The following is a 72,089-nucleotide window of genomic DNA, read 5'->3' as shown; positions in this document are numbered from 1 at the left end:
CTCTACTTTGAATAGATATCGTACGGTAATAACTCGTAAATTATTTTTTGGCTGCCTTTTTCTTGTGAGCTGTTTTTCTTGTTTGTGGAGTCTTTTCCCTGATCCAGCATGTGACCGACGGTTGGAGTATTTCCCCTGTCTGGACTTACGTGAAAAATCAAGCAGATTTATCGACGTAACGTTACATATTGGTAGCAGAGCGTGGTTCGATTTCCTGTCCTTTCGTCGAGGTCTCCGAGTACTGGACAATGGTGACAATTCTCCACTATTTCTCCACTTTTTGCAGTTTCTGGTTGTTTCTCCTCTTAAAAGTGAGTTATTTTATGTTCCATTAAGTGCTTTTTGGTTCGTGTGGGATTACGTGACTAGTGTTGCCGACTTTTCCTCGTGGTCATATGCCATTGACATTAATGTTCGTAATGCTCGTAATGTTCTTGATAATTTGGATAGCAGCTCGTTATTCTCGCACTATTTTTGGTGATTGGACTCTTCCAGCAGAGATAGATAGTTTTAAATCTCGCTCTTTCTCTCTCTTTTTCTCGTTGTCGTCACTTCACTTCTCAAAATGCCTGGAGGTAATACTGACAACCCGTACGAAAAAACTTATTTAACCACGGGCGAGGATCGTAAGGCCAGGGGTACGGCTAATGTGTCCGTAGGAAGTGAAGTTTCTAATAATGAACGGGAATCTTCTTTAGAAGTGGTTCCACCTCGCCCAACGCACGAGGAAAGTAGTGATGTTCTCGTCTCTCACGAAATGTCTGCTTCTCAGACATTGCCAGTTTCTGAAGGGTTAGTAATTGTCAAACAATTACTCAGTGATTTTCCGCCATTTGAAGTGTCAAACAGTGAGAATTGGTTTAATTTCATGTTAAAAGTTAATGAAATCGTTTCTTTGTCTTTGGTTCCCCTGTCAACGTTATTGTACCTTGTAGTATCTAAACTTCCTGCCAGCTCTCGTCATTTTTGGTTGTCTATGTTAAACTTGAATCTCGCATGGTCTGAAATCACTGAAAAAGTTTGGGCTAGAATTGTTAGTGACAGAGAGTTTGATCGCTTGATCACTACGAAAGTTAAGAGATTTCAGTTCCCTCGCGAAACGCCCCACGATTTCGTGTGTTCTGTGCGTAATGCCACTCAGGTGCTGGGTTTGCAGTATTCCGAGTCTTCTATTGTGCGACTCATTATTCAAGGGTTAAATCCTTTAACAAAATCTGCAATTATGTTCTCAAATCAGCCTAACACATTTGTAGAATTGGACTCTGTTATCACGCAGGCTTCTAAACATTTAATGGACTGTGCTGAATATTCCAACACTTTCCATCGTATCTCTAGGAATCCGTCTTCTGTTGCCTCTTCCAGTGCGCCTAGGGAAGTTTCTTTTCCTATTAATTGTTCTTACTGTCATAAACCTGGCCACAAAGTGAACGAGTGTCGCAAAAGACGACGATTTACTCAGCCTGCCGTGAGTTTGATGAGCGTCCGTGACAAGTGTTCGACTCGATTGCCAATATTATCTATTAATCTTCATTCTATGCCATGCCAGGCTTTAATTGACACTGGGTGTTCAGTTTCACTGTGTGATGAAGATTTCTTTGCTTCTCTGAAATGTTGCCGGAGAAAGGTTATTCGTAAGAATGTTGACGTCGATTTAATCACTGTGTCGGGGCAGCCTTTTCATATTAATTCCTCTGTCTCACTCAAGGTTCAAATAGGCAAGTTTTCTTGGAACCACGTGTTTTATCTAGCTAATATCCCGTTTCCCGTGTTACTGGGTGTGGATTTCATTTGTAATTCAAAGATGATTATTCGTCCGGCGAACGTCAGTTTTGAAATTGCCCCGAATTCTCTTTTTTCTTTTACGGACAATTGCGAAGCGTTTAAATCGGCGCCAGTTAGTAACTCGTCCGAATCTCATGTTCTGTCGTCCACTGAAATCACGTTGTGTGATAAGTTGAAGGGCTTATTGTCAAAATTTCCTGATGTGATTTCTCAAGAATTGGGGGTCACATCTGTTATGACATACGAAATTGAACTGCTAGATTCAACTCCGATTCGATCCCATCCTTATTCGTTGTCACCTCCAAAGGCTAATTTAATGAAGAAGCACATCCAATCTTTACTTGATAAGAAAGTGATTGAGGTTTCCAATTCAAACTGGTGTTCGCCAGCTTTTCTAGTGCCTAAAAAGGATGGATCTGAAAGATTAGTGGTTGATTACCGTAAGTTGAACAAAGTTGTTAAATCAGACGGTTATCCAACACCTTCTGTTGAACATGCATTCCAATATCTTGCTGATGCAAAATATTTCACTGTTCTTGATCTCAATTCTGCCTTTCATCAAATACCATTATCTGAGAATTCTAAGAAATTAACTGCTTTTGTGACGCCGTTCGGAGTGTACCAATATAATAGATTGCCATTTGGTTTTGTAAATTCTCCTCAAATATTCACTCGTCTCATTAATGAAGTATTGGGCGATTTGAAATATTCATGTGTCTACCCATATATTGATGACTTGTGTATCTATTCCAAGTCTGCTGAAGACCATGTATCTCATGTTAATGCTGTCCTCAACAAACTACGCAGTGCCGGTTTGACGGTGTGCGAGGACAAGGTTAAGCTTGGTGTGGAATCACTCACTTTTCTGGGCCATCTCATCACAAATGGAACCTTGCAAGTTGATCCTGAGAGAGTGAGACCAATTGAACAATTCCCAGTTCCCAGAAATGTGAAGGAAGTGGCCAGATTCATTGGACTTTGTGGGTTTTACTGCAAATTTATTCCAAGGTATTCTGAAATTTCTATGCCACTGAATCGCTTAAAACGTAAAAATGTTCCTTTTCAATGGACAGCTGTTGAAAATGAGGCTTTCTGTCAGTTGAAGAAAGCTCTCACCAATCCACCAGTATTATCTTTCCCTCGATTTGACGAGGAATTTCATTTATTTGTCGATGCCAGTAATTTGGCGGTTGGTGCCGTTCTGAATCACAAAGTAAATGGTGATTTTGTCCCTGTGGCTTTCGCTAGTAAGGCACTCTTGGAACATGAACGTAAATTTTCTTCTTATGAATTGGAGTGTCACGCAATTCATTTTGGAATTCAAAAATTCAGTGTTTACTTACAAGTAAAACCATTTCACTTGTACACTGATAATGGTGCCTTGACATGGCTTTTCTCTCATCCTAAGCAGTTGGGCAAATTAGGCCGGATGGTTCTTAAATTATCCTCTTATAAATTCACTGTGCATCATGTTCGAGGATCAGCTAATTCTGTCGCAGATTGTCTTTCTCGCATTGAGCCATCCTCATCTACAAATAGTCATTTAGATGTGGAATCAATCACTCATAAGGAGTCAGCTGTTCCTTATTCTTGTGTGTTACATAAATTGCCTTTGTCATTTGTCGACATTCGAAAACACCAAGAAACTGATCTCGTTCTAAAGGATATTTTCAATCAGATTAATAATAATTCCTTGAACGACAAAAACTATTTTCTGAAGGGACAGCTATTATGTTATGGGAATTCTAAAATTAAGCGAGGAAGAGCTGTTCTGCCTACGGTCTTGAGGCCTATGATTTTTCAATATTTTCACTGCTCTAGTATGTCTGCTCACTTGGGCATGGCTAAAACTTATGATAAGATTAGCAGACACTTTTGGTGGAAGGATATGAAAAGAGAGGTTTATGACATGGTCAGAAAATGCCATCTGTGTCAAACTTGTAAACCCAGAAATGCTCCACCTCCTGGCATGCTATCATCGAAAAATCCTTCTGAGGTTTGGGAAAGACTTTATATTGACTTTGTGGGTCCTTTACCTTTGACTAAAGGTGGACACCAATATATACTTTCTCTTATTGATGGTTTTTCTAAATTCTGTTTTCTTGAGCCAGTTCGTAAGGCTACTGCTGGTTCAGTTGTTTCAATACTCACTCAAAGAGTATTCCCGAAATTCGGTTTTCCTAAATATTTGGTGTCTGATAATGCACAAGTTTTCAAATCTCATGCCGTTAAGGAGATGTGTTTGCAACTGGGGGTTAAGCAAATTTTTGTTTCTCCATACTATCCCTGTTCTAATCAGGTAGAGAGATTGCATAGAAATCTAAAATCTGCACTTGCTATTTTGTGCAATAATGCTCACCATATGTGGGACACTATGCTGGCTGACTTAAATTTTGCCCTGAACACTGCCTCTCATGAGAGCAGTGGATATTCTCCTGCCAAAATAATTTTCGGCAGAGAACTTAAGCATCCTTTAATTAATCAGTGGGACATTCCAAAATCTTTATTCGAGAATGATCTCAGCGATAATGACAGACAAGCCTGCCTGAATCATGTTATTGTTAATTTAAAAAAGGCCAGAAACAGGTATAAAGAATCCTATAATAAATCTCACTCCCAAATCACTTTCTGTGTGGGAGATCTTGTTCTCTGCAAAAACCATCCTGTCAGTTCTAAAGGTGAACAGAAAATGGCAAAACTGGAACCTCTGTGGAAAGGACCTTTCGTCCTTAAAAAGTATCTCTCTCCTGTAACAGTTATTCTGGAAGTTTCTCCTGGGAAAGAGAAAATTTGTCATGTTTCTCATTTAAAGGCATATCATGGTGGCATTGCTAATTCCAGTAATTAAAAGGAGAGAAATATCATTGATTTTTTTTTTATTCTTTTTTTAATGAATGCTAATGTTTGCTCTCTCAAATACTATTTGATGCTTGATTTCGGTGTTGTATTTCTATTGATTCCTATTAATATTGTTTTGATTAATGAATAATAAGTCTATTTCTATGCTTGTAATTGAAATTGTTCTGAAATATTGTATTGTACTTGCTTATTCTCATCTGCTTAATTCACTCATGTAATTTAGTGTTGGTCTACTGTGATTGTGAGATGGGGTAAGGTGGAGGAATTATGGGTGCTTGGAGGGAGAGGACGGGAGATTAACTTGGGGGGAAATCCCCGAGATGGCTCGTTTCCAGATAAGCTGTGGAGGTGGCCCCAGTTATTAAGATTCAATTGTGTTTTGTGTCACCTTTCCTCCACCAAGACTTTATGGACATTCTCACAATTCTGGACAGTGATAAGTGTCGTGATTTTGCAGTGTTCAATATTCTATCGATGGCTGAGTGATTGAATTGATCAGCTGATCTTAAGACTGCCTACTGTGTTTTAGTGTGGCTTTTGGCGTTGAGTTGCGACCTTCATCGCCCGACAAGTATGAACTTTCATCTTGTCGCAACCAGCATGTAGCTCTCATTTCTATTGTTAATTGAAGAGTGAAATTTAGAGTGATTTCTTTTGTTGATGCAATATGCAGTTCTCATTTTGTTAGCATCGCCTATGATTCTTTTTTGACTTGTTTAATTAATACTGAGAGATATATATACACATCTTGATTAAATTTAGTCAGTACTTGTTCAATAGCTGACATGAATACCATATGCCTTGTAAATATTAATAATTATTGGAAAATCGAGGAATTTAGTGCAATCTATTGTCATTTATGTAAATCTTGTTGAATTTTGGAGGATTCTTTATTGATAATTAATTATGGACTGATAATATTTACAAACATGGAGGGTTTAAACGGAGAAATACTAATGCCAATGTATATTAATTAAGTGAGACACATATTATGCTGAATATTTTTGCTGGTATTTTGATAACTAATAATTATTTAGTGAATAACCGTATTTTTGAATAAACTTGTACTTAATGATTATATAATATGGGGTATATATTTTGTTGGTCGACCCTAACTTTCTCTTGGGTTGCAATATGAATTTTGGGTAGAAGTTAAAACCCATTTTTGTGAATCGTTGTTTTTTGATAAGGTGGTTGAACCCAACTAATGGGACAACCCAGGGTTCCCATGAACCCAACTGCTTCACCAACCCAATCTTGCCCATTTACTAAGTGGTTGGTTATTGTATTGCTTTACTTGGTTTTTAAAAAAAAAAAAACCCACAAAATATCTCTGATGAGAGAAGGAACATTTGAGTTTGGTAAAGATATCCTGGTGTTATACCAATAAAAATCTTCCCAGTTCCTTCTAGTTGCTGATGGTAATTATTTGTAATTTTGATTCACTGTTCACCGAAACAAGCATCACTTTATGACATATTGATTATTAATTTTATTTTCTTGCTATGTAATACTAAATAATTTACTCTATATCTATCAGCAATATTTCTTGTCTCACTCCTGTAATTATGTCATGTTACTCACTTAAGAATTCTGTTGAATTCCAAACATCACTCCTGAGGTTATTATTTACAGAGTGATAAAAATGTATGTTCTTGTCAAAACTATTTTTGAGTGATATTTCTTGAATACTATTGTCTCAATCAATAAACTTTTTATATTCAGTTCAATTCTAACCACTGAATAATGGTTTTTGTGAAATTCATGGGGGTTAAACAGTGGGGGTTCATCCAGTGAAAACCAGTGGACCTGTGATGCCTCGATAAGTTTTCTAGGCATTAATCAGTTCTTGGTGGACGTGTCTTGGTCCCCAAGTTCAAGCAATTTTTGTGGTCATTTTCCTACAGAGGATGTGGCATTTTTTAGTGTCCCCCCCCCCCCAAAATTTCTGGTACCCCCCCCCCAGAAATTCCTCGAACTTCCTCGAACTTCCTCCGAACTTATCCGCAGAACTTCTCCCGCCAAGAACTTTTCGCGCTAAGGTTTTTTCGCGCAAAGGATTTTTTGCGCAAAGGGTCCCTGTAGCAAAGTGCCCTGTCTCGCAAAATCCTGTCTCTGGAAAATCCTGTCTCTGGAAACAGTCTCTGAAACAGCCTCCGAAGCAGCCTCCGAACCAGCCTCCGAACCAGCCTACCTGCAATGCAAGACTTATATAGGACTACTGCGGAGAAATACTTCTCCTTGGCAAGCAAGGGGAAATCGGTGCTAAGGCCTTAGTATTGCACTTGGAGTGAGAAGTTTTACCATTGTCCTATCACAAACTTTCTCTCCCTCCAACACCTCACCCCAGTATCTCCTTCCCCTCCATGTGTTCCAATGAACGATTCCTCTGAGGTCTCCAACCCAGATGTTGAGGGGAAAATTCTGGGTGCTGGCTTTGTCTCAAAACCAGGGAATGGTGTTTTGCGGAGCGGCCGTTTCTGCAGGGGCAGTGACGCATCAGTGGGCGGTTGTTGAATTCGCCTGGCTACCCCTCCACTCCCTGGAAGAAGCCCTCCCCTCAAATGCTGTCTCGCCTTGCTTAGGCGAGCCCCTTTTCTTCCTGACCTGCATGGGAGTCACATGTCTTGTGAGCCATGGCATATTTAGAGCAATTTTCTGCTGGTAATGTTTCCTTGGGATCATGAATTTACTATCATTGTTTTCTGTAATACTTCTGATTTTTTTTTGAATACTCTACTTTGAATAGATATCGTACGGTAATAACTCGTAAATTATTTTTTGGCTGCCTTTTTCTTGTGAGCTGTTTTTCTTGTTTGTGGAGTCTTTTCCCTGATCCAGCATGTGACCGACGGTTGGAGTATTTCCCCTGTCTGGACTTACGTGAAAAATCAAGCAGATTTATCGACGTAACGTTACAACCTATGTGTTTAACTGCACAAAATTCTCATAATAAAATGGTTTTATCAAGTGCAACAACATCACCATAGCGTGGGATCATCTATGTAAACAAATTAGCCGAAATATTGCGAAAGTATGAAAACAAAATAGATTATAAAATTGCACTCTGAAATCATTACACGCAAGCTTTTTTTACACAAAAATGAAATCAGAAACCCCAAACAATCTAAAAAAGTAAAATAACATAATATATTTCATGCCTTAACTGTAATAGTTGCTACATATGAAAGACACCTTAGTATTTAAAGAACAGGTTTTTCCAGTGCGAATTATAAACAATCGATTTACATTATGTGCCCTTGCAAAGCATAGTATAGAAAGTAACCAATGCTTTGACCTCGATATTTCTGAAGTTTTCTATTATGATTAATTAATAAAAAGACTATTAAAAGAAATGATTCATATTTCTAAAAAATATATAAATGCAATAAAAGATCAGATATTAATATTTATTCTTATTGAACAAATCAAAATTAACGGTAAGTGTGAAATTTAACTAGCTTAGTTACAACCAGTAAACAAATTTATGCTGACAACGTGCGTAAAAATTCTACTCTCTTCTTTTTCATTTATGTGCAATTGAATCATTTTAATATTTTATTTTATAGTTGTAAAAAATCACTGTAACAATCCATCGTGCCTAAATGTATCAATTTATTGTAACCATTATTATTCATAGGCCTGAAGAAGATATAAGAAATATATTGAAACGTTGGTAGACTGTTTTGCATATCATTTACAGACCTATACTCCGATACGTTGATTTTCACCAATTCATCGTCGAAAATAAAAAAAAGAGTAAACATAAAAGATTTGTTAGCTGTGTTGCATAAGCAGCCCACTACCGTATGTTCATGCTGTCACCGAAAAATTGTCCCTGTAAAGCGTACAGCCTGATATATTTTGCCCTCCCACTTGCCCGCGCAGCAATTTTAATCGAATAACACAAACACCCATAAAGTTATCACAATAATTATTAATAAATGCTGTCCTTTTAAATGACAGTGAAATATGAAACGTAGGCTTTTTAAGCGAGATTCATGGGTATCGGAGGCTATTGGGCGCAGCTGCGTAGCACGCTTTGTCAAACGAGTTTTCGCGACCCTTGCAGGGTGCATCAACGGACGATGAAAAAATTATGATTACTGTGTGCCCTACAAGAGCCGCGGAAGATCGCATGACAAAGCGTAAAATTGCAGCTGCTCCCAAAAGCCTCCTATAGAGATAATAGCAAAAAATTCTTACAAACCAACAAAATGCACTTTTCATAGTAAAGAGATTTTCGAGAGCTGAAGTATATTACGCTTTCACTAACTTTTAGTTCTGTAGTTGCAAGGTTTATGCAATGCAGTGACGTAACTATTGGGGGGGAAGAGGGGATAGACCCCCCCCCAAAGCCTCAGAAAATTTTACAGTATACTAATATTTTCCCTACTGTGAAGATTTCCCGCAGAATTAAGATTGAAACCCATATTTTAAGTGCCAAAATGATATAAAATGTTTTTGCAGGCATGTCAGTTTTCAAACAATTTCTCGTTGCCTGGGTGGAGAGTGGGGTCGCTCCTCAGACCCCTTCTTCCCCCCAAAAAGTATATTCCTAGTTCCGCCACCCATGCGATATATTTTAAGCAGCCATATATGAAATTATTCTATGAAATTATTATTATTATAATCCTCTTATGAACTGAGAATATCTTTATTCTATATTAAATAAGTCTACATTTCCCGTTAGGCTTTTATATTACGTGTTATATCCATCACAAATTAATCGAGGACGATTCACTTACCACTCAGCTGACCACTTTTGGTTATGTATCAACGTTTGGAACAAAACTGAGGCACTGGCATAAAAATTACTTTTAATTACTTGAGGGCACTCAATGTTTTTAATCTCAGTTGATGCTTAATACTATTCATTCATGTTCTGCCACAACAAGCTGTTTCAATTCTTCAAAAAACGACGAATGTGCGTACCACTCAAGATTGAGATAGCCTAAATGAAAAAAAAAATGTTTGACCAAAGTTTACCAGTTATAGCATCCTAATGAGATGTTTAGACCATCCCCCTTTACCTCTCAACTTCCAGCCGTCACAGATTCACTCAACTGCTCGCAGTTTCGCCTCGAGCTACCTATCTCTCTCCTTCTATCTTGTTTTGGCCTCCCTTCCTCTTCCAGCTGCCGCCGCTTCTTTAAATTTTCTTCTCCAAAAATTTTCGGTGGAAAAGCTTTTCGAAATTTTAACCAACGTAATGTTAAATCCCTCTCCGTAGAGCAAAAAAATTAATTTTCCCATTAATTACCGACCTACCGGCGGGGAAAAATCTCCCAGACTTTTCCTTCACAGGGGGTTGGGGTGCACGAAGAGGGGGTAAAAATGTAAAATAACATTTAGCGGGTGGCTCGAGCACACTTGGTCCGCCTGGTTGAGGAGAGGGCGCTTTGCCATGCTGTGAAAAAGGAAAGGAGGAGAAGGTGAATCGCCCTTCCCCTACTCCACCCCTTCCCCTCCCACACTCTCAGTCCCCGCAATCGTACATCCATGAGCGCGCAGTCTCCTCCCCACCAAACCGCGGGGGAAGGTGGAATACACAAAGTTTTCCTCACTTCTCACACATACACCCACACTTAGCCTAGCGGGAATGGATGGCGGTGGCGGCAGGAGGGAGCAAACTCGTCCTGATTATGAAGGTCATGGTAATTAGCTCTTTCACTGGATCTCTGGCAGCATCCATCCCTCCAACCCAACCTCTGCACCCCTTCCGGGAGGGTAGGGGAACATTCTCAGTCCAAGTGGGAGGTGGAGGAGAGATAGTCACGTGACTGGGGGGGGGAGGCAAGAGTGGGCACATTGAATTAAGCGGCCACTGGTCCGCAGTTTTTTGAGAGCTCCCGAAATCGTTAAATGGGGAAATTTCTTCTCTTTTCTTCGCTCCCTGACTCTTTCCCAACTCGGCACCATCTAACGCCGCTACCGTCTCCCTCCTCCAGCCTGCAGATGAGTGGAGTAAAGCGCGCCCGCGAAGTGGGTTTATTTTTCAGTCCTGAAAATGAGATGCCAGGGAGGGTGTTACGGGGGTCTCATCCGTAAGTGGAGTGGGGCAAACGTTCTGTGCCTTTCGTTCCAGTGATTATCGCCAAGTGTTCCCCAGCCTGACTTTTTCCGGCAGCAAAACCCCGCCGCAAGGGGGATTCAGTCAAGTTTCCTGTGCAAAGAATTAGAAGGAAATTCTTGCTCGAATTTAGAGTGAATTATCGTCTTCATCCTCTCGAGAGAAGGAATATTTCCTGCTCTTCTGGCTTCAATTTCTGATCTATCGCTTGTACAAAATTTAACATCATCTTCCATTATTTTAGTAAACTAATTTCAGGGAAGCGGAGAACAATAATTTTTCAAGATTCAAATATATTCTTAGTACGCCAATTTTGTAACGATATTTTATGTAGCGCCAATGATTGATATTCGTAGTTTTATTAAATATTGACAATATTTTAGCATACATGTCAAGTTTCCTTTGCGGAGGAATTATAAGTGCGACGAACAATAATTTCTCAAGGTTCAAATGTATCCATATCATGCCAATTTTGTTCTAATATATAATTTTAGGCAAATGATTGATATTCGTTATATTGATGAATGTTAACAAGAGTTTAATAAATATGCTCTATAAGTGTAACCAAGTGTGTGAGTCTGCATAACAAATTTTGGTTTGTTCAAACTATTAAAAGGTCATTGATTCGATTAAAAATACTGACAGTCGAGCAAGAGTGATGCATATGGATGAATGGACGAGATGTCTTGTAGATTGGTTACGAGATTATTTTCGCACTCTCGCATTTAGGGAGATATGACTGGGAGTCTGACATTTCTCGCAGGGAACTAGTGTTCTTGGGGTATTGTCCATTTTTTCTGTTCACCTCCTGGGAAAGGCCATTTAATTAGAATTCCCGTATGAGCCTATGATACGACTGGGGCTACGCTAAAACAATCCCGTCGCGTCGTTGTCATCCCGAAACGACGACCAGCGTAGACTTAGCTCTGGCAAGCATAATTATTTTTAGAGTTCTATTCCAAGAGCTGCTGATCAAATATCCGGGGTCTCTGTTGACGTTTTTATTCTCAAGTCTTATTTCAAAACCTATTTAGTTAAACGATCCCATAATTGATTTGAAGACCATATTTGAGTGTGGTGTCATCCCACCTTATTTTATGGTCCTCATCCAGGCTATACTCGACTATGGCTGATTTTTCCGGTTGACCAACTCAGAAATGCCTTTGATGCTCTTTGAGACGAGTAGATGGACCCATTTGGTACCCGAAAAGTCGGCGCTGTAACATTATCTTACCCGCACGGTATCCCGAGAAGAGTTCATACATGTTGTTCGTCGGAAAAGTGTAAAATCTCGTTCAACTGTTCTATTTATGATGGAGCTGTTTTCTTCAAACACGTTTTTTAATCCCAGTTGCATAATGATTGCATTTTTAATTTCTTCATTTTATTTGTATTACTTACGCTTATGATTTATTTAATCGAGAATTTACGCCATCACATTCTTCTCAATTAAGACTCGAGATTGAAAAATTGATTTATTTTTAACTGGCGAAAAAGTGTACATTCATCCAGTACCTTACCATAACAATGTCATTTTTCCAGGAATTCCTGGCCACTTGTTATTTCGAATAAATTAGATATTCATCCCGGTTACAAATTTGCTTGCAGGAAAGTTTTGCATCATAAATATTTATAAAAGCTGACCCATAAGGTTTTACATCATAAATATTTACAATAACTGACCCATGTATCCAATAATTAGCTTATTATATTCCTCTAGTTCGTAAAACTTTTCAAAGGGTTATTTGTTCTGAAATTTCCTCTCCAAACCCCAGACTTTAAAAAAAATAAATTCCCTTTTTTATCAAACTTCCAAGAAGAGATCGAATTTATCCGTTGAAGACCAAAGCGGACTGTTTTCTACTGGCCCAGCAAACATTCAGGGAATATTGAAATAATACCCAGAACCCATCGTTGAAAGACTTATAGCCATGGAAGCACATTTGTTAACTCAGACGAAATTCGATTAAATTTCAAATATAGTCGAGCCACATGCGAAAGAGTCGAATTTGGCTTCGCACCATGCCTAATCAATGCCTCAAAGGAATGAATAAACTCTTCCCAGCGGTCATGCTTGTCCACTATGAATAACGTTCCTCAATATCAGCCACAATATTTCGTATCATAAAAATATGAATGAAATCCGAGGAGATATATGGTTGTGATTCATTTCTGTGCTATGTGACAGGAAGACAAATACTGAATGGAATCATCATCAGTCTCAATTATAATAGGGTGGTTTCCTATAATTTTTTTATTGCCTAATCAAATGATTATTACTCCTGGAGTACGCATTTCACGATTTTAGATTTTTAAATGACGACATTATTTTTCGCGATTAAATGAAAAGTGAAAATTTTCAAGCGCGCGAAAACGCGACGGCTAAGTATGAATGCCGGATAATCTCCGTGTGACGTCATTCTGGTTCCCGCTGCCACAAGTGAGGTGACCTTGGAGCAAGGCTTTGAGCGCTGATACGACGCAGGATGCTAGCAGGTAGCAGAGATCCGTGCTAGCAGGTAGCGCTTGGGTTAAATAAGGATTATTAATACCTTATCAAACGAAGAAAACTTTCCGACGTTAGCAAGTTTTAATAGGTAATTATTAAGACATGTTTCCCTGAGCTCTGTGCCTCATGCATGCATTGATAATCTCAGACGATTTAAAAATCCTATCTACTCGTATAGAAACCAGGTCCCTGAGACGTCTCGTGGAGTTGAATCCCATGGGCGCCAATCTGGCCTTTTTCAAATGAGGATAAAATTTGACCCTTGCCATTCGTCTAAACCGGTATTTCAAAAACCAAATAATTTGTGTATTATGAATACACTAATGGTGGGTAACGAATCGAAATCAATGCCTTTCGTTTTCTTTGACGAAGGAAACTACCCTATTTTCACAGTTGGTACTAATTCGTATTATTTTTTACTTCTTATGACAGTTGTTAGGTTAAGATTTGATACACTGATATTATTTGATTTTCCCTATTTATTATTCTCCTAATAATAATGTCGGCAGTACGGAGTGAAGATATTCGAACATTGTATCTTTTAATGAGGTTCGAAGGTGGTTCAATACCCGATTTTATGCTTGTAGTTGATCTGAGAATATATAGAGATAGGTAAGCTGGACTAAAAATTATCGATTGTTATTAACATATCGTAAGTGATAAGGTGATCGTTCCCGCAAAATATGAAATAAAAGTAAGAATCATTTATCGTTACGGCATCCAAATGTTGGAATTCAGTCGTAGACGGCTTGTAACAGAATGGCTCCATTGATACATTCAAAAATGAATTACATCTATATCTAATCAACGCAGAGAAAATCAAAATTCCTGCTCTAAATTAAATAACAGCCTACGATTTACGAATGTTGTAAATTTTAAATACTCGTTTCTTTATTAACATATGTTTCCATTTTTGTACAATACTGCCCTATCTATTTATTTATTGCTATATCTATTTTTTTGCACCAATCGCTATTTCTCTTTTATCTAACATGTACCTAATGAGCATTTTGGTAAGAAAATTACTGTAATTTGTGTTTTTCTCCAAAGGCAATGCCTAGAGCATAATAAATGTACATTATATTCTAAAATATGGGAATTACCAGCTCCTGGTGGAGCGCGGAAAAAGAAAGTATGCCAGGAAATGGAGTTAGAGATTCAATTGGTAGCAATGTGACTGGTAGCAAGACTGAGTGCCATTTATTGTTCATTTACCTGGTTGCTGGTGTTGCTGATTTCTGACTGCCTCAATACTACCCGACTGCAAGTCAAGAGCTAGTCCCACGATGTTTCACGTTGAATACTCAGTTACGCTGACTAAAATGGCGAGTTATGCTTCAAAGCTCTATAGCTTGCTAAGTCAGACTCCCTAAAGTAGCAGATAAGGCTTTTGATGCCGTAGGGACAAGACTCCGAGTGACATCAAAGTCCACCAGGTCAAGGAATATCAATAGATCACACAAGAAAGAAAATATTTTGAATCCTACGTTAAAGTGTAGATTTCTATCCAAAATTCCATCCATTCCTTTAGATAAATAATAAAAAAACTGAAATTTCCAATTTCTGTCAATGCCTTTGGTAGTTGATTTTAAATGGTTAAGGAAATATTGCTTCAAACCAGAAATTTTGTGATTATCACGCATGAGCAAGAATAGTTTTTCTCTTAAGACCTAGAATAGACTATGATCATCAATGTAAGTGTGGGGGCTAATTTTTAAATGCACTTCGTTTGACCTGTATTTTGGTTTTGATTGTGAATATCTAGTTCCTTGCTACATTACAGATGTGTGAATAAAACGCAGTGTGATGGTGCCACTTATTTTCTCCGTGAAAACTATGCGTCACGAAGATTTTCATTTGGGCACGTCAACGGAATTTAACTACATTACGACCTGAAATCATGGAGCTAGATTTAAAACGCTCTAACCACTAGTACTTCATGAGTAGGGAAATTTAAAAAAATCAATAAGAATAGATTTGTGAAATTAAAATTAACTTGGGTTAATTTGGAGTCATTATAACGGCTGAAGATGTAAAAAGAAAAGTTTCGTATTTCTGAAATGCATATTATTTCAACTTGACTTGAAATTTCAAGTGTATTTATATGCATCGTCTTAGGTTGATTTTCGTAATAATCTTTATATTGGTGATATAAATCATCCTTAAACTCGAGTCAAACTGAAAGGAAACTCTTTATCTGTAAATTATTTTTACAAATATATATATTGTGACCCTTTCCTTTGGGCTACAACCTTGTCGCGGTGGAAAGGCTTGCGCGTTCCTATGACCCCTAGAGCTGCACTGGCGGGATTAATTCTAAATTATTCCCGGTAGGGCCACCCATGCCAGATAGGTCGAAGGGTAGGAGCCAGACGAAAGGTAGTCCACGTGATGGTGTCACGTAAAAAACACTGTTGGAATGGAAGTGGGAAACCCTACCAACTATCTCTTCCCTGAACACATGGAGTACAACCAAATGAGCCTCGGAATCTCATCGCCCGGGACCCGTCCGCAAAGGGCGGGTGTCGGGCACGGCAGCGAGGTCGGCAAGGTCCTCGGGGTCGCCAACATGCGAAATCCTTGCAGAGACTTATCATCATCATCATCATCAGCTGCAGCAGCAATGGAGAAGGAAGAAAAGAAGACCAAGAAGATGGAGAAGAAGAAGTCGGCTATAAATGTGGGGACGTGGAATGTGAGGACTATGATGAGAGCGGGAAAGTTAGAAAATATCAAAAGGGAAATGGATAAAGGGAGGATAGATATATTAGGATTATGCGAGGTGAGGTGGAGGGATGGCGGGGACTATTGGAGTGATGGGTATAGGGTTATATATAGTGGAGGGGAAGAGAGCCAGCGAGGGGTAGCTTTAGTATTAAACGGGAAGATGGGTAAGCGTGTGGTAGGTATAGACCAGGTAAGCGATAGGATTCTGGTGGTAGAAATTGAGGCGCGGCCCACCAACCTTGTGGTGGTCCAAGTTTACATGCCCACTAGCAATCATAGGGAAGAAGAAGTAGATGAGGTGTATGAACAGCTCGAGGAAATAATTAGAGACACACCTGGTAAGAAAAATCTGGTAGTGATGGGGGACTGGAATGCCTCAGTGGGGGAAGGGAGGGATGGAAACGAAATAGGAGATTTTGGTCTAGGAATACGAAACGACAGGGGAGAGAAAGCAGCAGAATTTTGTAGGAGAAACAAATTATTCATCACAAACACGTGGTTCAATCATCATAAAGGGCGAAGGTACACGTGGAAAAGTCCAGGGGATGTGGGGAGATATCAAATAGACTACATTATGGTAAGACAGAGGTTTAGGAATAGTGTGAAAAACTCGCGCAGCTTCCCCGCAGCGGATGCGGATTCGGACCACAATCTAGTACTCATGAAATGCAATGTAAGATTCAAAAGACTTATGAAAGTTAGGAAGGCGAAGAAATGGAACGTAGAAGCCCTGAAGGGGAGTATGAGGAGAGAATATCAGGAACTAGTGGACATTAGTATACGGGAGATTGAAAGTACTAAGACTGTTGAGGAAAGATGGGATAATATTAAAACGGGAATAGTCAAAGCGGCGGAGAAGTCAATTGGTTACGTTGACAGTAGAAGGATAAAGAAGCCGTGGGTAACGGAGAACATGATAAGGGAAATGGAGGAGAGGAGGAAGTGGAAGAACGTGGACACGGAACAGGGAAAAAGAATGTATAGGGAACTGAATAATCGATTACGACGTGAAACTAAGAGGGAAAGGGAGGCTTGGTGGAAAAGACAGTGTGTGGAAATGGAAAAGTTCCAGAAGGATGGAGAAATAGGCGCGTTGTACGCCAAAGTTAAGTCGCTATCGGGCGGCAAAAGAGGACAAGCCATGTCTAAAATTAAGGCTAAAGATGGGAGGATGCTAACCGAGCGAGAAGAGGTACAGAGTAGATGGAAGGAATACGTGGAGGACCTGTATGACGGAATGAACAGACCAGAGAGATTGACTCTAGAGGAGGAAAGTGCAGTGGAGGAGGATAATCTTGGGCCGGGGATATTAGATTCGGAAATAGAGAGAGCACTTCGTGATATGAAGGCTAGGAAAGCAGTAGGCGTGGACAATATCCCGTGTGAGCTTCTGAAGAATCTAGGGAAGGAAGGTAAGAATAGGTTTTTCGAACTAGTGCGCAGGATCTATGAGAAGGGATGCTGGCCGGAAGATTTCGTGAAGACGGTTTTAATTCCGCTTCCGAAAAAGAAGAAATCTGTGGAATGCGGAGATTATAGGACTATCAGCTTAATATCGCATGCGGCGAAAGTGGTGCTGAGGATATTGAACAGACGAATGGAGGCGAGGGCAAACGAGTATTTGGGCGAAGATCAATTTGGTTTCAGAAAGGGGAAGTCAACTCGTGATGCAATAGCAATAATGAGGTCCCTCGTGGAGAGGAACCTAGAATACGACCAGGACGTATATGCGTGTTTCGTGGATTTTGAAAAAGCGTTTGATAGAGTGAACTGGGTAAAGTTAATGGATATTCTGAAGAGAATAGGTGTAGATTGGAGGGATAGACGACTGATTCGTAATCTGTATATGGCCCAGACTGCGCAAGTGAGGGTAGCGGACGGAGAATCCGGGTGGGCAAGCATTGGCCGAGGTGTGAGGCAAGGTTGTCCTCTGTCGCCGCTGCTCTTTAACGTGTACGCTGAAGAGATGGTAAGGGAAGCATGGGATGAGTTAGAAGCTGGAATAAAAGTGGGAGGAATGATGTTCAAATCAGTGAGATTCGCGGATGATCAGGCGCTGATTAGCCAGTCAGCAAGGGGGCTTCAGGCTCTAGTGGATGCGTTATACGAGCGTTGCGAGGAATATGGGATGAGGATTAATCACAAGAAAACTAAGGTAATGCGGTTTTGTAAAGCATCACGAGCGAGGAATGTGAGACTTAAGATAAAGGTGGGTGGTGAAAAACTTGAGCAGGTTAAGCAATTCAACTATTTAGGCAGTACGTTAGAGGAAAACGGATACAGTAGTAAGGACATTAGGAAGAGAATTGCATTAGCGAAGGAGGCGTTCATGAACCGGAAGGAGCTTCTAAGAGGATCGTTATGTAAGAGTTTAAAGAAAAGGTTAGTGAAGAGTTTGATCTGGAGTGTAGCTCTCTACGGTGCGGAAACGTGGACACTAAGGAAAGAAGACGAGAGAAGATTGGAGGCATTCGAGATGTGGGTATGGAGAAGAATGGAGAGGGTGAAATGGACGGAGAGGAAAAGGAACGACGAAGTGCTGGATATGGTTGGCGAGGAGAGGCAGCTTTTAGATGAGATACGGAGGAGACAGAAGGTATGGATGGAGTTAGTGCTTAGTGGTGAGGGGATGTTGAAAATGGTGCTAGAGGGTAGAATGTTAGGGAAACGAGGGAGGGGAAGGAGAAGAATAGGATTTTTAGATAGATTGAAAGAGAGTAGGCCTTACTGTGAGTTAAAGAAGGCAGTGCTGGAAGGAAAGGGAGGCTCCCAGATCACTTCTTGCGTACTCCATGGAAACCTACCTTAATCGGTAGAATACTATAATAATAATAATATATTGTGACATACCGACCATATGTCACGTATTTTCTCTCGTTTAGTAATGACCCGAGTAGGGGATGATCACATATGTGTGGATGAGCGTGGGTATGTCTGAGTGTGTGCGTAATAGTGTGTCATGCCCCGGGCATGAGGTAAAAGTGACTCACAAATGTTCAGTGTTTGGTCAGCTCGGACCGGTGGTTGCCCCACCCAACAGTGAGGCCCAAGTGTAACCCCTCCTGTCCCAAAAAACCCATCCCCTGTGTATCATCCCCCTCCAATATCACTATAAAGCGGCGGACGGAGAGAGCCTCCTGGCGAGAAAGGCTAGTTTGGTCGACGGGCGAGAAACGCTATCCTGATCGACGCAGAAAGGGATTGATGACGTGCCAGATTGGTCGTCATTTTTCTGGGTGTACCCAAAGAGTGCTGTTAGCGGGACGAGATTGTCTACGGAGGTAGCCAGCAGCGGAGAGCAAGATTGCAGACGAGCGACAGGCAGGACCAACGCTCAGAGGTCGGGAGGAAGACAGCCCCCGATCCCACGGACATTTGGGGTCCAACGTGTCGCATCATCGACGGCTCCTACTGCTCAAGGCTCCGACGAAATCGTAAGAACGTCGCAGTCAGCGACCCGTCCCCGTGCTCGTTCGCCCAGACCCGATTTAATCCCCAAACTGTGTATCCAAAATATTTGGGTTTTTTCTCTCTATCCCGGTGCGCCGTATGTAATCACCAAACTGTTGACTCCTTGTCAGAAATCTGATTCAGTGTTACCACGAGAGCAGCCTAAAAACTTAATTTGGGCAAATTGTAAACTCGGCCCACGAATTCTACCAATCACAAATTGTTGCTTTTTTTGTATTTCTTTTGGAGGGGGGGCAATAGAACCATATCATCTTGTGCACTTTTCGATTCACCTCATTCTCATCAGGGTATTTAATTTCAATAAGTGTGTGTGTATGCTATGTCTGAAGTGGAAAATATATTTTTTTTATGTTTCAAAGTACTCAATAATCGTTCGATCATTCCGTACTCGGGACCATTGATGCCCTCCCCACCCAGTAAAATAGGTGGCGTTTTCATGTTCCGCCACAATATATTTACAACGGAATGTTATTAAGTAAACAAGATAAAGTGATTTCTCTGCCAAGTTAGTTTCTCGGTTGATTTTTATCATTAATATTTCCTGCCTAAGTGCTTGGTGACCTAGTGAGCAGATTATTTGGATATATAATTTGGATATATAATATCCATCGAGTCGGACTTGACATTGACAATTTATGAAAAGTAATTATTTTTCAACGTTAAAAATATAGTTTTATCTCAAATTCACTGAATCCTTATTCCATTACGCTTAGAAATGTCTTGAAAAGAAGTTATCTTGAAAATAAGTTTAAACAATCCTGAGTTCCAACGTCTTTATATTTTCCAAATTGTTAAAATTAGTTAAAAAGGCTTTGGTAACACTAAAATTTTATCAGAACATTATTTTAACCACATAATTTAACAGAGTAAATGGAAAGAAGTTGTTAATGTCATCGTTATTGATCAGTTTGAATTTACGTGGTCCTTGTGGCACAAGGTGTGTATCATAGGAATCGTGGCACGATTTCAAGTCATAGTTTATCCTCCTCGTAATTTTCGTACGGATCGGATTTTGACTTCGCCGAGTAGCTGATACACAGCATTTTGAAATGCACGCCCAGCCCGTCAATAGGTCTCATTTCTCATCGAGAAATCGTGCACTCCTTCAACCCTCGCGACTCTGCCTCCCCCTTTCCCCATTCATATCCCTCGCCGCACCCCCGCACTGTAGTGACGCTTTCTCCGAGGAAAGTCACCGCACAGCGCAGTCAAACACATCCACATCGGCAAGAGGAGTAGGAGGCCCTGCAGGCAATCTAAACTTCGCCTTGCTCCGACAATGGCGCCCAATGGAGACTCAACGGGTGGCGCAAGGGGGTAGTCTCGAAGCAAGCGACACCGATTTCACCCGTCAGAGGTCGCATTACGCGATGAATGGATCTCCGAACTTTGTTCATATCGGCTGAGGCGAGACGACGCGAGAGATCCTGACGTATTGGCGAGTGGCTGGCTGCTGCAACATGGGTGCGAGACGAAGCCTCGGGGGAAGGGTGAGAGATATGGTTACTTTATGGCCGAGAGGGCGAAAAGAATTCTATGGGACAGCTGATCGAAATAGGAAGGGTGGGCTGAACATATGTCTGATGTTGGTTCTTCATGCACACAGAAATGGGAGTTAGTCTCATTCGAAAAGTTTTCCGCAAAAACATTTGCTGAATAGGTATGTGTTCTATTTTCCCGCAAACTTCATTTAGGGGATTTGTCTTCAGTCATAAGTCAATATTTCGGACGTAGACTTTTGGAGTACCCACTTCTTTAGATGCCTGTACAAATTTTTTTACTCATATTTTTTGACAATTATTATTAATTTCTATTTTCCCAACAAACCTCATATAGATGATAATTTAAACAGAAAATAAGTCGCTTTGTCTTCAGATATAAGTCAACCCAACGAAAGTAGACGACTTTGGAGAAAAAAAAATTAGAAAAATCTACAAGCCTTTATATATTTTTTAATTCACCACTTTTTAGAAATACATTTTGTGCTATAATAAAATTGATCATTCCATAAAAAATCACTCTCCTCACTCAATCTTTAGTCCAAAAAAGTTATTATTTAGAAAAATTAACAATCTCGTTCTAAATTTGCCTATACATGTTTAATGGATGTAAAATTCTCTGGCAAAGCTCTTCGAAATATGCATATGTCCAACGTTGGTTATTCATGCTCAGAAATACGGGGGTAAGTCTCATTCAAAATGTTTTTCGCAAAACATTCACTGAATATGTGTTCTATTTTCCCAGGAACCTGATTTAAAACAGCAAAGATTCAACTTTAATTCAGTCATAATTCAACCAATCGGCAGTACACGACTAATAAAGAACCAAATTTTTACATGCATTTTTAAAATCAACCTTTGTTTACGTTTCAACGTTGAACAATTACGTTTCATTGTCCATAAGAATTAATCATTCCATACACAATCTTCAGTCGTCTGATCCAGTTTTTTGTCCAATTATAACATATTTATTTATAAAAATAACTATGCCGTCCTCTCACTGGCTGCGATATTGACTGGAGAAAACAACTTCGTTAATAGCAGTTTATTTATTCATATATAGCAGTTTATTTATTCATAATAGCAGTATATTCAACACTTAATTTTCAATTGTTTTGAGTTGGATGTTGATGTGACGATTGATGGGAGAAGGACAATGAAGCGGGCAATAATGAACAGCAGAGAGGAATGGATCAATTGTTGTTGACGGCGCGGGAGGGAGAGTAGAAGAGTATGGTTGTAAATTCTGTGGCGCGCGGGTGTGTCTTTGCTCCAGAGTTTTTAACTTGTAAAAAGTGTTTTTAAAGTGTAACAACAATATTTGTGAAGTTTGAAGAGGAAATAAAAAACGTTACAAGTTCATATGCAATCGTAGAACATACGTTTGTGCCTATTAACTTTCTTACTGTCAAGTTTCAGCTAACTAACCCCATAAAAGAGTTGTGGAATATCTTTTAAAGTCCGTCACAAAAGGTTGTCAACTCAGCTGCAAAGAAAGGAAAATGAAACCCGGACGACATACCAGGCTCTCTTCTTTACGATTCCTGATGGAAACCGTTGATGACATCAGTTCCTTGCAAGGAGAAAACGCGTTGCTTTTTACTGCCGACCTCACATTCCCGAATTTTACAAGTTTCCTTTTACGTCAAGGAAGAGGGATCTTACCATAATTTTCTGTCGTCGCAGTTTGCCAGGCAAAGACATTTTGATGATAGCAACGGGAAATTTCACATGATATTAAAACGAGTACTCATATGATATTCTCAACACGTTGATATTAACTGTACACTCAAGGCAATTGGTATATCATTAGTATGCTTGCTGCTTTATGTGTATGAGACACTCATATTATAACACCAACAAAACATCAGGAATAGGATATTTTATCTCTGCTGACATAGATTACTCGATACCATGCAAAGCAAAAAAAACAAAAAACGTTGGCGATGCAATTTTAATGGTACACAATATATGAATTGAAGATTATTTTTTTCAGTTACAGCTAAAATGAAACTTAACGTGATGAATAACTTCCAGTGAGACTAAAGGAATAGCAGAGGTAACAGCTCTTGACCGCCTGAAGAACTACATCCTCTGTGGCTTGGAGGAACGCTAGGTTGCATACATGCACGGGCTACTTTAAACCAACACGTCGTCGCCTGCGTGCATGGGCGTCAAGCATTCACGATGAGCCTTCCTCCGCCAATGGGAAGCATAACTTGCTTTCCGTGAAAGATGAATCCTAGAAGGATTTATTCCCGTCTAATTAACTAATCTGGCCATTAATAAAAAACGGAAGGGACTTTATCACCAGTATACCCGGACGAAGATAAAACATGAATACATACCATGAACAAAATAAGCTGGATTTATCATCATTTGAAATAACCTAAATAGGAAAATCACCATAGCAGTGAGAAAATGGCATCTTATTAATTATTTTGTACTTTGCATGAATAATGTCCGGTATTTTATTCTCATTCTATGTACCCAACTGAAATTTCTGACTTAATTCTTTATTTACATTTCCTATATGCTCCGTATTTCTAAACCCTTGGGCTAACCGTTTGTCATGTATACCTGTGAAAACTGGAAACATGTAATATCCGAGTGAAAAACTTATGCATTATTTGGTTAATGAAGAGGGACTAAATGTTCCGGTAAAACTCTGGAAGAGCTTCATATTATGGTGTTTATTCAGGTTATTCAAATGAATATGTTTGGTTTGCAGCAATTATTAGGCTTAGGTAGAGGCTTACGCGCCTATAAAATTGAACGTGTGGTGTACCAGCGATAACTTTCTGTAAAAAAATACTAAAATTGAAGGATTTTTCCCAATTTTGGTACCTACGGAAAATAGAATATCTGGTCATCTGGTATATCTTCCCGTACTTTAAATTAATATCACAGGTACATGTTAAACACAGGGCGATACTAAAAGACTACCACAACTTTAAAAATCTATAATTCAGCAGAGGAGAACAGGGGAGCTAGCACTCTCTTTCGCCGTATTAAGGAAGCTCTAAAGTTCTAAAGCTCTTGCTCTTAAGTTTCATTTAGTTGATCATTTGTTCGCTTGAGGTGCTGTTGACGTCATTCTATGGCAATGTACTTCATCACTGGCCTTCAAGAAACCTCATTCTCCGCGATTTTTTCTTATGAGGATATGCTAAGGATATGGTGTTTCGACCACCTCTACCATTGAGTATAGATGATCTGAGACAATAAATAACAGCAGCTATCTAAACTGTTACACCCGATATGCTATTGAGAGTGTGGAAAAAATTTTTAGTGTCGTGTTGATATCCCACGAGTGTCTGGAGGAGGTCATATTGAACATTTTTGAACTTGTTTTTAAGTGAAAAAACGTTTTTAAATACCATTTATAATGATGTCTAACGCAAGTTTCTATTACGTTTATTCGATTAAATACATGTATTTCAAGTTGTAGCTTTCTTTTTGATTTACCTAGTATATTAGCTTTCTTTAACGCTGGTGCCAAGTTTTCAACGATCCATGTAAACCATATTCATAATTAATAAAATCCCATATCGCTAGTCTACATTTAAAATTTAACACGTGCTGTACTAGTAGAACCTTCGTGAATAATTTGACGACACTGGTGGATGCTTTATCTCCGTTACAATTTTAGTAGCCGACAATGGGAAAGTCGTTGTCTACTGTCGGCGTCAAAATAATATGCCGCTGTACTTTGCATATTTATATCTGGGCCCTTGCGCATGTTAAAATAATGTATAAAATAATGAGTCAGTTTAAAGAAAATTATATTTTATTGCACAGGTGTGTCTCATTTTTGATTTATGAAAAAATGCAATAAGTGCAATGCAATACGTGTGCAATAAGTGACTCCACGCACCGTAAAATTAGCCGTTTTGTCAGATTCATGAACTTTGTAACTTAACTTAGGGAAAACCAAGACGTCTATAGCACATACCTTCCACAATAAGTTGCTAACATTTATGTAGGTTAAACAAACGCCTTTTGCATATTTTTTGAACGCATACTTCGTCGTTAATTAACGAAAAGGTTTGAACATTATTCAGTCCTACAGTTTACCCCAAAACAAGAAATAAAACTATTAGAAACACTTTTTATTTTATCTGTAATTTATCTCTGATCCGATTATACTTGATTTACATTTAGTGTAAATTATATATAGACATTAAGAAAATACGCCGGAGTTAACGAATGCTGCGTTGCCAAGTCAGCGCGCGGAACTCACGAAGAACAATGGAGGGGACTGCCACTGAAACATTTTTTTTCGTAATTATGTGTATGGATTATGAATTTATGAACATTTAAATAAATTTAAATGATTTATTGGGTCTGGTTTTTCATTGAAAATAACTCTTAAAGTCTGTACACCTAATTCATTAAAACTGTTTGGCATTTTTACCAAGAAAAATTTCATACGCCACGCGACCAACGTAGGTTTAAACAATTAAATGCGTTCGGCATACGTTTCTGCAAATTTGAACACGCGGTGTAATAGTAGGGAATCTGTGCATTATTTAGCAATAATAGCCAGGAACCGATACGTAGGAACATTTCCATCACTTTTTCGTTATCTGCAGTATGAAGAATCTCGTGTACAGGTTATGCATTCGTGATTAAAATTTATTTATGAATTTACCAGTAACATTAAGTACGTTTTTTTTGAGTTATTTTAATTTTTCAACGACCTTTACACTACAAATTTCTAAATAATTAATCCCATTTCACTCATCTGCCTTTAAAATTTAACAAGTGGTTCACTATCGATAGCTTACTGCATTATTCGGCTAAATTAGGTAAATTCTCTACCTCTGCTCGATACCTACGGCGCGGAGGGCTTCTTCCCACGTCCAATGGAGCGGCGCACCCTGGTGTCATTATGGGAGTGACTGGTGATTCACCACCGATCGGCCATCGCGGCCAAAACGAGCGCTGATGCTCCGGGGGAAAATTTATGAACCTTTTGGCCACCAAAGGAATGAATTATTGACCGCGAAGCTGTGTGGGCTGGCGTGTCTACTTGCCCCGGGGAAATGCTGAATATTCACTTCCGCATGGTATGTCACAGGATGGCCTGCCGATGGAAGCAATGGCATCCGAGGCTACCTCCTCTTCAAATCGGTGATTTTAAGGAGATTTTAATTGCTGATTAATGATTACCTATAAATATTCATCCTTTTATACTGTTATTTCATACTATTTACTAAAGTTTATCCATCAAAAGAGTTCATTTTTTTATACTATTGGTGTTATTGGGGACGAAATTGTAATTTCCGTCTAACTTTCTACACAATTGTTGCAAAAGCTTTTGAAATTAAATTAAACAAATAGGGTAGACACAAATATAGCTTTTTCATTCCGCACGGATTGATTTAAAATAACGAATATACGAAAATTAAACTGTCGCTTTATTTCTAAGTGAATTCAGGGAATAGGTCCTCATTTATTATTTCTGATCATTACGCAGTATTTAATCACTATATTACGTGAGTCGAAAAATAATTGATCTATATTAATACCTATTTCTGCCTTCTTCCCGAAGTGACCATGCTTTTTCGCCTGCTGGCAAGAAAGCATGGTCATATTAAAAAAAGCAAACAAGTCTTATCAAAGTTGTGCAGTAACACAGGCATAGCTCCAATTTGTCTTACTTTCAGTTTATAATTGACAATATACTGCTTTTTCAAATTATTTATCATAGTTTATCCATGACAGTTATTTCAAATTATGTATTATTTATTAATAGATGTATATATTAATACATGTGTTAGAGTCACTGCATATCGTCATGAGGTTTTCAATGTGTGTGCCCATCAAAAAATGGTATTCGTTTCATCTCTTGATATTCAAACTATCAGTGACTGTTATGGTTCAGGATTCAAGAGAATTTTATTTCCGCAAAGATTTGCATAGTATATAAATAGACTAATAGATATTTGAATCCCTCAAGTCAATGGCTTATGTACAAATTCCGTCTTGATTCAGACGTTGATATATTTAGTTTAACTAATAAATAGTAAAAAAATGGTTAACATGCCTTCTTGAATCCTTAGTACAGCGACCCTCCAAAATGCAGGTAATGAAATACGGTCCTGGGTCACATGTATGCAATTGTACCGTGAGCCATGCCGTCAGTTCCATAGAAAACTCATTATTTATTTAGTCCTGAGTTTTCGTTTTCTAAGATAGATACTCATATTTTTTTTCAACTTGAGTATCAAATATTGACTCGTTTATTTTATGCATTATGCATTTCAAGAATAACTATCTTTTATAAGCAATGTTTATGTTTTTACGATAACTTGAATTTCGAAAATAGCAGAAATTTCGTAAATAGTCGATTCAAAATCACAAAAACTCCGAAAAATTATCAAGTTGAATTTGCAAGGAAGAGTTCCTTTGACAAAATAGCATCATCGTATTCAAACAAAATAAAACTGGTCTGACCGTAGAAGAGCCTGCTTGGTGAGTAAGGGTTTGACCTTAAATTTAATATCTAAACCTAATCTGTACCCACGCATTATTCTTCGAGTGATACTATTTTGTGTCACAGTAATGCATTTCTAATCGAAAAAGCCTATTTTTAAATTTAATTTTACTTCTATTAATTGCCTACTTTTTTGCGGTGACTCATGTAATCGATTAAACCAGAGCTGTAAATTAAAATTTTGGAATAGACTGAGCTTGAATTTGTTTTCACTGACCACTTTCACCGTCAAACTTTTTAAAAGTAGCTGATGCCATCTATTGAGAAAATTCAAATTTGTTTTCTAAATGGAACTGAATTAATTAGAGCGCAGAGGGACAAATTCGCAAATGTCTTATTATTGAATACTGTATTCTAATTATAAAAAAATAACAAGTGTGAAAATTTTTAAGACCATCAGACAAATGGGAAGTAGGATAAAAATCAAATGCAATAATCCATCGATGAAACAGGCAAAGAGACGAAGCAAGTAAAAAAAAGCGTGTAAAAATGGAAGAGACGGGGAACATGAGAAGAAAATACAAAGGAAAATTAGTACAGACTTGCAAGTAAACAACAGGAATATGATTTACTATTCCATTGTTTAAGTATGCGTTTTTTAGCTAAAAGTAATGAGAATGTAAAAGTAGAAAAGGCAATAAGTCAATGTGACTCACGATTTCAAGTTGAGAAGCATTTAAACTTTGAACTTCAACACCAAAATTTGTTTTATAAAGCTCTTGAATAACTCATGGACGGAAAATAGTATAAATATTTAATACGTAAATATCTATCAATATTCCTGCCGGAGACCCCTTCACCTGATCATAGGTATATTCTCGGATTTAAGAAGTCGAGAACGATCAAAAATACTCACTTATTATGCTGTCCATTAAATAATAAAACTATAAAATAGTATCGAGATATTTTTAGGCTGGTACTTCCGAAAAGATTTGTATCAAATTACCATAGATCTTGGGCGAAGGTTAATAAAACGTAATCATGAAACCTGAAGAAGAGGGGGTGAAGAGGCGCTGTAGATGAAGCTCTTGATACTTAGGATTAAATTCCTCCTCCCACAACTCAAATACAGAATCTTTGCACATCTACTCTATTTTACGTCTTACTCATCCTTTTCCGTATGCCACTGCCTCCTATTTTTACAGACGATACACAATGTACATACATAGTCCGTTTCTCAGGGTTCCCTAAAACGTCCCGATGTTTTAACAACTTCTTTAAAATATCGTTTCTCCAAACGGGTACAGTAAAAAATAGTTTTGCAGAACAATAATGTCAAATTAATCACACACTTACATGAAGATACCACTCGCATATTTCTTTCTTGTCACCTCCTATACTCTGTTCATTATATCTCTGCGGGTGAGCTGTTGTGGCCAAAGCAAGTGGAGATGAGGGGAGGGAAAGATTCTCGACATGTGACTTTGCCTTTGCCAATCAGCGAACAGTAGGCGTGGCCTGAGTGAGTCCCTCTCAGATCTCCGCCGAATGAAGATTGTGAATCTGCTCGTGGAGCAGTGCTGCCAAACATCACGCGTTGTCCTTGTATGTGACTAAGTATGCCTTCCACCAGCGGTGCCTCATTCAGCGCGATAGCTGACAATGTCATAGGCTTCTGTGAAAGGATTATCCCTAATGCCTTCCAAATTAGTAAGTATATTGTCTCGGTGCCCGGGCCAAAATACCTGTGGCCACCTATGACTCACACGATTTCAGTGGCCAAGTAGGGCGGGTGTGTATATTTGGCAACGTTATGTTCACTCATCCTCTCTCTCTCGGTACTACCCCTCCCCTATCCGCGAAGCCATCCGAGAGTGTCCGAGCTCTTACGAAAGCTCACCCGCAGACATAAAGTGAATGGACTATAATGTGTCTTGGCTTCCGGGCGTTCCTCCGCGTTTAGATGTCCTTAAGTGACGACAGTTTCTCCAGCCATCCTGCTGGCGTCTTCAGGTCAGACCTCAGAGGAACGCCCGGAAGCCAAGACCCATATGAAGAAACGCCGCGGAAACCTCAGATCGGACTGTAATGTCAATGTAAATGAGGTTATTTCTCCCAAGATAGAAACACTATTAAGCCTCTTTCACAGTACACCCAAATGGATGTTTGTCTGAGATATTTTCGATGCCAGTTGGACATGAAACACCGTTCAGACTTTTCCACACTACCTCATTGCGGCCCTCTGACAGTGATTTTAAACATCTCAAGCCGAAAGAGGTCACCTTTTTGCATATTAATTTCTCTCAGCTTTATTGTCAAAAAATATACTTGCAATACCTGACATCCACGACTTATTTAAAGTTTCATTCAGGGTGGAGGTCATGCTCACGAAGACGGGAGAAAATTTTCATTGAAACTATTTTATAGTTATTAAACCGATTCCTCCATTTCACCTGAAAGCTCAAGTGGTAAATCTCGAGGCATTTATTTTGGTCTTGAATTGTATTTGGTGTAAATATAATTCAAGGCCAAACTGTAATTGCCATATTAACTGTACATAGTTTTGACTACTCTTGTTCTAGCTAGGGGCATGACTGCTTGAAGCAGAATGACTGGCTTACATAGTCTTCCGTTTATAAATTACCACTCACAGAATGACCTGTAGTTTGAATATTTAAATATTCAAGGAAAATTGTTAATGATAGTTACCATATCAATAATATAGCAGTAGATGCCCCATAATAAATGATATATACCTATCACAGCAATTTACTTATTTCAGCGGAAATCCAATTAATTTCTGCGTATTAACTCTCGTATCACACCTTAGTGTATCAGAAAAAACTGTAAATTAATTAATATATTTGAGTGTAAACTTGTTCTTATATTTCATTTTTTGCTCTTTTAATTTTAAATAACTCAAGGAAATATTTATTGAAGGGTTAGGAAAACAAACAGATTTTTCAGACACTCCACTATGTTCATCATGTGTGGAAGAAAATCACAAAAAATATATATTATATATATTTTCACAAGTTATGGCCGTTAGGCAATTTTATAAATAAGATATACTTTACGATTCCTCTTAAAATGATAAAAAAATATTTTTGCTATAACATGGCTGCCTCTTAAAATATTTTTTAGCCCATCACTTTGGCTCCTACGGACTGTTTTTAAGAATTTTTATCATGGAATCGATATATTTGTACTGAATTGATGACTGTTTACGTAAGAGATATTCATTTCCTGGTAGGCTAATTAATTGGGAAAATATTAATCAGTTATTAAATTAAACCCACTCACCGTAATTAAGTTTTGCATTGCTGGTTTGACATTTCTAAATTTGTTTGCAAAATTTCACAAAATGACCCAGCTGAATATGAACTGGCATGTGAAAAAGTTAGCAGCTTTAATCTATATTGATAAAAAATATCTTCTAACAAAGCTTTCAAACTTCAATCTAATGCATTTTCTGAGCCTCGAAAAAATCTTTAAAAAAGAGCCAAGAAAGTAGTTTTTTCAGCACGAAAAGAGAGAGAGAAAAAAGCTCATAGATGGAGACATATTCAATAGTAATACACCTATTTAAAGAGTTTATTTTAATTAATATTGATCAATTAAAAATTATTAATTTCAATAATATAAAAGGTATTCTTTCATTATTTTTTTGTGAATCTCCATCCCTGATTAATCATCCGTTTTTTGTCCTTCTGCTAAGTTCAATTCTCTTTCATTCATCATAATAATTAATTTTTTCTCTTACATTTAATCGTACATATATTTATACCAAATCTGAAATAAAAAATAATAACTATCTATGTTCAAACCTTGAAGCTCTTTTCAAAATGTGGGTACGGCATGCATCAAACCACTGTGTACCTTTATTAACCAGTTTCCTTGATTCAAGGGTTTAAGATTTTCCGGCGAATAAACTGCTTATCAAAGGTTCGCAGATATTTTGGGGGAGTCATAGCGTTGCGAGCTGAGCAGCGATAGGATGATTTGATGCCATCGCTCTCTGAGAAGAGTCGGAGAGAAATTTCCGCCACAAGCCCTTAAGGCAGGCAGACAAATTAACCTGGCAACGAAAAGTGACATTAGGGCCAGCTGAAATCCCTCATTGGCCTCTTTCAGGGAAATTGGATAGCCCTCTACTCCTAAAAGGAAGCTTCCGCGAAAATAGTCTGCAATGGAATATTGGAGTGGGAAAATATGTTAAGTAGCGAAATGGTGCTTTTGGAGAAATAATTATTAATACGATGATTTTTCATCACTTTCACATTATATTTTGATGTGATTCGTATCTGGTGTGGACGGAATATGGCATCCTATTTCCCAACCGAGACAGTTACATTGGGAAAATATTATTCATTTATTGGCATACTTGAGACAATATAGAGCCTAGTTTGGCAATTGAATGCGAATTTTTTTTAAGGTTTACGCCTACGCACCTTTAATACTTAATTATAACGTGGTTTAGCAATGAACGGTTGAATATTAAAAAAAATTAAATGAATACAAAATAAATACAAAAATTAAATATTGCACTCACTATACGTACAGATGATGATGGGAATTATTTACTTTTATACGGACCTAAATCAATGCCCTTGATAGCTTAAAGAGAATTTAAAGATATTGGAAAATAAATAGAATCAAAAGAATCGAAAATTAAGTTTTGCGCTCTTACTGAGGTTGAAAAAATCGCTTAAAAAATCAACATAATCAATTTCCCAATACTTACACTTGTGGATATTTGCCGAATCATATACATAGTACATATTTGTATACCAAAGTTAGCCTCACCATCGCAAAAGAGTACACAAAAAAACTAATATAGTATAAATGGGGTTAAATACCTTAGAGATAAGTGAGCTAAAATCACTTCATAGTTATTTAACGATATATTTCACAAACAAAAGTGTTCAATAAACATTCAATTATAAAAGCATATTTTGCATTTTAATGTTGTAAAATTATCGCCAAAAATGCTTGACACCGTTGAAAGATCAAGTAAGACTAGTCTTGACTAAGGAATAAACGAGAGGGGAGGATATTTTCTTCGTGGCTGAAAATATTTGCTGAGGTCTCAGAACCAAATTTGCAAACGCAGTGGATGCGAGATCAACGCAGATATCGCTTTAATCAGGGAAACAAAATAATGAGAAGTAATTATAAATAGGATGCTTTATCGGTCCCAATTTTCCAAAAATCTCGATCGATGCAATTGCATGGGCACTTCCTTACGGAAATTACGCACTCAGATTGAAAAAGTGACTGAATTATATCTGTGGCACGATTATATATCTGCAATAGTGATGATTTTTTTGAATGTATAATATTCAGTTTAAGTGTTATTTAATTATGGGTGTGCTCACAACACATCAACCTTTTGTGTTTAACAGTGTGCGAAATTTGTGTTTTTAATGCTTCCCCATCCAGGTCCAAAGTTCAACTAAGGTGACCACAAAAAGCTACTAAATAAATTGAATTCATCTTCGTGAGAAATGTATCAATAAAATATATCAGAGTGAAAATGTATCAATAAAATTTTTTAAATCGTGTCTTGGCAAAGATGGAATCGATCATACAGATAACGAAGGTGTGTCATGTGAAAACAAGAGCTGAGAATTAACCTTTGTTGGTGCGAATAAGGTCAAATGTCCCAAATTTTCCGTTTGCATAAACTATAGTTATGAAAATAGCATTAGGCTAACTAAAAGAAAAGATTTTTGTTGTTGAAAGATTCATAGAAGGCGGTACTCAGTGCTGCAAACAAAAAATGGCGTCTTCCCTTTCCTCTGTGATGTGTGAGAGGTAAGATTCAGACCCAGTCCATAACTGGCGCTAATGTTTTCAATTGAGTGTGGGGAGACCTTAGTAATACTTTTATGATTATTATCTTCCTCTGTTTCATATAGTGATGCGTAAAATCATCGTTCCCACCGCCAAAAATCTTCATTTTGAATTTAACCCCAGATATTTAAAAAATATGCCAAACATTCTACCCACTAAGCTATGAAACCCCCGTGTCCAACCATATAAACTCCCGAAGAAAGAGAATAAAAACGTATGATAAAAATTTTCCTCGATTAATAAGTTAAAATATTGGTTAGAAACTCTTTTTCATGGTGCAAATTACACACATATGCGTTGATAAATACTTTTTTGATATAATTACTCAGTAAAGTCGGATATAAGTTGGATGGAGCCTAGCAATACGTATCGAAATGTGAAATGATAAAATCAACTATTTACATTTTATTTCGAATACCAAACACTACCTGTTTCGACACTCGCACCATTTTCAAGGGTAGGTACTCTAAAATTTTCCCATTAGCGAGCCCATATTCATATTCAATGAAACACTCCTACATTGCCCTTTCTCCCTCATTTAGATTACATATATTGATTGAGAGCGATTGCAAAAATGTATGAGTCCTTTCGATGATGACAAAATAGCGTCGAAATTGGTAATGATTGAGAATTTCAATTGAAGAGTGACAAATACATCGTCAAAATTAAACGCCATAGGAAAAAGATACGCTAAATTTTATACTGTCCAGCTGGCAGATTTTATGATACAACATTTCACTACGTATCGCTGGACTCGATTCAACTACTTCGACTTTACTATGTAACTACATCGCAAAAGCATTTTTATATGCATACGTATATAATTTTCACTTTGGGAAAGAGTACCCTAACCAATGTTTCTCCTAAGTAAAAGACAAAAAATATTCTTATGCCTGATCATTCTTTGCCTTTGTGGGTGTATATGATGGGACACGGGTCTGTTTTAGTATCTCTATGCTGTTTCTGGAAAAATCTCTAGAATACGGCACTGAACTGCTAATACTCAGGATGGTCAATATAAATAATTAGTTAAGTTTTTCATTATGATGATTAGCTAATAACTAAAAATAACGACTAAATTGATTCCTTAAAAACTCATCGATTAGGTTTTAATTTTTTACTTGGATATAATGACTTTTAACGCATTAACCTTCCATATATTCAAGGAAAAGTACAATATAGGCCAGCATTAGTCAGTAAGCCGGCCTCAGTGTCTCCTGTCAAACCGATGGTCGTGGCTTCGAGTCCCTCGTGGGCGTAAGAGTTTTTAAACGTGTTGTCCAAATTTATTGAAATGATCGTAAATGGGGGAACCTCTGATTATGATAGACTTTGTTACTGTTAGTATTCTTAGGAATTGAAGATATAAAAAACTTGGCTTTTTCAACATGGAGACAAAAGAAATCACTGTCATGTGGCTCACGATGTGGAAAAAGCCAAGTTTTTATTTCTTCAAATTCCTACCATGAAGGATTTCCACCAAATTATGTCCACTAATTTGAATTATGCTAGTATTTGTTCAGGATAAGGACACAGTAGTGTATGCCACTAGCGATTCCTTTCTAAAGACTCCTCCCTAAAACACCGCAACCTTCTCCTACCTTTTCGCACCATACGCACCCCTTCTACTTACGCACTATCGAGTGCAGAGGGAAAACCACCACCTTCGCTACCTACCCACGCAGACACACGCACAAAACACTCGCTTACATCCGCTTTAAGGGACATGGACAAGTAAGATTTGTCTTTGCGCCCTGAAAACTAATAAAAATTTTCTTGAGACAGTTAAATAGTATGAGAAAACCTCTAACAGTCCCACGATAACAGCATACCTCTTAGAAGGTTTACTCAAGCGTTTCTCTTGCCAAATAAATCCAGACATTTTATATTCTCCTCCTATATGACAAAAATAAATTTCACATAGATTAATACAAAAACCTAATCCTGTAGTAACCATAAAAAAAACATTGGATGAATAAGTTCTGAATACAAAAATATGGAAAAAAATATGTACCATTTAATGCTGATTTTTTGATCACTGGCAATATTTGAAAATTTGACATGACAAAAATCTTTAATATACTTTTCTCCTTTTTAACCCAGAGCTACTTCTAGGAGAAATTGAATTGCAAGATCCCTCATTTTAAAAATGTGAAAATGTTCGACTCAATCATAATAATTGTGGCAGCTACATAATTCGCCATTTAGCTTTGCAGCAAAAAAGATTAAGTTGCTTAAACCTATCCTAAATAGAGCTGAAAATACTAAAATTTTTGATGTTACTTAGCAGCCATATTAGGTTATAATGGGTTAAGTACTATAAATATACCCCCCCAACCTTCTCCACCCTTTTCGCACCGTACGCAACCCCATTTTGCTTACGCACTATCGGGTGCAGAAGCCAAACCACCACCTTCGCCCCCGACGCAAAACACTCGCTTAAATCCGCTTAAAGGGTCTAACCTCTGCCGCCTTTCCCATAACGGATAGAGGTGAAGGAAGGCGTGTCCCAGGGTCGACCACCATCGCCTAAACGAACGGCCCAAACACACACACACAAGAACAAAAGGTCAACCCATAATTTGGCCCCTCTTCCTGCTCCCCCCCATACCGGATGCCGCCGCTGCCCTCCGTCCAACTTGCCATATCAAGCGTTCACTCCTCCCTCCGCTACTACCTATAGTTCCACCCCCTCTCTCTCCGACCACGGCGTGCTTGGTGGCGAGGCGGCATGCGAGGCATTAATTTTCGAGGAGGCCCTTCCAGCCGAGAGTCCAAAAGCGCAAACATACGCAGGCGCCCTCTTCCTCCGCCGAAATGCCTTCCCCTGCACTCTGGAATTCCCATTCTACTCCACCGTTCGCATTGGAGCACTCTCAATGGATTTCCTTGAGCACTTGTGCGACCGAGAACAAGGGAAATTTGTCATCGCACCTTGTAATTGAATACGGACAACCTAAAAAAAAATCGAACGAAAAACACAAATAATCCCACTGAAACCCTAAATAAACCTGCGTATGAAGGAATGTGGGAAAAAAATAAGGCAAAACGTAATTCAATGCATATTATATAATTTTATGCATGTGACATATCTATGGAATTTCCACTCTTATTTACGTCCTCATCGGAACACTCCCAGTACATTTCCATGAGCACTCCTGCGATCAAGGACTACGGACATTTGTCATCTTACCTAGAAATCTCAAACGCATACCAATGAACTTAAAAACGCAAATGATCCTGCAATGACTCATAAAAACCCTAAATATGGATGAATTTGGGAATATTATTAGGATAGAGGGTTGGACGTAATTTAATCCATATTATATAATTTCATAAGTCGTGGACAGGGGCACACACACACACTCTAGAATTCCCACTACACTCTACTTTTACATCGGAGCACTCTAAATACTATTTCCTCAAACATTCCCGCGACTAAAAACAAGGGAACGTAAATAGTCCTACTGATACCCCAAAAAAAAACCATGGATAGAAGACAAAAGGATCGATAAAAAATTATTTCATTGCTAAATATTAGAGTCATTTCGACTTAATAGCCTCGACGATTGTAGAATTAGTCGTGCCTGAGGACAAAATTTACTCCTATACCTTTTTCAATGGATGTTGCCTACAGTGACTTCCAATCAATTTTGCCTTTGTCCTGAAGCTCATCGTGCGTTTGAAACGCTTTCCTCCAAGCTACGTCTTCATTTCAGCGTAAAGATGGAAGTCACACGGCACTAGGTCGGCATTCCACGGTGGGTGATCGAAAATGTCGCATTGGAATGGCTCAAGGAGCAGTTGGGCTGCATGAGCGCTGACGGGCGTTGTCATGGATCAAAGCACTTCCATAAGTTAGCATCTCATCTTTTCTTTTTGTCTCATCTTTTGTTTTTAATAGTAACGGATACTATAGGACGTAGTGTTTCGCACTTTTTCACTCTCTAGCCGCAGTGCAATAAAAAAATTCTCTTTTATCGGAATTAAGACATGTCAATGCTGAAGACTTTTGGCGAGTTTTCTGGCTGTCGCTCCGCAGTGCATACTTGGCAGGAGAATCAATGGTGGCAATGTAGTTAATGTGATTGCCCTTCACCTTAAACTAACAACCCACGGTCAGAAATTACTTGAGCGTGTGGTCCGGAGGATGCGTACTTGTCCTATCCGTGGAGTACCCGCCGGTCGCTTTCATGGTGCTTATTCTGAGCAATCGACGGTTGAAAAATGAACCAACCTCGTAGCAATTTATATAATTTTATTTGATAATTCATAGACGGTGGCACATCTTGCTCTCTGAAATTCCCATTCTCCTCTAGCGTTCGCATCGAAGGACTCTCAATGGGTTTCCTTGATCACTCCTGCGGCCAAGAACAAGAGAATTTGTCAATCCTCCTAGTAATCTAATACTTACAGATTTGAAATGAAAATTTGAATGAAAACGCGCAAATAATAAGTTCAAACGATTCAGGCATTACATAGTTAAAGTTCGATACATTAAAATGAATGTTAGTTCCACTATTCACTTTTCCACAACTATAAAAGTTGTAGAAAAGTGCGATTACCTTTCTTAACTGCATCTTTCCACAATTATTATAATAGTGGAGGAGTGCTAACACCTTCCTTTTTAACACGCACAATCTCTTATATCCCCACTATCATCTACTTTTGCATCATAGACTCTCAATAGATTTCCTTGAGCACTCCTTCGACCAAGAACAAGGATAATTTGTCATCGCATCTTGCAATGTAATTCAAACACTCTTAAAAATAATGTGAACTAGAAACGCAAAGAACCCCACTGCGGCCAAGAATATCCCAAATCTATGGATGTATTTTGCAAAAAAATTATGGAAAATAAGGGAACACGTAATTTTATATGAGTGGGTTGGAAGCCAAGGGGTACAAGTGATTTTTTTCTCAACAGAGTTAGGTAAAGTTAATTGTTAGAATAAATACACAAAAAACCTGGTTGCCAAGGGAAACGAGTAGGTCTCTGTTCTGCGCTGACATCGAGTGAAAAATCAAATGCACCACTAAGTATCTAATTGATCTCGTTTGTTTTCTATACCTAATTTTTGTGCCTAACTCTTTGTAGAAAAGAGAAATCACTTGTACCCCTTGGCTAACATCCCACTCATATATATTATACAATTTTACTATCAATACACAGGCACACACCTCGCTCTCTTGAATTCCCATTATCCTCCACCTTCGCATTGGAGCACTCTCGATGCATCGTAGCTGATACTATAATCTCAGTTGAATTATCGGAATTTTAAGTTACGATTTGAAAATAAACCTTCACGGTAAAAACATTTCAAATTTCCAAGTGTCAAATAGTTCACATTATCTTAAAAATTGTGCAACGCAAGGCTTGATTTTGGTCGATTATATTTTATTTGGAAGCAATACCTAAGCAACCCTTCTTCTCTTTTTAAAAATCAACTTACCTCATACATATGTGTGCATATTTTGCCGAACGGATAGATATGGCAATTCGTTTTTCCAACGAGCCATAAGGACTTTAATTGCTAGTCATAATCTTGCTTGAGCATTTGCTTATTATATGTAGACGGCTGGTGTCCTAACTCGTCCTACCACACGCCTTTTTAGGAGGCATGCGGGGTAGTGGTAGATGTAGATATGTTAATTTTGTGCTTTATTTCTGTACCTTGTTATTAAAATAGCTGGTCTGAGTGTTCCTTATTTCTCCTCCTCTACAAATTTTATGCAATTTACATGTGTATTTTCGTTTCACTGCACCGTTTTTATGATAGTCGGTCACCTTGTTTACCTTCATACATCACGGCAATAATCATCTCAGGTGTAGGTAATCACCTTATCCGTCTCACCCAAACCTTCTCCGGCCATGCATCTCGAGACAAGCGCACATAAAAGTACCACAATACCATTCCTTTGTGTTGCTCAACCTTATTAGGCGGGGTCCTTTGGAGAATGCTGTAGTGCTGTGGGAAGGGAATACGAGATAGCAACCAAATGCTTCGAGGGTAATGGTTAGAGAGAGGCTTGAGTTTAGGGTGTGTAGAAGGGGAATGATGTTCGAGGAGGGGTGGGAGAGCTCTCGTGAAGTAGGCCATTCACTCCTGCCACCCCTGCTGATCCTCAAACCCCTCTCTCACAAACAACCTACACTATTACACGTTTGTGGCCCATGGTGGGAATATCCTTTCATTTTCCTATAAAAAATCGGGGTACGAAGAATCGGAATAAATGAAAATCACAAGATTAAGAATACTATTACAAAGATGCCTCAGTGTATGACAATTGAAGCGTACGTGAACTAATCCATCAAATGTAATTCTTATTTCTATAATACAGTGTGAGGAAAGTTACCCTTTTTAAAAACTGTATCTTAAATATCATAAAAAAATTGCTTTTATAACGAATTAAAAAAAAGTAAATTTTCTTTCGCCTCAGTTTGGGATATAAAGAAATGGAATAAGTGAAAACCAAATGAGAAACAATGGCTGTTCGAAGATTTTCGCGGCGTTGATTAAATGATCTTTCCATTCTATTCGGGTTTTCACCGCGTTTGTTGTGTTTTAGAGACAACGGTTTTGCTGACATTGCAGTCTGCGTCTTCAGGTAGAAGGAATGGCTGAAACAAGTGGAGAAACAACGGCTGTTTACAACGATTCAACAGAAGATGAGAATTAAAGCGTATGTATTCTAATGCACCGAATGCAGTTCTTGTTTCTTCAATACATCGTCAGGGACATTAAGGGCTGTAAAACTGTGTATTGAATTTCAAAAGAATTTAGAGAAAAGAAGAAATTTTTATTTCTCTTAAAAAAACAAATCGGAACTCAAAGAAACGGAATAAATGAAAATCATTTGGTAAACAATGTTAGCTGCAAGGATCGTAAAAAAATATGACGATTGAAGCGTACATAAGCTAATCCGTCAAATGTTATTCTTTTATGCAATAAATTGTTAGGAACAGTAATATTTTAAAAACTGTTTTTATAATTCCAATTGCCTAAAAAAACGAATCGGGATAGGTGTAAGGAAACGGAAAAAAAGATACAGTAATTCCGGAGTCATTCGGTGGTAATCTTTGATATTTAATATAGTGGACAGTACTTGTGTATTTCAACACACATATTCCAACCAACCTAGGCTTAGGCACAAAGTGCCATTTTCAATTTTTAACTCGAAAATGGTAAGACGTACCAAAACGGGTCAGTTAGTAAAAATAAGTGCGGAAATAGACATGTACTTTTCAAAGTGTTTGAAGAAATAATAAACGGAAATCTTGTGATACTTCGTTAAAAATTTCGCGGGTACTCGCCATGTTGAATAAAACATTTTGGGCTATGACGCCGCGTTTTTTTTTGGGTGGCCCCGCCGTTTTCCGAGGGATGCTGGTCGTGACATGACAATCTGATAAGGCGGGACTTTAAATTCATATATATAGATATCTGTATCAAGTGGTGGGGGGAAGGGAGCAGTAAGTTCCCCACCCCTGACACAGATACCTATGCATATGAATTTAAATTCCCACCTCTTCAGATTCCCTTGAGAAAGCCACCAGCATCGGTCGGGAAACGTTGGGGCCACCCAAAAATTGACGCGGCGACATAGCCCAAACGTTTTTATTCAACATGAAAATCGTGTGGCAAACAATGCTTGCGACAAGGATTTGACAGAATATGATAATAAAAGCGTATGTAAACTAATCCATAAATGTAATTATTTTTGCTAATACATTGCTAGGAACATTTCCGCTTTTAAAACTGTTTTTATAATTCAAAAATGCATGTGAAACCCCTTTGAGAGAGTGAAATAGATCTACACTACTATGCTTTTGTGGCCCGTGATGGGAATATCCTGTCATTTTTCTTCTTGCCTTAAAATAGAAATCGTTATATAAACGGAATAAATGAAAATATCGAGGTACAAAATGATTGGTCGGTTAAAAAACTGCCAGAGTAAATACAAAAAGGATTGCTTCTCCTCTCTCACATAGGCACAAATTTGATTACGCTTTTTCCATGTGAAAAAGATCCTTCCGTTATTGTAAACTATTGGTGATCAATGCATGAGCACTGATACCTTAAAAAATTTAGTGTAGAAAAAATTGAATTATTAAAGATAGGTAGTTTATCAGTTTGCAAAGTGACTTTAAAAGCCAAAGGTTAATGGTTTGATTTCCAGTTCAAAGAACTTTTTTTTCATCCTAATTACATGAAGAAAACACCGAAGTGAACAAAGTCAAGGCATTAATACATTACTATGACTTCGTATTTCATCTGAAAATATTCGTAATATTTATAGGCAGCTGAGGCACTACTTCACCACTAAACATTTGGAAGATGTTGAAAATACTTTACCATCAGCTCCACACATAGAATGACTGCACATCGAAAAAAGCTGTTTATTTCATACTAGGCACCAAAATTGCGTCAACATAAGGAAAACGTCGTGAGGTTTTTAGTGGAATTTCTCAATTCTCCATAGTAATAGAAGAAATATAGGAAGAAAGTAATAATTTTAAGAATAAAAAGAAAGTAAAGTGGTTTATCAGACCATATAGTAGCTGAAACTCATATACTCAAACACATATGGAAAACTCGAGTTTCTCCTCGCATTCTATACACCTGAGCAATGCCAAAAAGCCATTCTACATGTCTCGATTTCAGAGCTGGTAGCATCCCACGCATAAATTTAGCCACTATCAAATGAATGCGTTGAAGGGAGGTTGACTGCATGAGGAAGTAAATAATATTTAGCTTATGTCTTGAAGAAAGCGTATTAAAAAAAATATTTTTAAATGCCGTGCAAAAGCTAAAACAAATTCTCTTACAGAAAAACGTACAGCAAAGTAACGTGCAAAATACGCTCATTTCTAGATTTTGATGTTTTCTGTATAATTATTTAACTCGCTAGAGCTAGAAAAACTTTATCTGGGCCTAAAATTAAAAACTATATAATGTGGCTCTTTTCTAAAGAGTACAATTCATAAATTTTTATATTTTATAGAAAAAAATGCATCCAGAGTAACGTTAAAAGCCAATTGATAGTAATTCATCTTTAGAGAGACAAATAAAATAATACCCATTCAGCCACCAAAGCGAGTACTATTTACTTCTTTCCGAGCGTCCAACAGTGCCATATCGAATAAAATTGTGGATAATTATTAAACATGCCAGAGGTTGACGGGTAATGCAGGATGCCATTACTACAAAGAAGAAATATGAAATAAATAGAGGGGCAGGTAGTAACGAATAAGATTATGTGTAGGAGAAGAACAAGGATAAAAAAATGTTTTTGCGAGCCGCGCGAATGTTACTCACTTGCATAAAAACGTACAGTGTAGGAGTGTCCAAAATATGCTCATTCCAAAGCTTGAGGTGATGCTTGAGGTGGAATTACTCAACTTATCAGGGACATAATAGCTTGAAAAGGAAAGTAATGCTTTTAATAGAGCTAGAGATTGAAAAGAAGTCGTATTACGAACCGTAAAAAAGCTATAAATCACTTGCGGGAACGTGCGTGGAAAGAGGAATTTTTCGTCTCATTCTAGTGGTAAAGCCGTCTAATATGCCCCGCTATCGGCGCTGGGGTTATTCCACACACATGTGGTCATTCAGCTGCTACCTAATGAATGCGGTTATGGGTGGTGGAAAGGGAGGCTTATTTGGTTAAGTGAGAACTCGGTAGTTGTCCATCAGGCCAGCCACCCCTAACTTTGAAAAGGTATTATGCCTCAATTCTTCAATGTACAACACTTATAACTCATGTCTCATAGCAAATCTGTAAAAATGATTCAGCATATATTGTACGATGTTCAATTGGTCTCCAGAATGAACAACAAAAGATCAGGTTTAAAATCTTATCGAAACATAAAAATGTTAATTCCAATACGCGCACTCGATTTTTGTCCTTATAAGGAACACGCAGTGAAGTTATCACTGGAAATATAATAATGATAAAGATATTTATTTCACTGCCCAAAAAATACACCAAAATACACAGAAAATCAGTGAAATTAGGCACTCCTGGAGAAACAAACTTTTATAGGGGTTGCCATTCGATGAAGAAAGACAATTCCTGGCATTAAATTTCACAAATAAGATTTAAACAAAAGTAGCTCAGCTATGAGTCATCATAGTAACATGCATAGTATATGTATAGTAACGTTTATCCATATATTATGGATAAAAGTATGTGAAAAAACTTATAAAACATGACAAAATACAATTACAGAAAATTATTATTGAACGGAATTGCTATCAAATAAAGTTTGTAGAAAAATGAAAGAGTAATTAACATAACCAGTGAAACCATTGTCTTGCGGAAAATCAAGTAATTGTCTCAAATAGAAATTCAGTTTCCTAGTGAAGAAACAATCACCCTCTCCATTTATTAATAAAAGCAACTTGACTATTACAACCATATAATATTTGCCATAATTTATCATAATGTTTTGGTACTATTCAACTCGTTAGCGGAGGAACTGATTCATAAGGAAACTTGCGTTTTGCAGCAAGCTGAAAATAGAAAAATATTTTTTTACGGACCGTTCATAAGCAGCAAATCACTTACGCGAACACGCACAGAAATAGGTCTTTTTCTTCTCACTCGAGCAACAAGGGTTACGACGAAAAAGCCCTCCTACATGCCCCGTTATCGGCACCGGGTTCATCCCACGCATATGTGGTCATTCGGCCGCTACCAAATGAATGCGGTTAAGGGAAGGGCGGGGAGGGAGAATGGGGGTGAGGGGAGGTTGAAGAAATCCCCTCCTTCCATCTGCGCCCCGTGGCCCAAATGGGATTCCAGGGATGATGCGGAGAGGGTGGAACGCACGCCAGGGGAAGCTGTGGGTGAGATTAAGGTTGCCTGGCTGAGATGGATGCGTCCTATCTCGCTCCGCGGAAAAACCTCCTGGCTGTAGCATTAGGGTTGAATAATTTTCTCCGACCGAGAAGCACTGATAAAATGTTACGACCCGCACCAGTTTGTTGACCTCACTGCGAGTTAACGGAGCCTTACGGACATCAAATTAACACGGAGCTCTTCTTCAAAATAAACCGTCCAACGGATTGACAAATTGGTCCTTCAATCACTTTATTGCCCCATATTTATCCAAAGTGGGGGTTAAAATGGATACATTTTATTTTCTCAGATTTTTAAAGGGGTAATTACACGCTTCTGACAGATGTATCAACAAACCTTGTATGTACATTCAATGTAGTTTAACTAATGATGAAACGTCATACATCATAATAAAATGAAAATATTTTTAAAGAAAAAGAGAAACAGTCTGAGAGTGCCTACATAAATTTCAAATAATTATTTTGGTTATTTGCTACGCAAAACAGATTTCTTCTTCACCAATGAAGAAGGAAAAGAGTTGAAATTAGAAAAATGGAATTTTTTAAGTGTTTATATTTTTATAAGTAGTATAAAAAACGAAAATACAAAATAAGGATATTAATAAATGCATAAAAAATAGTTTTATTGAATTTGAAAATGTATGGACATAAAGAATTATTAAAATTTATAATTATAAAAAAAATTATCTCAAATCCTCTCAATTCTAAAGCTTGAAAACAATCAGCTTTATCATCGACAACTGGATTTCCAATCTGATGTTTTCTCTCGTTTCTATATTTTATCCACGTGTCTTAAGGTTTCCCGAAAACACCTTGGCCTTGAACGTCAAGCTGTTTGAAAGGCTGAAGTTTACCTGGAAAAGCCTCAGATCTATACGCTGGATGGGTAACAATATATTTTTTTTCAAATCCATCTAACCATGATTTCTGCGTTTCCACTCGGCTGAACATTTCCTTCCAAGGCCTCTCTCAACAATACGTTGAGCTTCAGTGGATCAAAAGCATTTCATTACACAAAAAAAACAATTTTTTCCAACCTATATCTTCAACCTTTGCAGGCCCTTGTATTAAAATTCCATAAGTCACATTCTTATAGGCATAAGTGCTCGCATAAAGAACCCTATTCATTATCGTTTTGAAAGGACTAAAAATATAATATACGATTTCATGAAAACCCTAAATATTTATTCCTATTTCCCATTCTCACAACTTTCATGGCTAACACTTATCACAGGCGGATTCCGGTGTGGGGCATGGGGGCACGTGTCCCCCCTAGCCGCTTAAATAATAGAAAATTTTTTTATACGCTTATCATTACGTTCGTTTATTTGTGTATTTAAGTATCAATCATTTAATTCCATATAAATAAATTTCATATCAAGATTAAGAGAATATTTCATAAAGTAATGGCTGGTTCTTGTTTTTAATCTTAAGTGTGAGAAGATCATTTGCCTGTCAGTCCCTTTTGCCCCCCCCCCCCCAGAAAAAATCCTGAATCCGCATCTGCCTAGTATTGTTAGATTAGGAGCCAACCGATATATTTCTTCTCAATAAGTATAATGGAAACCTAAAATCGTCTTTTAACACTTTTGAAATTCACTAAGAACGACGACATTTCTTCGTCCATTAAAACTTAAGACATGGTTCCTGACCCTTCTATAAGCCTGTAACGGCGGAGGATTTTTATTTCGGGCCATTATTTAAGTAACTTTCACTCTACCATGTCCTAGTAGATAATTTCAAGCTACACGCATTTCTGGCAATGAAATTTCCCAAACTTACGCCTCACGCTAAAAATTTGTTTACGTTCAGGGGTAAATACATTTCAATCGAACTGTGCTTGGTTCTTGGGTATATACAAGTTGTTCTGGTGTAGGTGAAAGAACGATGCTGAAGAAAGTAAGTGACCAAAGCAGCAGAGGAGTATCACAGATTGAATCCACCTGGGCTGCATTTTTTCAAGTGAAAATAAGTGATAATATTGTTTAGAAGTTGTGAGAAGTGACGGAGATAAGGATCGATTTTAGAAAATATTATTTGGTTTTTTTACTTATTTTAAATAAAATTAAAACCTTAATTATTTATATTTCTATTTGACCATCAGTACTATCCTAATAAAACAGTGGAGGGAAGGGGCCAGAAAGAAAATAACAAATGGAGAAGCGGGACAGAAGTAAAAGTATTTGTCAAAAGGAAACCGGATGAAACCTGAACTATAATACACCGAAATTTTATACGCATCGCCATAGGGGGGGTTGCAAGCCACGAGTCAACTCCATTTCCATGGCAAGAAATTCCATAATCTGTGGCTCAAATAATTTTTTCTAATCTGAATTAAAATTCTCATTTTGTTTTTATTTCCACGCAAAAAATTTTAACAATCGCTCCTACGATTTTTCAAGAAATAATGCGATTATGCTACAGTTCTTTTTTCCCTTATTAAGGTTTAGAGAAACTACGAATTCATATCAACCCTTATTAGCTCACGGTACATATTACTTAATTATCACTTAAATAAGCACCCTTTCTATCCTTATTTTTCGTCTTTTTCTCACCTTATTCTAACCGACGTCTCTACTTATTTCATGTAATTTGTACGCAGATCAGTGACCAATATGTGAAAAATTGACGACAATGTTGTATACCAAAACCTTTGAAAGTAATAACTTAATATAAAGTACCCATACTGTTCATTTTTTCCGTGGGTTATCGTTGTAAATGTATTTTTAACCCCCCTGTGTACAATGGAATGCTGCAAGTAGGGAGTGATGAGAAGGAAGCATAAAATATATCGTGGAGATCTAAGAGAGGGCAGTCAGGCAGACTAAAGGGTCAGATAGGTATCGGATGGTTGGTTCCGCAAATGAAACCAGCTATTAATAATTGAATAGGTATCCGAAAAATTAATCCTTGATTGTCCCATGGTATTCATCAAAATTACCGAATACAATGTTTAATTGAGGAATTATGGTGTAAAAACTTCTTTTATTTTACAATAAACATGAGTTATGGAGACATTAGAGTGTGAGGCTTAACGGTGAACTATAAATGGGGTGGGGGAGGCAGATGACAGCTCATATACGAGGAATAAACTTTCTATATATATATATTTAAGTAAAAATATAGACTGGTTTAAGAAAATAAATAAAGGAATATCTACAGTTATCCCGGGAGAGTTACGACCAACGGTGAGAACGTTCATAAAATTTAACCAGCTATGATCGATTCCATTATAGTAATCGAAATATAATTTCTTCATTGTTGCCTATTGTGTCAACATCGTAGATGTTAACGAGGAGTGATCATATTAACGCGTTGATTACCCCTCTGCTCCGGCAGATATTAATACTTGAATACTTTAATATGCACTCTTCTTTTTATAGTGCCACTGTTTATAATTTGTTAGTAATTTGAATGGAATTAATTGTACATACCCAAGTTTTTATGTTAGTCATTCTTTTTGGAGTAATGCTTATGCGTGAAAGTACAGACAAATGGAAAATTATATTATTAATAATAGTTATAAATAGTCATGAAAAAAAATATTAAGGACGAATAACGATAATTCTCGTTTTTACCGTTGCCTTCTTCATAGAAGCTCGGTGCCTGAGAGTTGAACCAATTATCGACGCCGTTGAGTTCCTCTTACGAATTTATGCCCACCGAGTCACTGTTTCAAGTGCAAGAAGAGGATGTAGACGCTAGGTGCAAGGTCAGTACTGTGCGGTGGGTGGTCAAAGAATTCCCAACGAAAATCTTGAAATTTCGTATTGGTTTTTACAGCACTGTGAGCCTTTGGCTTATTAGTCCAATTGATTCAACTCTCAGGCGTCGAGCTTCTTTGTAGAGGGGTTAAAGAAACTCGTGCATCGATACGGTAAATGCTTTGAAGTGAACGCCTATTGTGTAGAGAAGTGAAATAGATTTGTAGCCAACTAAAAGTGCCAATAAAATGTGTTTCATATGGGTGTATTTTTTCCTTCGACCAAAGGGCCCTTAATTTGTGAATATACCTCGTAACATATAAGCTTACGCAGTGCTTAAATGCGGCCGGAAAGGTGTTCCGGCAACTCTCAGGGAGCATACCGATACTTATCAAACGCTCGACAATCGCCCATTAAATTAAATTCGCTCATGTGGTAGCCCTAGAAGTACTTGATGAGCGGATTTGATTCGGTGGGAGACTGTTGAACGTTTGTGCCGCAGAGGTATCGATAGGGTTGTGTCAAAAAAACAAGTCGTTTATTTGTTGGTTTAGGGTTAGTTTAAGGTTAGTAGCAACCTCATTCAATACATTGCCTCAATCAATTCTCCCGCCAAGTGTGCACTGCGCAGAGACAGCCAGAAAACTCGCCGACTGGCTTCAGCATTGACATGCCTTGATCTAGATGCCGATGAAAGAAATTCTTTAAAAACGAACTGTGGCTAGAGCTTAAAACAGTGCGAAATATTACGTCCATTCCCATTCAAAACATGAGAAGAGACATGCCTACTTCTGGAAGTGTTCTGATCCATAACAACGCCCGTCATGTCAGCGCTGCCTTATTGCTCCTTGTACAATTTCAATGGGAGATTTCCGATCACCCGCCGTGAAATGCCGGCATGGTGCCATGTGACTTCCATCTTTACGCTGAAATGATGATGTGGCTTGGATGGAAGCGTTTTGAAACGGACGATGAGCTTCAGGACAAATGCATAATTCATTGGAAGTCATTGGCGGCAACGATCCATAGAAAAAGTATGGTAAAGCTTTTCCACTGGCGCGACCAATCCCTCAATCTTTAGGAATTAAATAATTTTTAATCAATCGCTTCGTCTTCTGTTCATGATCCATCGGAGGTTGAAAAAAAACGGCTCTCGTATTATTAACAGACCCAGGGTTTACATACTAGGTCATAATCATGTTATTGGTGAAATATAAATCATTATAACTTGTTAGTGTCATAGATAGCCGGACCACTGGACTATAAAATAAATATCAGCGATTACGTCAACTGCCACCAATAATGGCAAAATTCTTAGAACAAAATAATAGTTTGATAATTAAAAGCCACACCCCATTATCCGAGTTGTTACTCAGCCTTAAAGATGAGCCCCGAGCTCGAAACGTTGCGTTGGTTTACATGGGTAATTCAACCCGGTGATAATCCCGAGAACAGTTTACCCATCTAAGCGCTGGTATTACACAGGAGTAGCTAGTGGCTGTGTAGAAATAAGATCTAGATGACCGGAGAGAGAGATATGAGTGTGTTAAGGGATGAGGGGTAGAGTAAGATGGAATCATGTGTGTATATTGCGAAGAGGGAAGAGAAGTCAGCGTGGTGGACTATTGGGTGAGGTAGCCGCAAAGGGAGGGAGCCTTTTGCCAGATCTCAGGGAAGGGCTATACCCACATCTTATACAGACACACTCTCGCTCCCCACCCCCTGATTCTCTCTCCTTCGACCAACCTATCGATCTATCATCCCGTTCGATCGGAGAGTCAAAGACGTGCGCCGCCAAGACGCCTCATGGGACGTCCCCCAGGGGCGGCAGGGCCGGCCGGTAGCCTCCCGAGGTGGTCTCGTCTCCACTCCTAGCCCCGCAGGCCCTTCCAATGTCTAAGCGATATGTTTTCTCAAATATCATGCCGTATCCCCAAGGGATTTCTCGTCTCCAGGAAGGCAATCGTTTTTATTGCTTCTATACACTTTTATTTTCGGCCGTTACGCTACGGTATTGCTTCGCTTAAGTCGAAGGTAATGGGGAGAGAGTAAAAAAGAGCTGTTTAGATATAGACGTTCTTTCGCTAATCGGAAAGTTGATTTATCCTCCGAATACAGTTGTAGAAAAAGTTCATAATGCAATAGAGTACGGAAAATCTAGTACTTTTAATCTATTTTTTTCTTTTAAAGCGAGGAATTTTAAGTAAAACGGCTCATGTCAAAAAAAATTATGATGAAAATATCGTGATTTAAAACATCTAGAAGCACAATAAGCTCTCTCAACAAATTTTACGGATCAATATAAATTGGTTTTGATTTCACTTTTAAAATTCAGTGTTTTTAGATTCGATTCAAATTTTTTTTTTTTGTATTCCGACAATTTACTCAGCTTCAAGGAATATAAAACCTCTATAAATTTCAATTTATTTTCTCCCAGGATAAGTTTTCATAGCTCTTTCAACTCCATTTTTAAATATTTCAATCTCAAAAAGAACATTTATTATCCACACAGTATTGGAAAAATAAATATCCTACTTTCTCTTTGATATGTTTGAGGTTAGATACCGGAGAATTAGAATCAGTGCAATGGTGCGTCTCTAATTGATCAGTAATTAAAGAACCTATGAGTCTGTTAATTCTTAAATATTGGTAACTGAATAAAGAGGTGGGTGATTTATTTCTAAATGGTGCCAAATGTTTCTCGTATAAGGTTTTAAATCAATAGAAGCTATGCAGAGGTGAAGTGAAACTGTAGCATAATTGGCTATTGTGAAATTTGAGCTACCAAAATTTATTTAATCATTTTGTAGGTAATAGTACCCAGCGGGCGTGACTTATGTTAGTGGAAATACTTTACCATAGGAGTTGAAATAATAAAAATAGCTCTTTTCTGGTAAAAACCGTATGCAAAAAGCAAACATTATTGTCCTTTAACTCCTACTTAGGTTTTAGTGACATTTAACTTCAAATGAACAAAAAAAAAATTCAAGTTTATCAGGTAGACGCTTCAGGGTCCAGTTTATTGATTCCGCTTCGATTTCCTAGGTATAATTCAAGCCCTACCTCATCGCGATCTATTGACTGGCATTTCTGGCATTCGCGAATTAGAGTAGTCACCTTTTCCTTTTAAAAGCTATTTAGAAGAGAAATTAAGGGCACAGTATACTCGGCTCATATAATTATAGGTACACAATTTTTTCCACCATTTCTCGTTACCTTTTAATGCAAAAGTTACGAAAATACGTTCAAGTTTATTTGGCAGACACTTGAGAGTCCAGTTTATTGACTCCCCTTTCGATTTTCCAAGTTTAACTCAAGCCCTATCATAGTGTGTGTGAGTTCTAGTTCGCGAGACCTGTGTTCCTCTCCCCATCGCGATCCATTGACTGGCATTTCTCCAATCGCGAATTACAGCAGTCACTTAATCTTTTGAGGTGACAATCAACTGCTTTCCCAGTGACACGGCCACTCAGGGGGGGTGGGCGGCCCTGAAGGGGGCTGTTGTGCACGCGACCTATTAGAACGACACGAAACCTCGCCCACTTCAAGCCTTTTGTCCCTCCCCTCCCCCTTGCTGCCGGCCCTGCATTGTCTCGCGACCGACGCGTTGAATCGCCCGCTCAACCCATGCTGGATCCTCTTAACTCGGGAATACGTGCTCGTAGAGAGCGCTTCGAAAGGCGATGCGAAAAAGCTGACAAGCGCCTCATTTCCATTGTACACATATCGGAGGATGCCTTAGAGGATGGGGATAAGCGGAAGGGGTAGATAAGGCGGGGGAGAGAGGGGAAAAGGTGCAGGGATGGATTGAGCCCCTAATTTTGGGGGTAGGATTGTCGTGACCTGGGCCAGGGGAGTATGGCATACCCCCCAGGAGAAGTGATGGGTGAAAATAATCGATTTACGATGACAATCGATTATTGTCGTCCGATTGTTTCGATTATGTAATCGATTATGGGGTGTCGATTGAATCGTTAAATCGATTATTTAAGCTCGATCTTCACTTGAAAAAATCGGCGGCACTAGTTGTTGTTTCAATATATCTCTTAACGCGTGATAATCAAGTACCGGTGGATACATTTTTATGTAGCAATTATATCGCAGTATATTTGAATTGCTAGTGATAGGGAAAATTCTTATCGAAAAATTGTATGATATCCTCGCGATTATCCAACATAGAAACGGTATAATCGTTTGATTTGTTGCCTGCACATAATCGGTAGAATCACATGATTCAATGCCTACAAAAAATCATATGATTCGTTGCCTACTGAAAAATCATACGATTCGATTTTAAAATTTAAATGAAATATTTTGAAATATATGGGACTCACTGATAGTTATCAACAACCATTCATTGCTTGTTGCTATTCATTTTACTTTCAGAAAAAAACAGCCGACCATAAACTTTACAATTTCCCAGAATATTTCATAATGATGGGTATTAATTTACGATAATTAGTAATTGCCGATGAAAGAAGTAAAGAAGGTAAATATTCCTTTCTCGTGCATGTTAACAAAATCAGTACCAACCAATGCAAGGTTTCATGCAAATATCAGCCTTGATATAGCACCGCCCCAGCACCCTTCACACCATGAGAGGTGTGAAGGGTGATTGTGAAGGAAATCGTGGAACGTAATCACTGTTGCTGGTCGATTCGTGGCGCGGGTGAATTAGTCTGGTGGATAAGGAGGGGTATTTCCTCCAACATGCGGTTCCCAAAATAACCTCTTAACGATGAGATTTTCTCGTTCGGAACAACATCCGTCTCATTCGGTGTCACGGAATTCATTTCCGCCTTGCTTGTCCTCGCACGCCTGACACTTTTCACTTTTAGGCCGCGGAAACAGGGATTTAATTTACAAAATTTCTTTCTCCTCTCGATATTGAGAGCTAAGCATTTTCAATGGAAATGCTTGCGCTTGAAGATGGAGCCACCACAGAAGATATTAGTAATTTGGACATGAAATTAAGCTAACTCGTATTGGAATTCTTGCAAGCGACAAAGTTTACCCTCTAAACTGACTATTTTTATGAGCATTCATGTAAATGCCTTGATGAATGAAAGATAAAAAGACTATTCTTAGCTTTACATATGCTGGTTGTAAAAAGTATTTAGTTATATTCCTGCATTTTGGACAGGATTAACAATAACATAAGAACAATTGGAAATATGGCAGAGCGGTATCCAATTTAAAACATGTATTTACTTTATTGAATTTGAATTTCATTTATTTTGTTAAACTTCGTATTCCTGGTACGGTATTTCGAGTAGGCAACAGACAGCTGAGGTCATTTGTGCTATTAGAGAAGGGATTCGTATGGAATGAAGGGTGGAGAGAAACCCTGCGTCGGCATTAGCCTGCTCTTAACGAAAGACACCAACGGGACCACGGCTTAACGTCCTATCCGACAGACGGAGTGTTGCGCTTGAAATGTCCTCCACACAACATTCAACCAGGGATCGGGCAGTCAATGAAAATTCTCTAATAGATACCGCCGGGAATCGCACCCGAGCCCACTAGTTGGGAAGCCAATACTATAGCCATCACACCAAAACGATCCCCTTCGTATTCAATTGTTTATGCAAAAAAACGCACGATGAAAAATTACCTTATGGAAATTAACTAGACATCTAGATTGTCAGTAAATATTAGCAATAACGTAGTAATTTTCCTGATAAAAATAGTAAAGCACAATTAACCTATCGGCTGCTATTCTATGATCATTGCAGAAAATTCTTTCTTTATTGATATTTACCTTCTGGACAATCATTTTGTATTTATACTTTATATACTTTGATACGCTAACGAATTCTTAGGTACTCAATATTCCCCCAGGTGGCCAATGCATTGAATTACTCAGCAACACATTTTTCCCTCCATAACATTATACTCACCCTGAACATGAAAGAAAGAACTTTAGCAATGAAGTAACTTCTGGGAAACAATTATATTCTTTCTTCATCGCCTATTCACTGCTGTATTTCATCTCTCTCTTGTATTGGCGCCTTGGGGTTTAAGTTTATTTTCATTAACAAGAATGTGTTGCAAAAAAATACAATTGTACAAAGTAATTCCAAAGCTTAAATAATCGACCATTGTGTTACAGAAAGAAAGATTAAGTTTTAGGTTTCCAGCAATTGATTACATCACTGATATCGCAGTGAAATTAGGGTGGTTGTTAGGGAAACTTATGTTTTTAAGGAGCCTTCTTCTGGGAAGACAAATTGAAAAATTAAGCCGTTTTCCCTACTCGAGTAAGAGGTCCTCCAAAAGTTTTGATGGCATGACATGCAAATCCGGCGAAAGAGAGAGATAGTGAAAGAGAGTGAAGGAAGTTTTTCGAATAGAGTTGTGGGGCGGGGATGGGCTAAGAGAGGGGGTGGGTTGGCGATTAGTGCTGTTTTGCCCCGCCAGAGCGAGCCACCGGCGATTGTCCTCTTCACGCTTCCTTGCAGATTTTTCGCTCGAATAAAGGCCCTTCTCCTCCATTCAGGTAAGTGCCTTCAACCCAACTCTTTCCCACTCTATCTTTCCACCCACACCTAGTGTGACCAACTCTCCCGTATTTCCCGGGATCTCCCATGGTTTGATAATATATGAATCGCTAACTACAGAAAGGAATCATGTGCAAGTTGGACAATTTTTATTTTGAAATGATTGACGTTTAATGATATTGGCGTAAGTGCGGGAGAAACACGCCGAAAGAAACAGAAAAAACGGGAGCCGTGAGAACGTTGGTAAATAGGAATAGCTAACCAGTGCGAAAATTTCGCACTTTTAAGCTAACAGAGAATAAGTATGCTAAGGAAAGTATGTAATAGGGTTTTAAATATAGAAGAGGGTGTATCATAATTTACTCAATTTACACCTGTTTCATGACAAAAATATGCAAAGCATATGAGAGTAACATATTAGAGGCAAGAGAGTCAAGTGCCAGTGGGAAAAATCATGAAGTCATTCACTGAGTAATGGCACACGATTTACAAAACTTCTTTAAAGACAACATTAGCAGTAACAATGTTTCATATATAACTTTTTGGATATGAGTTTCTTTAACACTAACATAAATATCACGAAAAGTGCGAACTCAAAAAAATGCCACATTCAACTGTCCATGCGAAAAAATGGGTTCTAGCAAGTATAATCCGGCTCTTCGAAGAGTCTGACCCTGTGCTTTTTTAATTGCATTTCAGGGCCCTTTTTGATTGGGAATTGTGTTCTTGTCATTTGAAAAGGCATGGTCATTACCGAAGGGGGTGAGTTTAATTCTTGGAAGTTCCTTGCACACGGTGTCTCTCATAGAAAACGTTTAGCATTCTTTATACTTATTAACTATTATATTTAACATTTTTGATGCTTGTTTTATGTTTCTTTGGTTTAGTTATAGATTCAACGTTTTTTTAAGCTTAGAATGAAGAAAATGTGTGGAGTCAATATACCTTGATCGAGTAATCGACGTGAAAAATCGGAACTTTTAAGTGAAATTAAAAGGTAAAACTTGAGATTCAGATAGCATATTTACCGAAAATATGTTCTCATAACATGTTACCTTTTAGTAGGAAACGTTGAGTCTTACACCTAGCAACAGCTTAAATAAAAAAGATAAATCGACCAACTTGGAGATAAGACTTTCTGCAGTTAGCGATTCATATATTGTAACACATGGGTCATTTTCTGTCATTCTTTATATGATCCATCAATACTGCACCCGCTGTGATAAATGATGCATCTTTTTTAGCGTTGAATCACCGGATTATGACGAAAAATACAATCTCAAAATATTCCTTTTTAATTTGACTTATAAGTTTAGATTTTTCTATATCGATTACTCGACTGTGGTATACTGACTCCACACATTCTCTTCATTCTAAGCTTAAAAAAAAACGTTAAATCTATATCTAAACCAAAGAAATATAAAATAACTCCACACATTTTTTTTAGAGGGAAGAGTTTAGGTTAAAAAATTCATAAAGGCCGAAACCACAAGACATACAACAAGAGGAGCGTGAGTGAAGGTCACGGTTTTGATGTCATGGGGAAGCTTAACTTTAACAAAGGTGAGTCGGTACAAAATAAAACATCATTACAAAGTCAATCCGGGATATTTGCAAAATTTGCCTTTTGCAGTTGAAGTGTCGAAACCATGGTCGATCGTTAAGTGTTGAATTAAATAGTGTGGGAATTACCATTTGTGTGTTTATCATGGAGAGAAACAAAATCTGTTGCTTAATGTGCTTGGGTAATAATTGTGAAAGTGGGAAATAAACTTTTTTTTGCGAACACTACTTTGATTTCATGGTAAAATTCTGACTTTATATAAATCTCCCTTATATTTTGTCAAGAATACAGAAAATTCCCATATTTTCTCAAAAATGGATGGCAACCCTACCCACACCCCAGCCGAAGCAGTGGGTGGGATATCGGGGGTAGGTGAGGAAAAGTACCAACCTTTAAAAAGATTGAATTTCATTAAAAATATTGCATGGTGAAGCTCTGTTGTGATAACAATCTCCCTATATTCCCTTTTATACTACATTCTTCACACTCTTGGCAATTTATTTCAAATAGGGAGTTTTCTATGTTCTTGACAATTTTTTGCAAACAATTCTTTAATGGAGAGGGAAATATTTTAAATGAAATTCAATCTTTTAGGCACGTTTCCTCCCCATCCTCTGATACACGCCATTGCTTTGGCAGGGATGTGATTAGGGTTACCAACTTCTTTTGAAGGAAATAAGAGAATTGTCTATACAGTTGAAAAACATAAGGTAGATTAGTATCAAGACAGAATTTCACAATGAAAGCAATGCTGTGTACTTTGTAAAAAAATATTTCACATAAATATTCAATAAATTTAGAATTTTTTTTATATTCTTGAATTTTGAAGAGTGTTCCATATTCTTGACAGTGTTTTTGCAAAAAAATTGTCAAGAATATGGAAAACTTTATTTTCTTCAAAAGCAGTTGGCAACCCTTCCCAAATCCCTTCTAAAGTAGTGGTTGGGGAATCAGTGGGAGGGGAGGAAACTTACCAACCCCTAAAAAAACCCTTTCTCCTTCCTCCCTCTCCCTTATGCCCGTTCATGCGAAAAGGGTAAGACCAACTCGAGCTTCAGTGGGCACGTGGGAGGCGGTGGTATCCTTGGTTGGGGAACGTATAATAGGTAGGCCGGTCCCGAGCACTTAGCCCGCTGTATTCATTCCGAAAGGAAAGCACAACAAAAGGTGAAGGAGGGATGGAAAGCTGGGGAACTCGCTTTCTCCATCGCAGCTCCCCCCTTTGCCGCTATGTTATTAACGTGGAATGCCGATGGAAAGTATCCAGCATCCTCTCTTCACATTTCAGATTGGAAATAGCATGGTGCTCCCGAACAATATGAGAATTCTTTCGAAATGCCTAAAACATAAAAGGCTCAGATTCGCGCTTCGGTAACAAGCGCGTATTAAAGAAGAAAATACGTAAGCATGAATGGCTTTTAACGGAGCCTCGTATTCGTGAATGAAATGCCGTGAAAGAAAAGACTCCGCAGTATTTTATAAATAGATTATAGAGGAAGTTGTGAATGACGTTGAATTATCGTCTAAGTGACTCCATTCGTCGTTACCTTTCACACGTTTTCACCGTTGTTCGTTGAGGGCTTTAGCTTATCATGAAGGATATAATATAGGAAAGGCATGCACTCTATACATCAATTTAATCCCATGATCCTGCAATTATTTTTCATAAATTAGGTAATAAGAGTGAAATTATTAGTGCATCTGACTTTGTGAATGTATCTTACTGTGTTCTATACGGTAATGTGCTTTTCAATATGATGTTTCATGGAGCTATTCACAATTTTATTTATTACAAACCAATAGGGTAGTTTCCTTCATCAAAGAAAACGAAAGGCATTGATTGCGATTCGTTACCCACCATTAGTGTATTTATAATATACAAATTATTTGGTTTTAGAAATACCGGTTTAGACGAATGGCAATGGTCAATTTTATCCTCATTTGAAAAAGGCCAGATTGGCGCGCATGCGATGCCACTCCACGTGACGTCACAGGGACCTAGTTTCTATACGAGAAGATAGGAGTTATACGTCGTCTGAGGTTACCATTGCATGCATGAGGCGCAGAGCTCAGGAAAACATGTCTTAATAATCACCCATTAAAATTACCTAAGTTCGGAAAGTTTCCTTCGTTTGATAGGGTAATGATAATCCTTATTTAAGCCAAGCGCTACCTGCTAGCAGGGTACTCTGCTGGCTGCTAGCAGCCTGCGTCGTATTAGCGCTCAAAGCCTCGCCCCAAGGACACCTCACAGGGCGACAGCTGGAACCAGAAATGCGTCACACGGTTTTTTCCCAGCATTCCTACTTAGCCGTCGCGTTTTCGCGCGCTTGAAAATGTTCACTTTTCGTTTAATCGCGAGAAGTGGATATCGTCATTCGAAAATCTAAGAGCGTACTCCAGGAGTAATAATCTTTCGATTTAGGCAATAAAAAAATAATAGGAAACCATCCTATTCTCGCAAGAGTTTGCTTAATTTCATGTCCAATTTTTAGCTGCCAATATCGAGAGGAGATAGGAATTTTGTAAATTAAATCTCTGTTTCTGCGGCCTAAAAGTGAAAAGTGTCAGGCGTGTGAGGACAAGCAAGGCGGAAATGAATTCCGTGACACCGAATGAGACGGATGTTGTTCCGTCTCATTCGGTTATTTAAAAAACTAAAAACGTGAAATACGTACTCCATGAGTAATAATCTTTCGATTTAGGCAATAAAAAAGTAATAGGAAACCACCGTATTTAGGTATTTTGTGAAAAAATATCACAAAAATACAAGTAAAATATTTTGGCCTGAAATTTTTAAAGGTAAGAGTTCATGTAAAAAATTAATCTTTGCTCCGACTCAGATGCAAGTGGGTTCACTGGCAAACGAAATTATAGTCAATATTAGGATATTATAAAGTTATTATAATGGAAGGCTATTCGTGTATTTTCCACCAGATAGCTTTTGACTTAACTCCGGATACACCGGAAGCAATATCAACAATTACGCAGTGGGAAACCTTCTTAGACAATGTACCAGGAGAAAACAATTGTTATTATAACTATTCTCTCGATTTTCATAAAATATTGTGATGGATATTGAATGACACTAATCATGAAATTGAATTTTTTGGTCCATTTTGGTCTTCATCATCCGTCAAAATTTTGGTCCACGGTGAATTAATGCTATAATAACTTTTTTTTATTGTCTTACAAAATTATTATATTTTGGAGAAAATATTTGTAATATCTTAAAATATTTTTGTATTCCGCGATTAATTTTTTCATTATTACAATTGCATCATTTTCCCACAATTTAACAATGACTACCTCCGTAACCCCAGTGAGGAATATAGCAGTATGGTTGTTTGAATCTATAGTTCTACCCTGTACAAAAATATCGTGGAATTCCAAATTATTAAAGAACTTACACAGATCATTTAAAAAATTAAACAGTTAAGCGAAGTTAAAAATTAGTATTTGCATTACATCGGGCTATAAATCCATCAGACTTTATCTCATATAGTTGAGAGTTTAAATTTTTAGTATCAGCAAACGAAATATGTCATAAAATTAGGTTAGGAAATGATCTTTTGCTAGAATAATGTCAAGACTATTGGTGAAATATCACGGATAATATACGCTTTTGGAAGGCATCGAAGGTTTAAATAGGCTCTGGGTCATCGAAAAATGCATACATTTTAAAGATGCATACAAAATGTGCAGATGTTTAGGCCTTAGCTATCTCCTTCGCAGAAATTTATGGCATCAAAACTTTGCTTATTATTACCAATGTTAACGTTTTCGAGTAGTTATAGTTTACTATAGATTTTCAAGGCAGATAATGGATATCTAAACTCCAAAATTCTTTAAAATAGTAACTTAAAGTGTTAATTTGATAACCAGAACTCCGAATTTTAAGACCATAGCACAGAATTACCTTTAGAGATGGCATTTTTCACGAAGGTGTCAACAGGCAATCTTCGTTCATATTAGTAACGCATTTGCAAATGGTAGGCTTGGATGGGCATTGACAAAGCTCACTCCATACTACGCCACAACTCTATGAATGTCTTTCATTCAGGATATCGGATCAAGTTCTACTTCCTCGGCCGCCTTGAGATAAGGGTATAATTATGCAAGCATTTAATCCTCGTTATTATTATCACTGTTCAACAACAATCCTAAGATTAGTCTGACGCAGCTCTTTAATCAATTCTCCTATCAGATAATCATGTTAAACCTGCGTCTTTCTTCTCTTTCACATGCTTCTTTACATGTTCTATTATTTTATTTGAGATCTTCCTACTCCATTTTTGCCATCTAATTGTCGCTCGATGATTGCCTTCATCAGAACTTCATGTCTCAAGATAAGGCTGATAAGGTTTTTGCGTTTTTTTATGTAGGTTTTCTTGAAGCTTCTTTTTTATCCATGCTAGAAATTAAAATTAGTGTCCCAATAATGCGTAACAGGTGTATGCAACTTACTGGGTATCAATAACTTGTTACCCAGTATTACCGACTTAACTATTTTTATGCCTACAAGCTGCATGAAATGAAACTGGAGCCAATAAAGTATTATTATTGCTATGAAATCTCCCCTCACAAAATGATTAAGCGCCAGAAACCAATATTTGAGGGTAATACTTTACTTGGTTTGACTAGGACGCCTTACGCGATGTGTATATTTTTTCAAGTGTTTAACCCTAATACGGAATTAAACCTGGAAACCTCTAATTAGTAACCCAAAACTAGGTAAAAATACTTGTTAAATGGTTTTCTTTAGGAAATTTTAGGAGTTTTATTTCACTTTTTTGATCAAGTGTTTTCGGACAATTATTCACAAGCTTGGCCAACCCAAATATCGCCAGGCCAAGCAGTCAAATACTCACGAAAGTCTAAGAGGAGTGCCCTCTCTGGGAGGAATTTTCTCGGATAAATTTATATGAATTTACAAAGTTGTTACGTCCTTTTCCGAAGCACCCTTTTACACACATGCACACCCTCGTATATAGCATCCCTTTCCTCCACATCACCCTATCCGACCGTCCCCGAAAGAAACACGTCCCCTGACTCGACCGTCCCCCATCCCCCCAAAGGACCAACCAAACTCAAACACTCGCTTGCACACACTTGTACGTGGAAGAGGCGTGATTTACGAGCTTGGCTCGGCGAAATTGATCGCGAGGTACCCTCCCCGCACACACACCCAAAAGGATCGGACCTCCATGCGGGATTTATGGCGCTTTTTGAGGATAAAGGTATAAGGTGGACGGAACATGGCAGCGGCGGGTCAACCGGGGAAGAAGAAGGTTTTCGGGGGGACCGCGAGTCGACGAGAGGTGGGCGGGGAAAGGCAGCGACCGCGATGATACGGGGAATCTCGTGTTCCGTTTATTTCTTGCGTCCCAAGGAACCCCTCTCCTCCCTCCCTCTATTGCTTTCAGAGCTACACGACCAAAATTCTCCGCTGCACGTACAAGGCGGTTTAATGCCGTTAGAAGAGGGATGACTCGAAAGGATCAAAATTGTGGATTTACCCCAAAAAGATTGCAAAAATTAAGTGAAGAATATAGGCGGATTTGGGGGCGTGGGCACGTGCCTCCCCCTAGATGCTTAACCCTTTGAGTGCCAACCGTTTTTCTAGGTTCTATGCCAAAAGTGCCGAGGCATTTTTGATGATTTTGCAATAGGTTAGGGGAAAAAATTAGATCTCAAAAACAAATAAAGGTATATGTTCAAAGACTTTAAAATCTTTATTATATGTGGTTTCACCTTCTTATTATATTATTTGACGATTTTTTGGCAATATGAGGTAATTTTTATAATTTGAAATAAAATGAATATTGACAATTGTATGAGTGGTTAATTATCAGCATCTAAGAGCGACATTGTATGAGAAGCGCGATAGCGCTCCTGGCACATATCGCGAGAGATAGGAGGAGTGCGATAGCGCTCCTCGGAACTCTTAAGGGTTAAAAAATAGGCAAGATTTTTAATATGGTCATCATTACGACGCGTTTCAGCGATTCATCGCTATCATCAGGTACCTGATGCTATCATCGCTATCATCAGGTACCTGATGATAGCGATGAATCGCTGAAACGCGTCGTACTTGAATAAATACTGTGGACATTCACAAAGTTTTTTTCACTTTCATTGATAACTGCAATATGTTCCACAACATCTCGCCAAACACCGTTGAATACATCCGTCATCATTACGTTTGTTTAATTTTGTAGAGTATGGAGCCTCAATCATTTAATTCACTATTAGTAAATTTATTATCAAAATGAGGAGAATATTTTAAAAAGTAATAGTTGCATTAGTTCTTATTCTGAAATATGAGAAGACCCCTGAAAAAATCCTGGATCCACTCCAGGTGATGAATATACCTTCTATTAAATAAATAAAAGCAAACAAACGGTGTATAATTCCACCAATTTATCTATGTGGTACTACTAGTTTCGACGCAGCGGCGTCATCATCAGGTACAAAGGCTACAAAGAAACAAACATCCTTATATATCATGTGGTATCGGGAGGAAGAAGGTAGGTGGAAGGGGTGGCTGGGAAATCTGAGGTGTCCACCTACCTTCTTCCTAAATTGATAAAATAAATATAAAAAACTTAATGGCCAAAGGATATTTGTGATTCTCTATTCTCTGCATTCATGCAGTTGAATATCAAATGCATTATTAAATGCATGGTTGATATCGTTTGTTTTTTTCTACCAAATTTCTGTTCCTAACTCTGTTTAGAAAAAAATTCACTTGTACCCATTGCCTTCTCACTCCCTCAATTACTGTGGTACCTACATATTTCTCCATTCAACTTTACAGCACAATTAATGAGGACATTAATGAATAAATAATCGTGGCTAATTCATGAAAGGGCAATAACAGTTAGTATTGATATTAAAAAATAATAATTTATTTTGTATTGAGAAAGTTTGTGTCCTCATGTCTTCGTTAGTCTGGTGGGGTTTTTAGACACCCCAAGATTATATTTTAGATCAATTTTAGGTACTGATTGGCCTCATATCTTGGGTACCTTCCTAAATTTATTTAACTTTTATGCTTTCATCTCACTTAAATCCGTTTTCTTGATATGTATGCGAAAATACATACATTTCCTATTGGTGGGTTCAATCGCCCCACCGCACAAACGAAGGTACGGCGATACAGAATTTTTCTATTAATTACCTTCATATTTTTCGGTAACGTTTCTCAAATCGACATATTTTGCGTATATAGTAATGGCTTAAACCATGTTGTGTATGTATCGAAGATTATATATTTCAGGTCACGCCATCTGCAACCGACTATTGAAATGAAGGTTACATTTCAGCGTCCGAAGAGTTACTTCGAATTGTCAACTGAATTTATTTGTAGTTCTGACACAATAATTTGCACAACACAGCACAAAATTTTTGTTCTGACACAAAATTGGGAATGGTGAAAATTATATGCGATTTTTTTCACTTGGGGTGCTGAAACGCCCCATGGTACCAAGGGTGTACCAAAAGCCCACCGGATCAATGCAGAGTAAAGTACTGAATATTTTATAGTTTATATTCATTACATCTTATGACATATTTTCAATTGAAATTAATAAACAAATTCCGGGTATCATCATTGGATCTCCAGGAAGGAAATGGGTGCACAATATGGGGAAAACGATATTCATAAAATTCTTTTGAAGTCAGTATTATTTTGAATAGAATTCCCTCATACATTTACTCGTGTGTTCAGCTTTATTATATTTTAATACAAAAAATACGAGACTGACCATATTTTAAGCTGAAGTGGGCAAATGCATAGAGCTAGGGATAATCCTCAGGATTGCGGGGCTTTAATTACTTCAAGCTATTCCTGGAAGTGCTAGAATTCAGGACACGTAATCGTGAAGGAATTTCCTTTTAGCATTTGTGGGAGGACTAATGATAAAATTCCATGCCATAAACATACTAAAGAAGAACAAGAGTAAAAATTATATCCTTTCCTTTCATATATAATGTTAAACCTACAGAATGATTTAAAGCATGAAAAAATGCCTCGCTAAACTATTTTAATGAATGAGTTTTATAGGGAATAATGAACAATTTTTCCAGCGCTGTAATTTTATATAGCGTGTCAGAAAGGTACAGAAGCATTCAAAACTCTTTATCAATAGTGAAAATGTACTTCATACCAATAATTCAGAAATGTGATAGGGGTAATCGCACCAGTCTTTGTCCATGCACCAGTGAATGTCCGGCTGGAGTGAATCTTCTATGCAAAAAGATTTACGCGTTTATTCCTCGTAGTAATTGGGTAAATTGGATTATTTTAATATTACCCAATATATTCTTATTCTGTTTTTGAACGTCTGGAAGTTCAGAACAACATTATTTTGATCTCCAAAACAAGTTCGTGGCTTTTCATTGAGCGAGAGGCATTTGAAAAGTCGAGAAAGACAAGAGGTTACCAAGCATTCTCTTCGCCAAAATATTTACACAGGTAACTAGGTGATAGTGTTGTTTATATTTGATTGCTTGTTAATTGAAGCTCATTCAGGTATGTTTAATCTTAAAAAAAATATATTTATTAGATTTAAAATTTGGCGGACACCTTACTGGTAACGGCTATAAGCGGAAGTACCAGTAAATGTCCATTTCGACCATTTACTGGAACGTGTAGAAACCCAGTGAATGCCCCGATTTTCTGGGGGGTAGATATGATCGTTTACAACCGAACTTCTGGATCTTAATTGTGAATATTTTCGCTTTCTGTAGCATGGCGGAAGCAGTTAATAAGAAAAGGCCCTACGCAAGATTTCGATATACCGAAAAAGAATTGGAAAATGCAGTAGCAGCAGTACGGGCGGGATCACTGAGTGCAAATAAGGCTGCCAAGCAATATGCAGTTCCGAAGTCGACACCTCTCAATAAAATACATGAAAAGGTGCCCATTCATAGAAAAATGGGACCCCAAACTATTTTAACGGACCAAGAGGAGTCAAGCATTGTTAAGTGGATATTAGACAAAGCTAAAATAGGCTACCCAGTACGCACCAACGATGTGAAAGATGCGGTGCAAAGAATTATGCAAGAAACTGCACGCCAAAATTCATTCATAAATAACCGACCAGGGGTGGAATGGATGAAGCTACTTCTTAAACGACATCCCCAAATGAGCTTAACAAATACTATCAAAAGCTCGTGCAGCTGTTACTGAGGAAACATTAGGGACCTGGTTTTTCGAATTAAAATCGTTCCTAGTCGAAGATGGCTGTGACGATATTTTATCCGATCCTGAGCGCATTCTTAATTTAGATGAAATGAGAGTCCAGCTGTGCCCAAAATCTGGCGGAAAAAGGGGCAAGAAATGTCTATGCAATTGAATCGGGTCAAGAGAAAAAGTCCATCACGGCTCTTTGTACCTTTTCCGCGTCTGGATAAGATATATCTCCGATGGTGGTATATCCTTACAAGAAAATCCATCGAGATATAGCCGCATCAGTGCCTGAAAATTTTGTTATTGGAAAAAGTGATAAAGGATGGATGACCAGTGCTACTTTTTATGAGTTCATCGCGAATGCCTTCAAACCTGAGCTAGAAGCAAAGGGGGTGAAATTCCCAGTTCTGTTGCTGTTTGATGGCTATAGTTCACACATAAAATTAGAATTACATAATTTTTGTGTAAAAACTAAAATTATTTTATTCTGCTTGCCAGCGAATGCCTCTCATATTATGCAGCCATGTGATGTTGGCATATTCCGACCCCTCTAGAAAGCTTGGAAAGAAACGGAGATAAAACACACCTAAGAGTCCACAAAACCAATTACCAAAATAAATTTCACTCCATTACTCAAGGTAGCCTATGATTCAGCAATGAAACCCAATATCATAAGAAAATCATTTGAAACTTGTGGTATTTTTCCGTTCAATCCAGACCATCCAGATTACTCCAAGTGTATGTCGAACAGACACGGAACAATTGCTTCTGCATCTGACCAAAATTCAATTGATAGTGCTCGTGAGGGAACCTCAGTCTTTAGAGAAATTGAAGCCGACATGCCACCAGATATTTTACAACTGTTTCAAGATGCTGAAAAATCAGGGCAAAACTCCATCCCAAACAGTTTGGTACAACATCTGGAAGAAATTCAAACACAAGTCGAATAACTTAACTGAAATTACCCGCCCACATGAGCAACCCATTGACGACCCCACAACCAGGTCTTCGACATATGATGACACGATTTTTGACAGCCTAAATAACATCCCAATTGAAAATTATAAGGATCTCCAGAATAACGGCGAGATATTTGACCCATATCTTTCATATAAGACGGGAGTGCTTGAGACCCTCATATTTGAGGAAAACCCGACACAAGTGATTATCGAGGTATTTCCAGAAAAGAACCAAGACTCCTTACTTTCGGCGATTCCAAATTCCCCAAAAGATGAAGATCATACCGACAATGAAGTGGCCCCCATCGAATACAATTTGAAAAATGGTCCACATCGACCTCTGAATTTCAGTGTCCTGTGTCCAAATTCACCCGAAATAGCCACTTATGAGACCTCAGAAGAAGAACTAACCCCTTCATAATCTCATTCGAATCAGGCGACTTTCAAGAATAAAGAGTATGAGACAATTTGGATCAAACACCTGAGTTTTCCACGCATTGCTACGAGTGACCGAAAAAGAAAAGCAAAGAGTAAACCCATATATGCCATAACATCAAAAAAGTTTAAAGAGCTAAGAGAAGAGGAAATGCAAAAAGAGGCAAACGAAAAGGAGAGGAAAAAAATTCTCCAAGAAGAGCGAGCGGCCAAAAGAAAGGAAAAGGACGAACAAACGAAAAGGAAATTGCAGGCCCGAGCAGAAGCTCTAGCTTTGAAAATAAAAATGCTAGAGGATAAAGAGAATGTCGAAAATTCCGTTTATCCCCCCAAAAAGCCGAAGAGCACTAAAAGATCATGTAAGATCATTCAGAAAGATTAGCCACCAAAAAAACAAAAAAAAATAATTATTGACAATGTCCGGATTTAATTCATTAAACCTATGTATCAATACTTATCATAATATAATAATATCATGTTTTTTTATTATTTAATAATTTTAAAATTATTCTTGAATGTAAAATTTAAAGTTAGAATGATATACTTCTTGAATATTGTTCGAAGTTTTTTAAACTCCTGAATAAAATGGTTTAGTTCATGATCTAGTGATGATTTTCATTGGCTTGGACATTCATCGGTACTACCTGTGGCCATTCGCTGGATTTTGTGGACATTCATTGAGTTTTTTATGTAGATTTCCTTTTACCGCTGTACTTTTGATCATTATCCATTTACACCAAGAAGAGAGGTATTAATTTCATATTTGAACCTTCAAGACTAAGAAAATTCTATATTGGAGCAGTTTGACGACATTTCATTCATCTGAAATCAAAATTTGGAAGTTAACTTCTAAAGTGGACATTCACTGGTGCGATTACCCCTACTACTTTATTTATTTGCCATGGTAACTCGATGGATACTCGAAGAACGACAAATGCAGTGTGAAAGGCTTTATCGACGTCCGTTCACACAAGGTCTCTCAAATGCACATATATGCACTCTCCTTATTTTTTATTTCAGAGGCAACGTATTGCTGCAAAACTAATGCTATCATATACTTTTAATATAGATGAAAAGCTCAACTTATCCATGTTATTTTCTCGCTAGGGTCGTTTGTAAAACGTTTATTTGATACAGTAATACAATACACTGCATGAAATTTTCTATAATTATTTCATTAAACATTTAAAAACTCAAAAAAAAATAATTCATCAGAATTTCAAATTAATCAAGATTTTAAGACTTACTAACGACGAGATATTAAGGTAAGCAAAATTTATGGAATGAATGATGACTCTTTGTTTTTATCCAAAAGTTATATTCATTAAGTACACAGAAATTGCCTACCATCAATAGCTACAGTGCAATACTCATAGAATAATTCAAGATTTTACACAGTACACTGATGTTTAGACGCATCAGCATTAGGTAGCAAGTGCACACGATAAAAAACAGTGTAAGTAAAGGTAATTGTTAGCTTTTTTATAAGTAGGGAAATATTATAAAAATAAAAAGGCCGGCTTCCATGGTTTAACTTAGATACTACAATATCTTGGTCTTCGGGTTGAAGCTACTTCGAGTCATAGGTCACATCCCTGGTAGACGCTTCAGAGGAGATGCATAACTCCATCTTAAGGGCAAGCGATCAACTGAGGCTCCATACGTAGTTAACTATATTCATTTCCACAGATTAAGTCATAAATTTCTGTGATAGATCTCAGCTTATTGCTTGAAAGTTGGTCAATTTCCATACTACCAAGTGCAAAAATTATGAATATAAGAAATTATGTACAAGGACTCAACCGAATATAAAAAAACTATGTAGGTAAACACTTTAATAGGCATGCGTGATAATGCATGTAACAATGAGATCGGAAGGTAAATGCATTCAATACCCCAATAGAGCGAACCATCAAAATATGTGGAATAATATATTGTGCCCAAAGTGATTTGTGTCAAGTAAACTTAAGGTAAGGGAAATTACGGTGAGAGACGAATGCGGATAAATATCATGAGATATTTTTCAAAGATAGATGTATCAAGCCGATTAAAACGTGAAGAGAATATGTATTCAATACCCCAAAGAGTGAACCATCAAAATATGCGGAAAAATAAATGACACACCAGGTGATCTGTGTAAAGTAAACTTGGGAAATTACGGTGAGAGACAAATGCGGATCAATACCATGAGATCTTTTTAAAGATAGCCGATCAAAACGCACAGAGAATATGTATTCTTTATTGATCTTAAATTCATAATAGACCCTTGATATGTGTGTACGGACGTGCCCCGATCTCATCAATGTTTATCAACGTGACCTACACACGGGGCATGGTAATGAACGTGTATTTTTGAAGAAAACTTTTTATGTTATCTTAAAAAAATATTTTCCATTTTATTAATTAAACTTATTAATTTTAACCCAATTCCCTTGAAAAATCAACCATCATCGGTCGGGAAACGTTGAAGCCACCAGAAAATCGACGCGATGACATAGCCCAAACGTTTTTCAATTAACACGCGTATTTTATTGAAGTCTTTCATTGATGAAAATAGAAAAAAATCATAGTACAGAAGTGCGCCCAACTGACCACGGTCTCCCTACGAAGCAGATCTAAAGATTTAATTCTCTTGGATTGGAAATGCACCAAAGATACCGGCTACCTTGCAGAATTGCATCAATATATTCAAGTACTAAATAATAGCTCGCACCATGGATCTATTGTTTATTTACGCGATGTTTTTGAAAATTAAGGGGTCGGGATTGGTCGAGGGATCGGCTTTATCAAAAGAATGATTAAGTGGTCGTCGTATCTGATTCACTGCCCGTGACGTAGCGAGGATAACAGACTCGATGGGTGGTGGTCGGGGAGAGAGGGGGGGGAGCGATTTCGCTTCTTTTTTGTCTACATTTTGAGGGCCAGCGATGAGTTTATTATTCCGTGGGGAAGCACGCTCTCCTTTTTACGACTCTGATAAATTGGTTGCGGGGAAGTCCTCCTGGCGAAGGTGACTGCGTGATGATTTATGCTCTCGCATCGGACGCCTCGCCTTGTGACGGAAAGGTGTGCGCTGGATGGTGTCCCTCTGCTTTTTTTATCCTAATCTCACGCTGGAGGACGCTCTTAAAAAGATAATGCGGGCAGAAAAAAGGTAACACTAGCTAAGGCCATAGATTCAAGGGACCCAGAGAGATGACAGCGGGGAAAATTATGATATTTTTCTCGCAACCTGGACTTTCTAAGAGAAGGAAATTTTCACTTAAGTGGACTGAAAAAATATCTCGCATCAATTTGCTTGCAAAATTCTCAGCCGATAATTCTGTGATAGATTTATATAGGAATAAATACGCTTTTACGCATTTAAGGTAATTCTGTGCTCTTTATAGTGTATGATCAGTATATTTACTTACTGCTTGTCAAAATCACAATTTTTAAAGATATCAGTGTATTATTTGCTAAGCATACAGGTTCTAGACTTAAGTAGCGTTGCAGCGAAATGGGTGAAATGTAATTTATTTTTTTCACTGATCTTCAGGAAATTTTCCGAGTTTACTTTGCGGCCAATGAGACCATTCTATTATCATGCAATTTTTTAAACCCGGCCTATATCTTAAGCCATTATCTTAGGCTCCACAAAACTTATAAATAAAATAGACCTTGATTTAATCCCAAATGTCAAAGTGAGTAATGTTAAAGTTCCCTTCTCAAACGCTGTCAAAAATCTCGGAGTAGCTATGTCGAATAATCTCTCTTGGTTTATTCATGTTCAAAATATTTCTAAGAAAGTAAACCAAATTTTATATCTATTAAAATTAAATAAAGAAGTCTTACCTATCGAAACGAGGAAACTATTAATATCCTCCATTTTTTTCCCGCATTTCGATTACTGCTGTTTGGTTTACAACAATATCCCAGATGATCTAGATTTAAAACTCCAACGCCTTCTTAACTCCTGCGTAAGGTTTGTGTTCAACATCCGAAGAGATACCCATATTTCACCCTACCTTAAAAATATTGGTTGGCTTCAAACTAAAAAACGCCGGAAATATTTCCTAGCAGCTTTTCTCTACTCACTGTTTCCTCACGAACAGCCCGATTCCTTATATACGCTATTTAAAATTAAGCAACAAACTACTTCGATTACCACGAGATCAGATATAAATTTTATATATTATCCCGCCCATCGCACAACTTCTTTCCAGAAATCTTTCCAGGTTGTTGGGCCAAATTTCTGGAACGAGTTGCCTAAAAATGTGAAAGAAATTCGGTCTCTGAAATTATTTAAGTCAAAGGTTTATAGCTTATTGCTTACCGCCACGTTGTAATTTTGATTGTAAATTGTATGTCTTACCGTTGTATACATTGTATAAAACTTGTATCATCGATTGGATATTGTATAATATTTTTTTGTTTTTCTCTATTACTGCTCACAATGAGTAATTGAGCAAATATATTGAAGTATGTATATATGCTTTGTAAATTGTTTTGTTCTTAGAGGACATCAGTCCTAGAATAATAAATAATCTTTCTATCTAATAATCTTTCTATATTATTAAAAATTTCACCTTCATGTGTAGAGTTAAAAATGCTCACCTTCCTGTTTTGTGCCAATTTAGAACTCTTGATGATTTCCTTATAAAGAAAATACATGAAGCTACTCAGCTAATGCGCAACCTTGTTCGTATACCATTTACTCAATGAATGTTCGGAAATAAGTGTGAAAAAAAGGAAGAATCCATATTATTCTCTCTTTTATTTACATTTATGGGTTTTGGAAAAGCCTCATCCAATTTACTAATTAAACATATTGCGGACGAATCATGAGTAATCTCGTGTTTCGCGAGCCATCTATTACGGACGGATCACAAGATAACTCGTGTTTTCTACACGCTGCCTTCATAAAGTTAATTAATTTATCCAGTTTATGTTTCATAAAAATTATTTATTTTAAGTATGCATTAAAAATTATTTATTCATATCATAACATTAGGTTTTATATTAAAACACTAAAAATTTGGAAGAGTTATTGTAAGAAGTTATTCAGATGAGAACCAAATTGAAGTTACATGCAGAAAAACAGCCTGCCTAGAAAGATAACCGGCCACTGGGGTAAGTTCGAAAAAAATATCCGGTCCTTAATGCGTTAAGAATCAAAATTTGAAGATATTCAGCGCTCATAGTTACACTTCACTCAGTAGTCGATTCCAAGCCGAAAGTCAAAAGCCAAATAAAAGGTAATATATATGTATACCACCCACTCAAACTTAATTCTATTGAATTAAGTTACATTTGTCTATTCAAAGCATTTCTTCCTCCCGGCTTAAACATCCACCGCTAATCCCTTAATTGCCTCTACCCACTTCTTTTCCCCCCCTCTTTGGACCCTACCTCCCCTCTATTTCCCCTTCCCTCAGCTATCCTTTACCCTCTACCTACAGTCTTTTACCTAACTCCGAGGAAGGTGGTAATGCCACCGAAAATTTAGTGAGTGTGAGTTTCTAATCTTCATCTTGTGTGTTCTGATACTGCCCATCCTAGGGTTTTTTATGTTATATATATATCACGATATATATATAACGATTATACCGATTGTATTTTAGCGTGGAAAACCATCAGGTAATATCATTGCCAAAATTTCCTTAACA

This window comes from Ischnura elegans, chromosome 9 (assembly GCF_921293095.1).
Source record: "Ischnura elegans chromosome 9, ioIscEleg1.1, whole genome shotgun sequence".
In the NCBI taxonomy this organism is placed as follows: Eukaryota; Metazoa; Arthropoda; class Insecta; order Odonata; family Coenagrionidae; genus Ischnura; species Ischnura elegans.
The sequence above is the reverse complement of the archived record's forward strand: the minus strand, read 5'-3'. Positions refer to the sequence as shown.